Source organism: Olea europaea, chromosome 15 (genome assembly GCF_002742605.1).
Source record: "Olea europaea var. sylvestris chromosome 15, O_europaea_v1, whole genome shotgun sequence".
Taxonomy (NCBI): Eukaryota; Viridiplantae; Streptophyta; class Magnoliopsida; order Lamiales; family Oleaceae; genus Olea; species Olea europaea.
The window spans coordinates 858,696-930,372 of NC_036251.1; the positions used below are offsets into that span (position 1 = coordinate 858,696).

At 32.0% G+C, this 71,677-nt stretch overlaps 6 protein-coding genes and 1 long non-coding RNA gene across 17 annotated transcripts in view; 5 read left to right on the forward strand and 2 right to left on the reverse strand.

Annotated features, from left to right (window-relative positions):
• Positions 1-12,890: 12,890 nt before the first annotated feature.
• Positions 12,891-18,709, forward strand: LOC111409759. The gene is made up of 5 exons (XM_023039777.1): positions 12,891-14,394; positions 14,475-14,637; positions 16,516-16,679; positions 17,706-17,964; positions 18,396-18,709. The coding sequence occupies exons 1-5, from the start codon at positions 12,926-12,928 to the stop codon at positions 18,501-18,503; spliced, it is 2,163 nt and encodes a 720-aa protein (XP_022895545.1). The 5' UTR covers positions 12,891-12,925; the 3' UTR covers positions 18,504-18,709.
• Positions 18,710-20,594: 1,885 nt separating this feature from the next.
• Positions 20,595-26,424, forward strand: LOC111409761 (protein LNK1-like). Of its 4 annotated transcripts, XR_002705520.1 has the most exons (8): positions 20,595-20,764; positions 21,487-21,583; positions 22,691-23,187; positions 23,276-23,612; positions 24,035-24,445; positions 25,343-25,547; positions 25,707-25,855; positions 26,067-26,424. XR_002705520.1 is itself a non-coding variant. In XM_023039780.1 (7 exons), the coding sequence occupies exons 2-7, from the start codon at positions 21,560-21,562 to the stop codon at positions 26,131-26,133; spliced, it is 1,485 nt and encodes a 494-aa protein (XP_022895548.1). In that variant the 5' UTR covers positions 20,595-20,764; positions 21,487-21,559; the 3' UTR covers positions 26,134-26,424. The 4 variants fall into 4 exon arrangements, 1 of the variants encoding a protein (XP_022895548.1); XR_002705522.1 differs by lacking the exon at positions 26,067-26,424 and having other exon boundaries at positions 25,343-25,528; positions 25,707-25,840; XR_002705521.1 differs by lacking the exon at positions 26,067-26,424 and having other exon boundaries at positions 25,343-25,562; positions 25,707-25,810.
• Positions 26,425-28,903: 2,479 nt separating this feature from the next.
• On the reverse strand, positions 28,904-32,308 carry LOC111410914 (abscisic acid receptor PYL4-like). The gene is made up of 2 exons (XM_023041509.1): positions 32,250-32,308; positions 28,904-30,390 (listed from the first exon to the last, which is right to left on the reverse strand). Exons 1-2 carry the CDS (start codon positions 32,306-32,308, stop codon positions 29,778-29,780), a joined length of 672 nt encoding a protein of 223 aa, XP_022897277.1. The 3' UTR covers positions 28,904-29,777.
• A 123-nt stretch (positions 32,309-32,431) lies between these two features.
• LOC111409760 (protein LNK1-like) lies at positions 32,432-37,792 on the forward strand. Of its 4 annotated transcripts, none has more exons than XR_002705519.1 (8): positions 32,432-32,578; positions 33,303-33,399; positions 34,003-34,499; positions 34,588-34,927; positions 35,332-35,751; positions 36,698-36,910; positions 37,063-37,211; positions 37,380-37,792. XR_002705519.1 is itself a non-coding variant. In XM_023039779.1 (8 exons), exons 2-8 carry the CDS (start codon positions 33,376-33,378, stop codon positions 37,444-37,446), a joined length of 1,419 nt encoding a protein of 472 aa, XP_022895547.1. In that variant the 5' UTR covers positions 32,432-32,578; positions 33,303-33,375; the 3' UTR covers positions 37,447-37,792. The 4 variants fall into 4 exon arrangements, 2 of the variants coding, with proteins under 2 accessions (XP_022895547.1, XP_022895546.1); XR_002705518.1 differs by having other exon boundaries at positions 36,698-36,903; XM_023039779.1 differs by lacking the exon at positions 36,698-36,910 and having other exon boundaries at positions 34,003-34,063; positions 34,142-34,499.
• A 2,698-nt stretch (positions 37,793-40,490) lies between these two features.
• Positions 40,491-44,521, reverse strand: LOC111409762 (uncharacterized CRM domain-containing protein At3g25440, chloroplastic). Of its 3 annotated transcripts, none has more exons than XM_023039783.1 (5): positions 44,177-44,521; positions 42,992-43,442; positions 42,448-42,849; positions 41,980-42,111; positions 40,491-41,571 (listed from the first exon to the last, which is right to left on the reverse strand). In XM_023039783.1, exons 1-5 carry the CDS (start codon positions 44,203-44,205, stop codon positions 41,524-41,526), a joined length of 1,062 nt encoding a protein of 353 aa, XP_022895551.1. In that variant the 5' UTR covers positions 44,206-44,521; the 3' UTR covers positions 40,491-41,523. The 3 variants fall into 3 exon arrangements, with proteins under 3 accessions (XP_022895551.1, XP_022895550.1, XP_022895549.1); XM_023039782.1 differs by having other exon boundaries at positions 42,992-43,463; XM_023039781.1 differs by lacking the exon at positions 44,177-44,521 and having other exon boundaries at positions 42,992-44,160.
• Positions 44,522-55,756: 11,235 nt separating this feature from the next.
• LOC111409763 lies at positions 55,757-59,359 on the forward strand. 3 transcript variants are annotated; one of them, XR_002705526.1, is made up of 6 exons: positions 55,757-56,043; positions 56,147-56,245; positions 56,391-56,472; positions 56,616-56,669; positions 56,784-56,856; positions 58,947-59,359. It is a non-coding gene; the product is annotated as an uncharacterized LOC111409763 (long non-coding RNA). The 3 variants fall into 3 exon arrangements; XR_002705524.1 differs by having other exon boundaries at positions 55,757-56,245; XR_002705525.1 differs by having other exon boundaries at positions 55,757-56,245; positions 56,406-56,472.
• An 11,986-nt stretch (positions 59,360-71,345) lies between these two features.
• LOC111409766 (non-specific lipid-transfer protein-like protein At2g13820) overlaps positions 71,346-71,677 on the forward strand; it is a 2,524-nt gene continuing 2,192 nt past the window's right edge. Inside the window, exon 1 of the mRNA XM_023039788.1 lies at positions 71,346-71,677. This exon is cut by the window's right edge and continues 124 nt beyond it. Within this exon, the coding sequence (XP_022895556.1) occupies positions 71,453-71,677 (225 nt within the window). The 5' untranslated portion in view covers positions 71,346-71,452.

The following is a 71,677-nucleotide window of genomic DNA, read 5'->3' on the forward strand; positions in this document are numbered from 1 at the left end:
GCATCTTTGTTTTCTTGTTTTCTTTTTGAGTTATTCGAAGAGTAGAAATTAGTGTTTGATAAAGCTTAGATTAGTATTTTCCTACTATACTTGGGACTTTGGAGTGTGGGAGACATTATACTCTATATGATTGTACAAATTTTTTTTATATAATGGAATGTATTTGTCTTTGACAGCCTGTGATTTTTCTTAGGTTTAGGAGTTTTCCACATGAGTTGTTGTGTTGATATTTCTCTATTTATTTTATTTATCTTCTTGGTTCCAAATAAATTTTTTGAATAAGGATTCTATTGAAAAATCGAGAATTGGGATCAATTCTCTATAAGTGGTATTAGAGAGTCAAGTTGTTCAAAATACTTGAACGCATAAAACACATGTAAGTTCGGTGGGAAAAATCAAATTTTGAACTTTTAACAGGTAGAAGTTAATGATGTTTTGATTTGGTTTGGACTGCACAAGAATTAGGAGAAAAATATTAATCCCTATTTTGGTAGACATACAAAGTCTGGCCACCTAAAAAATAGTCAAAAGGTGGAGCATGATCGATTAGTTGCTCAAGATCAGTATATGGAGATATTCATTACGTTGTTAATAGTGTGTCTCTTCTCTCCATAAGAGACATGATATTCTTTGGAAAGAATATGTTGATCCTTATAGCGTATATTTGACCAATAGGTTGTCATTATAAATGATATGTTATTGTTAGGTGATCTACTATTTTACTTGCAGGTATTGTTTTGGTATTGATGCAAGGTGTGTGGTGGAATTAAGGTCAAATGATTAATGAAATCTCGAAAAAGCCAAGGATGTGGTTGCACAATAAATTTTCAGTAAGGTTCTATATGAGCAAATGAAATTCTTAAAATTTATTGATTTGAAGTGTGTATTCTCTTTATGATGTAGTATGATAATTCCTTATTTTGATAATTGTGATGTAAAATAAAAGATTCATCGAAAATTTTCTAAGTATGTGACCAAGATGGTGGAAGAGACACGGCTATGGTGGTGATGCATTTGAATGAGACATGGAAGATTATTGCCTATTTGAAGATCAATTAATCTAGTAATACATAATGAGAGTGTAGCTAAGGGTGTACAACCCTCTCACATGAGGTGTGGAGTCCACTCGAATAAGTGTTTTTTATTCGAGTGGATCTCACACTCCATGTGAGAGGGGTGTATACGCTTAAGTACATCCCTATGATATTAATCTATATATCACTAGCACCATTGTTTGAAGATACTAGACAATATAAAGTTAATGGGGGAGATTGTTAAAATTTTGACTTAGTATTTTCTAATTAAAACGGGGTTATATTTGTGTGTCAAAAAGAGAATGTCTTTTTGTTCTTTATTTGTAGTAAGACTAATGAATTGCATATCGAATAGAATTCAAAAAGTATTCATTTTGTGTCCTTTATATAGAATTTTTTCCACAGTGTTTTATTTGTTCCCATTTTTAAGATATTTCTTGGGTGAGACTTGGGGATCCTTTGCAGTCTCACCCGATCGGTATGAATTTTTCTTGTGCGTGCTTGAGGGTTTTGTGAGGAAAAATTATAAATCTAGCATCCTAATTTTTCTTGTTTTCTTCGTGGGTTGTTCAAGAAGTAGAAAATTAGTGGATATGATAAAGCTTAGGATATTATTTTTTGTACAATATTTGGGGATTTATAATATGTGAGAGATTATATATGACTGCATGATTTTTTTATATAGTGAAATACCTCTGTCTTTGAATATTCGTAATTTTCTTTTATTTGAGATTTTATTCACGTAAATCATTGTGTTGATATTTTCTCCATCTATTTATATATTTTTTACATTAAATAATTTTCCTTTAATAATATTAATCCTGTGGAAAACCGAGAAATTGATAACAATTCCCAACTCATAAAACTTTAGAGTCATATATAGCCCTTGTTTGTTTCTCATTTTTGAAAGAATGAAAAGGAAAAATATAACTGTTACGGACCCTATACAAGAGATAAAAATTCAAATTTGGTGACTTGATGTAATAGATAACGACTATATTTTTCATTTTAATGAAAAAATGATGGGAACCAAACAGGATGATAATGAGTGTTACATCCAATTTCAAAGTCTTAAGCCATGAGGAAGATTTCGTTTTATACAAGAAAATTCGAACTCCTTTAAATGTATATTTAAGTAAAATCTTTAATTTATCGAATTTTGCTACTTGTACAAGGTGATTCACCATGTACAAGTGCCAGATGCAGTTGGCAGCACTGCACTTGCTGGCAACGCTGCATTTTTTTGGACACTACCCAATGAAAGGATGCCATATGATATCCTGTCAAGTCATATTAGCAAAGTTCTAATTTATCAAAATTTTACAATATAAAGTATAAACTAGTTTTTGAAAATGAATAATTTTCTCATTTGTTTATCTTAAAATTTTACTTGCCATATGCACTTCTTGCATGTCGAAAATGTACCATAAAATAGAGATTAGTAACCAAGTAAGGTTTCTTTCTTACCACTTGATGCTTGAGTTAGGCATTGATATACTAGACTATGTATTTGGTAAGTTAATTGAATAGTATTGAAAAGTAAAAAAATAAATAAATAAATTATCATCTTGTCTACTGTTTTTTCAAATATTATACTTTGTGTTACACCTACCGTTCCACCCGAATTGGGAAGTAAAGTAAATGTAGTAAACACAGAGCACAGTATGAGCATTTTTACAGGTTCAGAACTCTTTATCGCCAGACCATTTTGAGCTCTGCTTTACCCTGCCAAAACCATTATTATTGACACAAAATTGGTTTTGACTATGAGATTGTGACACAATGTGGTCCACGAAATCAATAATTCTACCAAATTACCACGTTTCATTAACGAGTTATGCTACATGTATAGGGCAAAATGTCATGTACGAGTGAAATAATCCTTCATTAACAAATTAGAATGGTTGAATAATTTATCAACTTCGAGAAATTCAATGGGTTCTCACTTGTGTAATTTCTAACCTAGCAATTAACACTTCTATACATTTTTATAATGTAACACCCACTAGAGTAAACATACTTTATTAGAGGTTTGACATCGAGATACAACCTAATTCACTTATGCAACAACCCCGTTTAGTCTTTAGAGAGGCATTTCTTGCCTGGCCTAGCTCCCGAAAATATTACAAATTTTTTATTGTTTTTAAGAAAATCAATTAATAATAGGGTTTTACTGTTGGATTGTGTTACATGTACAAACAAATTTGTAATAAAAGTTTTACACATTCTCGCAATAGAATGGTAGGGACTACATGGCCGAATTTTTTAATGCAAGGGAGACCCGCATGTACGTAAGAGTAAATAAATTATTTTGTCAATCGAATTTTGTACAAATAGTTTTATCCTTTGCTGTTTGTACATCCGAGCATGATAGCCTAGATGATAGCCCCTTCACAATAGGGGTGCTTGTGTCCAATAAAAAAAATTGTGAATCCCTCTTGTGAGAGAGCTATATATCAAGCTGTACGTATAGAAAACCGGTTGAGTTAGGCAAGGGCCGTACCTACATAGCTTTTTGTGTCCGTTGGTGAATTGCTTTATATCTATAGATGACATAAAACTTGGTGATTTTTTCACGGACACTTTTATTTCTTTAGTGTAAAGACAACTTTAATCTTTGGTACAAACTAATATTTTTATAATAATATGATGCTTCTACGTGATAATGGAGATTGACTAAGTAATTCACCAAGTCAATGAATTTCCAGTAAAATATTTATGTACGTTTAAACAAAGTAACAAGATTATAGTACCATAATAGTGTCAAAACTTTGGTAAAAAGAAATAAAATGTATTTAAGAATAGTATAATGAAGCTGCACTTCCCACTAGAAGGGAGGAAAAAACTGAAAATAAAAGATTTTTATTTTTTAAATTTAAAATAATGAAACAAATCTAAATGAGATAATCATATTCACATTGCAAGATGGTGTGCTCTACTTTGTAAACAAGGCTCATTTCATACTTGACTTACGAGCTATTTATACTTTAACTACTGCGAAGGATCTTAACTCGGGCTCTTTATTTCATCTATGTCTTCAATTTCTCTACACGTTTTTATCGTCAACTTTCAATTAATTAACACATCTTGTCCTTGATAACCAAGGGCGGACCCACATGGGATCATGTGGGGTCAAATGACTCCACAAAATTTTGCCTCTTTTTTATTTTATTTTATTTTTTACTACAATTTACTTTGATGCACTCGTCAAAATGTCAAATAAAGTCAAAATATTGCATTCTTAATACCATTTCAAAGTATTCATGACCTAGTTTTTCATTCATTCATGACATGCGAAGTGATCAACTATAGCAAAAGTTATATAATATGTTAAAGTAGGGCGTTTGAAACTAGTATTTTGAAAATTTCTATAATATCCTAACTTTAAAAATTCGTTTGCGATCATGTACTATCTAAATCCACAAATCGTCTATGTCATGTAAAAATTTGTTTCGAAAACTACATCGTTTTCATATCGAATGGTCCAAACGGACATCGAAAATAGTTAAATATGTATCAAACGTACGCCTAAAAAAAGACGTCTAACTCTTTTTTTGTTTTAAAAAATTCAATTAATTATTATTTTTACACGATAAATTTTTCAATATAATTTATATCGTTTCATTCGAAAGTCTTACATGAAATATGACGTAAATTTTTTAGGGTCGTTACAGATTAAATGCAATTTGAATTACTTTCGAATTATATTTGCTTTAAATTTGAATTTCATTTACTTTCTGAACTAAACTTGAATTTTATTTCAATTCATTTAATTTCTATATTCAATTTAATTTACTCAATGTTAACTCAACATTTGCCAATGAAATGATAAACAAAGCTATACAAGTAACAAAATTTATTTAATAATATTAATAATGATATAATTATACGATGTTTTCAAAGTTTCAAAATACATTTAAACTTATTTTCATTGATATTATGTTGTTTATTAAAAAAATTATTTTTAAAATTTTGACCCCACAATACTAAAGGTCTGGATCCGCCCCTGTTGATAACCATTTACGTTTAAATATTATATTGGTGAGTTTTGAAATGAGGGATAAAACTTTTTGTCAAGATTTGCGTGGTTTTTATTTTATTTTATTTTATTTTAGAATATGAGAGGTAAATAGATTTATTATATCCTCCTAACGGATCTTTTAGATTAAAATCGTCATCAAGAAAAAAAAAATAATTTATCAATAAAGTAATAATAAGAACGCGAGGAGGGGGAAAAATGGTCAAGGGCACAAGGGAGATAACGTATAAAGATTAAGGACATCTATCACAGTTAAAATGTGGAGATGCAAAAAGAAGAAGATGGTTTGAATATAATTAACTAGGGTTAAACACGAATTGATTTGGACGATTTGTGATAAATTTTCAAATCAAACCAAACCAATTAAAAGCGACTTGAAAAATTTTCAAATCAAATCAGATCACTTCAATTTCTAAATCAAACCAATCCAATCCATTTTTCTCGGTTTGATTCGATTTGAAATCATGGTTGAACAAAAATAAAATAAAATTAACATATATTGAATTAATTAAATCATAAATGCTAGTTTAAAGTTTCACGTTAAACCATGAATAGTATCATTATAAATATTATATATTAAAGTTCTATAATTCTAATCATTATAATGTAACAACATGAAAAAAGTATTCTAACCTCTTAAAACATTTCCAAGATACTCTCTATTTTTACTCAACATATTTAGCAATTTAGAGAGCATTTATAAATTTAAAGAGTAAAAACTTTTAAATGCTCCAAGAGGCTCTTTATTTTTATCAATTAATTTTATTATTCCTAAAAAAATATTTATTATTTTTCTCTATCTTTTATTTTTACTAGTTTCTTTCTAAATTATTATATTATTTTTCTGCATAGAAAATTGAAATAGTTTGAGTGCATTAAACTATAGTGAGTAAGTTTTGGAAAGTCAAACTCACTCTCCATTTTAAAATACTAATTTAAAGAGTCTTTTGGGACAAAATTTTAAGGACCGACTCTTTAAAATAAAGAGAATGTTATGTTTAAAGAGTTTTTTGAAGATGCTCTAACCAATAATAATTGCACCATATCTGCAATTGTAACACATTCATTCTCTTTATAAAGATAAGAATATAATATGTAAATTCATTGGTTATAATTGAATGGTGTAAAACAATTAATAAAAGAAAATAAATAGAAAGATCTAATACAATAATACATTCTATAAAGTTTTGTGAATCATTTAATGCTTCGACATCATCCAGATATTAATGAATTATTATATGTTTAATGTTACTATGCAACCAATTTTTTGAACAAATTATCATTTAAACCATATTCGTGCTTAATGAATTCTTAAAGGAGCCAAGAATTCAATCAATAGTAGGGAGTGTAGGCTAAAAAATAAATGTGGATATTTGAATAATTAACACATCTTCAACAATTTGGGAAACAAACTTGTACTTATTTGAATTCAATTTCCATCAAAGTAATATTTTGAAAGGCCCATTGGTCAAATATTGAAAATGACCATTTAAGTAAGAATAATGCTATTTGCAGTGAAAATTATCGACAATCGCCTTATGTGACGTACACTTGGTAGTTTTTCATTTGTTGTATAATTCAAAAAATAACTAACATTTCTATGTATCAAATACCAAATTGTCAAGTATATGCCACATAGGGTGACTACTGACAATCTTCACTACGAATAGCATTACTCTTTAAGTAATCCACAAAATCATTTTAACAATTAATAGTAAAATATAAAAACTAAGTTAAAATATTAATAATTAATTGAGTAATATGAACATAAATTGAGATGCAATTAGACAAACAAAATGTAGTTCGCTTAAAATTTGAAGGAACTCGACACAAATTATAACAAAACAACACAACTATGAATAAAATATAGCAAATAATTACAAAAAATAAGAAAATTTGAATAAATTGACCTGAAAAATTTGCCGGAATTCAATAAAATTTTTAGTAGAAGAAAATAAATTAGAATTCGAATTAGAATCTAGATTTATTATCTACCCAATTGTAAAGGACGGAGCAGTTGTTTAACATTTTACCCAATTTGAGGGTTTTGCATTCTAAATTATGATGGCTGATGAGTATTTGTGCATGATTTAAATTAATTAACTGTGATGGATAATTGTATATTAGGTATTGAGTTTGATTGTGCTATGTGTAATATTGATTGTATAAAATTATATTAATTTTTTCAAATTTTGTTTTTGACAGTTGCAAAGATTGAAACTTAAACTAAACCACTTTGAAATGATTTAGTTCGATTTAAAATCAAAATGTTGGTAGATTCACGTGAACCCAAACCAACTATTTAAAAAAAAATAATTCCGATTTGATTTTGCGATTTAACGATTTCGTTGTTCTCTATAATTACCCATCTCAGTGAAAATCCTACCTGGGAATGTTGGGAAAAAGTTATACAGGTTAGATGAAACAATTAATTAAATATGTTTCTTATTTTAATGCTATTGGCATCCCTCTACAAATTTTTCTGACAAAATAATCTCGATTATTAATTTAAAGAAATCTAATAGATTAGAATTATTTCATAAATCATTTTTTGAACGATTCTAACTCTCTACAATTCAATTATTTTAATAATACTTTGTGTTATTAATTCTCAATTAATTAACATTAACATTAATCTAGATTCAATGAATTTTGAATTATATGAATCTAGAATTATTATAGATAAATTTATTCATAATCATGTATCTAGAAATTTTAATGGGTGTTTAAATTTATATATTAACAATTAATTTTTATGTATCAAATGTAATATAAAAAGATTATTCATTTATAGTATTTCATCATTATAAAAAATTTGAATCATAGAAATTGAGTTTTAAAAGTATAATTTTAGTACAATTTTCTTTTCTTAAATTTTCATGTTAAATTTTATTTTCTTTAATTCATCTTAGACTCATCAAATCCTTCAACAAATTAGTACCAAATATTACTTTTACACCACTATAAAGTATTTTAAAATATCGTACAATACACGTTCAGCTTTGACTAGTATATAAACAGTAACAATTTGAACAAATTAAAATCTAGAAAAAATAAATAAATTCTTAATTATGTGAAAACATTTGATTCTAAGAAAATTGACTAAATAAAGATATTTTCAAAATAAAATTCTTTTCTTTTTTCACATACCCTTTTTTTTTTTTCACTTTATATATGTAGAGAGAAAAAGAAAGAGAAGTGTATTCAATAATGGGACGAGAATCATTACGGAAGTTAAAGTATTTTTGTAAAATAAACTCAACGGGTTTGATCAATTAAGAATTTAAAGAGATTTAAGAATTCAAAAAGTTTACAAGTATTCGATGTAGACTTTTCAAAAATCTATAAACGTATTGAAGTATTTTATAGAAATTTATATACTTTTAAAACGTTTTAGAAGAAGCCATAACTAAAATATCAATGAATTTTAAAAACTTCTATAAACTCTCTAAAGTATTAATTTTTAAACAGAAAAATACTAAAACAAAATCTCAAAAATAGTCGATCATTCACCCCAATATTTTGAGACTTTCATATAAAAAAAATAAAATAAAATTAATATATATTTTTCTTTTCTCTTCCATTCCATGAACCTTGGTGCCATGATTTTTTATTTTTTATTTTTTTTGTAAGTCTTACTCTCTCTCTCTCTCTCCCCTCATTTTCTACGAGAAGAGAGAGAGAGAGAGAGAGAGAGATTAAATTACAATTAAAGAATTCTTATAACATCTTTTTCTTTTTGTTAATTTTATTATGAAAAATCATTTTGTAATTAAGTTTTATATGATTTTATGGAAACAAGCTAATTTGTAATTGAATTTGAATACATCGACTGGTTGTTTCCTTTTAAAGGTATAAGCTATTAACTTTAAATATTTCTTTATTTTATTTATCAAACAATCATAAAAGATTATAAATATTTTTAATTAATAAAAGTCTTGAAAAGTCAAATGAATTATAAAAGTCTAAAGATATATTAAATGAATGTTGATAGAAGTTTACAAAAGATTTTTATTAATTCTATACAAATTTATAAAAGTTCACGATCCATCATTTAGAAAAAAAGGTCTAAAAAAATCTGCAAAAGTCCCAATCTTATACATCCTCTTAATCCATTAAATCCGTTTAAATAAGTTATTTAGATAATTTTAGTAATTTATAATAAAAATTGATAAAATATATGGTTGAAAGTTGATATAATTGTGTATTTCATAAAATGTATGATTAAAAATAAGATTGAGAAAAAATAAATCTACAATATATTAAAAGTGTGGATTGAGGATAAACTTTTGAATACCAATTTTCCCTTACTTATTTAGCTATATGTCAATTCTATCCTTGTATATTTAATATAGTATCATTTAATATAATTTTACTTTATTTAATATCCATATAAATGTAGTGCTATTAATGAAACAAAAAAATAAATGGTTATTTGAGGCCATCATTTGAGCTCCTTATACATTTGTTTTTCAATTTCATTTTGAATTAATGCTATTAATCAAATTAAAATAATTTTTTTTTTAATATCAAAATGAGAATTTAGGGCTATCATTTGAGTTCCTTAAACAACACTCATTTTCAATATCACATTGAATAAATTGAATAAATTCTCTTAATAAAAATCCCTTATATTTTTAGCTATATGTCAATTCTACACTTATATATTTAATATAGTACAATTTAATATAATTTAACTTCATTTAATATGTATTTAAGTGTAATACTTATTGTTTTATATTGGAGTACTTAAAATTTTACATTAATCAAATTAAGTTTAATTACTTAAATTAAGTTTACTACTTAAAATTTAAGCTCATGTATAGATGTAATTTTATTATAATTATATAATAAAATATATTAAAGGTTGCATTAATATAAAGGTAGATTAATTATCGCATAAAATAATATTCATTATATTTTTAATATGATTATATATGTAGATGACTTTGATTTTAAGTGATTAAACTTAATTTAATTAATCTAAAATTATGAGAACTCCAATATGAAAAATGAACTTTATACTTAAAAGGAGATTACATGAAATTCAATTTTAATTGATCTATCATTGCCACCTTTAATATATTATAATGTTATTTTATATATATATATATATATTTGGCTAAGCTCAAAATATTCATTTACTTATATAATTATATTATAATTACAATATATATATATATAATAAAATGTGAAGATAAATGAGAAATGTTCAATTTACCATTTTGTCCTCATATAACATTGTCAATATTTTCATTCAAAAATTATAAATTTCACATTTAATTAATCAATAGTTGATAATATAACCTTTTAAATACAAATGACAATAAATTGAAATGAAAAAACCCCTTAAATGTTATCAACAATTAGGAGGGAAAGAATCGATAATGAGAGAAATTATCCATCAATCTTAAAAATATTACTAATTACTCCTAATAATTAGGAGTTACTTACACTTGCCATATTTGTATCCACACACTAAGTACAATCTTCGCATCTCAATTACACATCTTCACTAAATTCAATTTTTTAAACGTCAATAAAAATTAATATTATGTGTTCCAGAAAATAATTAATATAGTATTATGTATTTATTATTGCGTGTTCGTTTTTGTATAAGTATAAAAATGGTGGTAATCCTGTTACTTATTAGATATAAATATATAAAAAAAGATTTTTTATTTTATTTTATTTTTATCTCGGTACATTTAAATGTCTTATTTTTATTCCTCCATTTGTATTAATTCCATTCAAAAGAAAAGGAAAACTTTTATTTAAGATTTTTCACTTCGATATCTATTTTGAATGTAATTTTGGTTTCTAATTTAAAATAAATGCTATGGATTAATATGACGAGCGTGAATAATATGCAATTTTTTATTTCTAAATATGTTTAGATAAGATAATTTTTGGTTTTTATTTTTTAGGTAAAAAAGTTTATGGTACAGACAAAATGAGTAATTTTTTAATTTGAATATTATTCACATACCTTTAATTTATTTATACGTAAATATTTTAAACTTAATTAAATGTACATATTTTAATTTATATTTCTTCGTGTCTATCTGTACTACAAAATTAATCATTATCGTCGTAATAGTTGAAAATAGGGGTTCGACCAAAGTTTAGCATAAACAAATCATGACATTTCAACTTATTCAACATTTTCACTTTACGTACGTAATTTTCATAAAAAAATTATTTATATGTATATTCTTTAGCAATTTAATTTTTTCTTTTAACATTATCAATTGTTTTACTTTAAAAATATTACATATACCATTCATTTCGCACATAAGACGTGCAACACACGTGTGCTTACTACTAGTTTTAAAAAATATCCCAAACATGAACAAAGCTTTTTTCCACGTGGACAAAATAAATAAAAATGATTGAATGGGATAATTAATTTAGGCATAAACGTTTTCTACTTGGACCTTTTCTTTCTATTAAAATAAGAAATAGATAACGCAAATTAAAAACATTTCATCAAAGTATAACTCTGCCTCCTCAATCTATTTCTTCAATGGCATGTTAGTCCTCAATTTTTGAAATGAAGCAAGTTAGTCCTCAATTATTATTTTATCTACAAATTACTATGGTCAAAACCATCTAAATTTCCATTAAGTTGTCATGTAATCCTCATGAAGCAAACCCCACCTCAAATTTTTTAATATTGGCCTCACGTTGTAAAGCTAAACCAAACGTTTCAAATTTAAACATACAAGGACCACATGGAGATCTGACACAAATTTGAACAATTTTCATGTGACCATTTAATACAAATTTGACAATTTTGTTGAATTGAGCAACTATAGTAAAATCTTAGAGACATAATTATATGTACAATTCATTATGTTCTAAACAATTAAATTTTCATTAAATTGCCACGTAATTCTCGGGAAACAAGTTCCATCTCAATTTACTAAATATTGGGCCCGCATCCAAAGCAAAATCAAACTTCATAAAGCTATATATATGAGTAGTCGAGGACCACATGACGAGTTACACAGATTTAGACAATTTTCATGTGACCATTTCACACAAATTTGACAATTACATTAATTAAATCTTGATTGTGTAACTAAAAGGTTATAAACCAATTTGATATGGTAAGTTACGGTCCACCAAAGCAATTTTCTCTCAATCTTTATTGCATTTACCATAGACAAAAACAAAATTTCTCTCCCTTAAAACTTCCTCACTGTACTGTAGTACAGAGAAACGTGTATGTATTGAGTGAATCCGTTTCATTTCTCCAGGTTTAATGGCTTGAGACCGTACCAGAGTCTGTATACGTATAATCTACAGTATATGTATGTAACTAATCCATTCATATTTGCATGCTTCACCAACTCTCGCTCAAAACCCAAATGATCTTTAAAAAAAAAAGATCTTTGTTGAAATGAAAATCGAAACGAAATGGTTATGAAATTTCGTCATTTCACCATCCTTTTCCATTTTTATCGGTAGGACTGACCAACCCAGATGCTCAAAATTGGTAATTTCTCGTGGGTTTTTCATTATTTTCTCTTCTTTTGATCATTTCTAGATGAACCTCTCCTGATTTTTTTCACTGTTTTCATTGTTGCTGTTGTTAAATCTTGAGTCCGTTGTATATTTTTCTTGGGTTTTTTTTTTTTTTTTTTTTTTTTTTTTTTTCCAGTGAGTACATGGAGCAGGTATGATATGTGTTTCAAGTTGGAAACACGAGGTAAGGCCTGTGATCAAATTTTATTGGCTACCTTGATTATGCAAGTGTTAACTGTGTGTTTTGATTGCTTGCAGATTTATTGGGCATCAAGGTGGAGATTTATTGGAGAGCGTGAAGATCGAGAGGAGAGTAGAAAACATGAAGGATGCTGATGAGTTTGAAATGCTATTGAGTGAGATCCCACATGCAACATCTTCATTGAATACTCAAATCACACATGCCAAATCTCATCATCACAATCTTGATCATCATGGATATGGTAATGCTTTGTCTGTGCCGTGGAAAATTAACGGTCGTGATCGCGGTATGTCTGATGATGAATTGTTAAAGCATAAGTATGCATGTAAATCTTCTCCAGTGAGTGGGTTTTCTTTACAATCTGATGGTTCTTCATCAAGCTTGTTCTCTGGTGGGCATTCATTTTCTGATAGTGGATCACCCACCCCACCCCAATTTGAAGAGCTGAAGTCCCACTCACTTTCTGGGAATGGATTTTGGTCGGAATTTAATAGGTCTAATAATAAAAATATGGTTGACGAACTGAAGTTGATGAGAAATTTTAATAAAATGTTTATTAATGATGCTAATGGAGACGTTTCAGCATTCCCAGATGGTATTCAAGTTTGTGATCAAACTATGAGTGGGGAATCTGTTAATTATGGGAAGGGTTTTTCGAATTGGGGAAGATTTAATTCTTATGCTCCAAGAAGTCCTGTGAATTTTGAGGGTCAGGATTACAGAATGGGTAATTTATTGGGATCCTGGTGTTCCCCTGTTCGATCTGATGGATTGTTTGCTCAATCAGATTGCGAGAATTCTGCTTCAAGTTCTCATTATTATAGCAATAATTTGCAGGCAGTCAATCATTTCGTCGTGGGAGTTCCAGCTTTGAATTCTTCCACTTTGAACAGGCCTGATACCTCAATTTATGCTTCACGAAATGGGATGAATCTGATTGATGGTAGAGATGCTTTTTCATCACCTAACGTGCTTCAATCAACTCACATAATGCCTCAATTTAGTGCACAAAGTTTACTTCATTGTCATCAATCAATGCCTAATAGAAGGATCAAAATATCTGCGTGTGTTAGAGTGCCTGAAGGGGTTGTTGAAGGCTTAACCGGAGAGGATGGCTTAATTGTTCAAGGGGAAGGTCTTACTGATGCTTTGAAAAGAAGATATGGACGTGCTAGGGAACAAAATACTCAAGATTTCATACCCCAAGAAACCAGGTTAGAATTAGACGGCCGTGCCCATGTTTCTAAAATCCAAGAAAGTGGCCGAATTGCAAGGACACATTGCCCTTTTTTGATCCCATCAAAGTGTAACTCTCTAGCCCAAGCACAAGGATACATATATCATCTGGCCAAAGATCAGCATGGATGCCGATTCTTGCAAAGGATGTTTGATGAAGGGACTTCTCGAGATGTTCAGATAATATTCAGTGAGGTAATTCATCATGTGGTTGAACTTATGATGAATCCCTTTGGCAATTACCTTATGCAAAAACTGTTGGAAGTGTGCAATGAAGATCAAAGAATGGAGATTCTGCTTAGGGTAACTGAGGAGCCAGGGGAGCTTGTTAGGATCTCTTTAAATACACACGGGTAAGTCGTCTACAATTTGCTCTGTCTTTCGGTTTCTTCATCTTGCATTTTGATTACACATTTTGTTCTTTTTGTATCAGCACTCGAGTGGTCCAGAAGTTGATTGAGACTCTCAAAACAAGGAAGCAAATTTCACTAGCTATTGCAGCCCTTGAACCAGGCTTTCTTGCCCTCATCAAAGACCTAAATGGTAACCATGTTGTCCAGCGATGCTTGCAATGTTTTACCAATGAAGATAGTAAGGTATTAGCTATTCTCTTAGTTATTGAGCTCAAAATTTATGATGCTTGCAATGATATTTGACACCTCTACACATGAAAGTAAGAGTTCAACATCTAAAACTGCTATTGTAGCTAATTGCGATTTCTGGATTGAGCAGAGATCTTCATTTCTCTATGTAGGCTTTGTGCCGATTATTTCCCCACATCCTTTTGCTTTCATTTTTTTCTCTATTCTTGCCCACTCGTTTGTTCTATTGAAAATATTGACTATTGAACTCGTGGATAGAAAATTGAACTTGAGGAATGACATCTTGCATTGTGATGCAAAAGATTTTGATCTTGAATTTATCCATCAAAGAGTTATTATTATTGATTGCTTCATCTTGTGCAGTCTTGTAGTTGTCAACTTACTGCACTTCATCTCTACATTTTTTTTCCTCCTCAGTCACTGTCAAAAATTTCAGAGAATTATTTTAATTTAGAGAATGATGAATAATTGCATCCAAAAGGTTTTCAAACCTCACACCAAGACATGGCAATGCACATCAAATACTCATAATTGAACATGTATTGATGCGAGTTAACTCTGGTGTCATATGTGACTATTTCCAAAGTGTACATGAACCTGTTTCTGGTGCCTTATAGAAAATTTTTGGTGTTCAAGTCAAACATATTGGATGTCACAAGCAGCCTTTTATATGATACACATCTTATTTGTTTCGTTATGTTCTTAGGAGATAATATTATGTAAGAATGTTCTTCCAACCTTTTCCCAGAAAAACAGTAAAATGTTCTTGGCATGCATTCTTTGACTAATTCAGAAACTAGGTGGCATTTCTATCATTTGTCAATGACACATGCTCATTTACTTCCCCTAGTTTACCAATGTGAATCAGTGAGGATTCTCGTATCTAACCTTAGATGTGGTTTGTCATAAACTGAACGCCTATAATCCCTTTCCTCCACCTTAAAGGTGAAAAATAAAAATAAAATAAAATAAATGATTTCTGGATCTTTCAACATATATTTGACAAAATTACATCATCCTCTCTGAGGCAATGATTAAAGGCATACACATTTGCCTGTGAAGTCTTCTGGTTTGCTTTTGGTTTTGATTTTTCACCGTGATTGTCGAATATATTTCTATCAGTATTTAGAGAAATTGAGTTGTTGCTTATTGAAGAATATACCTAAAATCTATGCTAATTGTGGTGGTTAGAGCTTGCAAACCTATCGCCTAGCAAAACATTTGAGTTACTGAATGGTGTAGACAGACCCTTTTCTCCTCTCGTCTTTCACCTCAACCCCTTCAAATTTTATGATAACAGAGTTGCTTAAAGATTTCATTTAGTTAATGGTTCAATTTAAAATCATAAGAACTGCCTTTATAATTTGTAAATTGAAACTTCGTAGGATAAGTTTCCATATCCCTTTTCTCAGATCCCTTCCATTTTAATAAACTAAAGTTTATACAGAAAGCTGAGTGCTATTTGAGCCAAAAAATTTGGATACAAATACACTGTCCCCTGTTTGAAGTCAACGTGACTGGTACAGTTGCTTTTATCCTCTCTGGCCAGGAAACAGATGATAGTTTGATTTTTTCCTTTCCCTTAGCCCAATAAGCTCCGTTATTTCTGGGTTGCGAGGGATTATAGCTTGATCCTAGTTTCCTATAGTGTCTTTAGTCCTTACTTGGTGGATGTACGAAGGTATTGTTAGCATGTTTGGCTAGGTTACATAAATTTACTTTTAAGTAACTTCATGTTTCTAATCATGTTTGGACATGTCACTTTTATCTTATTTGCAAGTAAAAGCAGTTACTTATTTTTGCACTAAAGTAAGATTTATTGATTTAAGTGATTCAGCTCTTATCTGACAGTTATTGCTATTTCAATTGCAGTTCATTTTTGTGGCTGCTGCAAATTTCTGTGTTGATATTGCAACGCATCAACATGGATGCTGTGTTCTTCAACGATGCATCAGCCATGCAACTGGAGAACTCCGGGAGAACTTGGTTGCAGAAATTTCTGCAAATGGGCTTCTTCTCGCTCAGGATGCATTTGGGTAACTATATAAATAACTAATAACAATTAGCAAATTATAGTTGTTGTCCATTTGAGTTTCTCTTGATATTAATTTTTACAGCTAGAAATAAGCTTGATCCCCCATGCTTCAATAGTTAATTACACTTTTCGAACCAAAATTTCAGTTATCTGCTTTTAGGTCCTTGTCAGATTGATGTTCTTTGTTCTTATGAAATTCTTTATGTAGTGATGTTTAAGTTCAAAGTTTAAAGCTTTGTAACTATATAGTACCTATAAATTCCGAGGCAAAATAGTTTATAGGTTTATAACTGTTTTTTAATTTCTTTTGTGTTCTTATGGACTTGGCACAAACCGAATCCTCCATGACTATTTTAAACTTTTAATTTATTGTAGATCATGTTGTTAAGTGCTTATCTTTACATCCCCCTTCTTTTGTTTCCATGGGACCATTCTACCCATTGTTCTTGATAAATATCACTTTGTGGAATTTGACAGAGTCGCTTGGTAGTTACGAAAAAAGGGAAAAAAGAAAGACAAAAAATGATTTATTTTGGTGAAATACTCTCTCATCGTCTATAGCACTTAGAAAAATTAAACCCATCTCAACTTTGTAACAAAGTTAACGTGACTCTCGCACCATCTTTTCACTTAAGGATTCTATTTTTTTGGGGTAGTTATATTTTAAAATGTTCCAGGCATATACCGGAAGTAGATGTTTGGCATATAGTATCATATAAAACTAGATTGTTTAACAAACAAAATTTTTAACTTCCCTTTTCTTGATTGATAGTATTACTGTCTAGAACTAGTCAATCCTCCCTACCAAACATGCTAAAAGTAGGTAATCCTTTTGTTTCTCTTGTGATTAGTGTCCCTTATCTTCTCGTTCTGCTTTTTTAGATTAGAGTCAAATTGACTTTTTTGTAAAATAAATAGCTATATTATCATCGCATATATTGTTTTTCTCTACCGACACGGGTACTTGATTTATGTCTACCTTTTGTTATTACATTTGTCTGAAGACCTGTTGTACATTGGCTTGCAGAAATTATGTTGTTCAGTTTATTTTAGAACTTGAGATCCCCTCTGCTGCATCCAAGTTGACCTCTCAGTTTGAGGGTAACTATGTTCATCTCTCGACCCAAAAGTTTGGTAGCCATGTTGTTGAAAAGTGTCTTGTGGTGTGTAGTAATGAAACTCGATCAAAAATCATTCATGAATTGCTCTCTGCAACTTATTTTGAGCAATTGCTTCAGGATCCACACGCAAATTATGTTGTTCAAACAGCTCTTCGGGTTTCTGAGGTATGCCATTTCTATAGTCTAATGTTGCTCACCACTTGGTTGGACATGTGTTTATATGAAAAACATATATAATTTCGAGCTTGAATGTTATTTGGAGTATTGATTATGAAAAAAGGCGGAGGGAAAGCACCCTCACAACATTTTCAACTTTTTTCTGATTTTAAATGGCAATTCTGAATATATATATATATATATATTTTTCATATATATGCTCAATACATATACATTTCGTCCCTCAAACTTTTCTGCCCCCCCCCCCCCTCTCCCCCACCTAAATTTCCTGGCTTTGTCACTGGTTATGAAGCACATTATGCTTGTACTTAATGGCGGAAAATACCATTGTGCAAATAAAACATATGACCCCGCCCCAGTTCCCTCCATTACGCACATGCAGTTGATCTAATGATCGGAAGGTTTTCCTTCTGGAACAGGGTCCGGTTCACAATTCCTTGGTGGATGCAATTGCGTCCCACAAGGCAATCTCACGCAACAGTCCTTATTCCAAGAGGATTTTCTCTCACAAGCTTCTGAAAAAGTGATGTATAGTCTTTCGGGATTATGTTGTTGTTTCTATCCTCCGACTCTATTTCTAGCGAGCTCTGTGTTTTGTCAATTTTGCGCAAAAATAATTGAACAGTAGACCTTTTCTCCATGCAAAGTGTAAAGGGTCAGCATCTGTGCTTTTAGTTGCTTAAATTATAAAGACTCTTGTGTACAATTTATGTTGTCAACGTGCCTTTCAGGATAATTTCCATGTCCTTTGCCTGTGGGATTTTTCTGTATTCCTACACAGTGTGTGTGTAGACAGGATTTTCTTTTGCAGCACTGTATCAATGCAACTTGGATGTTTCTTAATAAGTTTTTTTTTTTTTTTTTTTTTTTTTTTTTTTTTTTTTTTTTATCATCTACTTTTCCTTATTGCTTGTTTGGTAAGATAACTATTAAACGTCACTGCATAATTATCATCATCATTATTATTTATTTATTTATTTTTATTTTTTTTGGTTGGCTTAGATAAGATAGATTCAGAATCTTGATACATTCTTAAAGTTAGTTGCCCTGATAAATTTCTGAAAATTTAATTTTTAAATTAGAAGAGAAATTACACTAGAGGCCCTTAAGTTTCTGGAATTTAAATTTTTTGACAAATTACTTTGTCCACAAACAAATTCTCTGAATTCACGGCATGGCTGGCTAGTTTGTTAGTATGTTCTTCTTATTCCATTTTGAGTTTTCTTTTCCATCTTTTTCCTCCTTTATAATTCATTTATTAATTTGTTTTGTTGTTTCTTTGCTTGAAAGTAACTTCAAAGCTCAAAGTAATCTTCCAAATAAAATAAATATGGAATTTCCGTACTAAAAGTGATCTATTTTTATCTGGGAGTAAAATTAATTAACTTATTTTTATTATTATTTTTTTTAATTTTGATTATTAAACTTGCTCACACCTAAACTTATATTTTTTGGGTCCAATTTATGCATACTGCATAATATACCTAAATTCAGTACTTCTTTGACTGATTTTTCATAATATATAATATTTTGTGATTTGTTATTGTAACTAGTATGTAATTGGGATCATAAATTGTATATGACTTGAACTTATTTAGAGTTTGTTTGGTACGGATTAAAATCTGATTTTAATCTAAGTCAAAGTCAAACAATTAATATTAACAACATCTTTTATTGGTCCCACAATTTTTCAACCACACATTTTAAAAATTTCTATTACTATTTACTTAAAAATAATAATTTTAATCCCTACCAAACACCATTTTAATTATCTATTTAATTAATACTATCTAATTTTTGAAAGAATTCTATAAATTTGTCAAATTTGAAAGTGTTTTTTTAAAGATTGATAATACATTTTCTCAAAAATTGCAAAGTCCAACAGGCATTAATAACGTGCTAATAGTACATGTGGAATCAACTGTATGCGTTTGGGAAAAGGCAAATGAATCAAGTAATGTTTTAAAAATGGGATCGGCCACATCGATTCAATTGAGAAAATCGAGACCAAAACCAATCCAATTAGATTTATAAAACCTCTAATTAAAAATCTACCCAAAACATGTTAAATTGGTCGATTTTTGAAAACCCCGTCACCTGTTTCCAATTTTGCCCGTTCAAATCTACGTAAATGTATATATTTTAAAATTTTTAAATATAATTTTTTTGATTTTTGTAAATTTATATCTTTTTAATTTTTCAAAAATTACTTGTTCGATTTCGATTTGACTCTGACTCAATATTTTGATCATTGACTCTCTCTATCTTTTTAAATTTTAATCGATGATCGGATCAATTTTCAAACATTGGGATTAAGCAAAGCAATGGTCAAAGCCCAAGCTACAGTTATCATTCCCCTCCATATTACCTACGTAAGCAGTAGACACGTTGTCCAAAAAGTTATTGGCACGTGGACAAAAAAAATTATTGTAACAGATCGTATCTCCACTCGCTCTCTCATCCACGAATTCTGATCCCACTTACAGATCGCATCTCCACTCGCTCTGTCGTCCACGAATTCTAATTCTACTTGCCTTTGCTTGGATTTCTATGCCACGTGGCGCTTACCTTGAGTCCAATATATATCTGTTCAATAAATCAACTGAAAGTCTAAAATATTCTCCAAAATATTTTTTCTCATCCTCCATTCTCTCTCTGTAACCTCGCAATTCCGAAATTTGTGATTCAAGTTGAGTGTTTCTGCTGATGGCTATGTGGAGTTAAATCATCATTTTCGAGAAATTTTACAACTCTTGCGTCGTTTTTATAATATTTGGTGAATTTTCAGGCAAGTTCTTGTTGTAAAGTATTAACTGTTATTTTTATTGCGGATTTTTGTTGCTGTCGATTGAATAGCTTTTTTGTTTAGATTTTCCGAAGAAAGTTGAATCTCTGAGATTAATTTTTGTTATTATTTTTATTATTTTTAAATTTTGGTACTTTCACTAATTTTCTGATGGAAACGATCGAAGTTCTTTTGGGTATATTTACTACTCCCTCCCTGGTAAAGAAAGGTTTGTTTTCCTTTTCTGTATGTCCAAGGCCAGTTTTCTGGTTGAGAGTATAGTTAATTTGTTAGCTTTTTAATATATCCCTTGCCTTATTATTGAAAAAAGGAGCTACTCCTATTTAAGAAAAAAATTATATTTTCAACTATATTAATTATATTTTTTTAATTTCTGTAAAAATGGAAACAAGTCTATCTTTGTGGGAGTATGTTTTTCCGGGGCACTAACTATTCCTTCATCCATGTGATTTTATATTTCTGGTACCTTCTATATGATAAAAACTTTTGATCGACATTTTTGCAAAAATTGATCATTTAGCTTGTGGAAGACAATTAAGTTTTGTTGCCTTTATATATTCTCCACTTTTAATAGTGACTTGTCATTTTTCTTGGATTTTCCGAAATTTTGAGATTGGAGATTGTATGTATATTGATGCAGCAGAATGATGATTTTGAGGTAATACTAACGTGTTCTTCTGTGATTGTTGTTTTGATTGATTCAGTGAAGGAAGGATTTGGATTTTAAATATAAACAAACCATTGTGCAGTTCGGTTGCAGCCTGGAGACTAGAAGAAATGTCAGATTTATGCACTTACAAGGTGGGGGTTTATTTGATTGGCTAGAGCACGACTATGCTTTTTCTTTCTTATGTTTTGCTTCTATGTATATGTGAAAATAAAATACTGTCTGTTTTCATTATAATTATGTTGTTTTATTTTTTGTAGCATGTTGTGTATGTTTGTATAAGAAATTATAAAGGGAATTCACAAGTAAAATATGAGTGGCGATACAGCTAATAAAAATGTTTCTCATGTATCTATTTGTTATTTGGAATAACCTTTCTGTATGAATTTCTAGGAAGTAAAGAGAAATTAAAAGTTTCACAGAATTTGTCCTTATTTTGTAATGCACACGTGGTATTACTCTATTATTGGAGACTTTACCCTTAAGGTTACGCATGTATGTCAAGCCTGCATGATATACATTAAGTGCACTGAGTTGCGGAATCTTTTAAGAAACAAATTTCACACATGCTTACATATTTGTCGATAATAGAACACAACAGTTTAGTAGTAATGTATGTAAAAACTTTATGGTATAATAGACTCAGCCATGAGGAAGTCCTATTAGTATGTCAACTATGATTAGGCCAGTTTTATAAATTCCTGTTAATTAATCTTATAATTCATTGGTCTTTAATCTATCTATTCAAAAAATGGTTATCCATTTCCACCAAAGGGGAAAAAAATGGACAAAATAGAGTACTAGAGACAATATGTTAAATGTCATCAAATGGATGGACTAAATATATCAAATATTCCGATAGTGCGAGGATCACAGAAATTACCCATAAGTTTTTTTTTTTTATATGAATGCATGAATGTTATATCTGGAAACTGGCTGAGAAGCAAATACAATATTCTCTCCCCTGCTTAAATTCCTGTGGTTGAGGTTTATATTTGCACCTGTGCTGATATTACATATTGATGATAAAATTTAAAATTCCACTAAAGTATATGTCTCATTTAGTTTGGTAATGTTCATTAAGGCTCTTAGGTCTTAATTTATGGTTGAAAGTCTTTTACTCGACTGCTTTGTTGATTCATAAGTTCATTATTCACTAATCTGTTGTATTTTTTAAACTTATTTTTTAAAATTTTTCTCAGCATTTTTACCCCTGAAAATTCTGTAACTACTTTTAACAGATTGAAGGTACAGTTTGGGATGAATTTTGTCAGATTGATGACCATATAGTGCCCCAGTCAGGTGACAAACGGGTCAACAGAATTTCCTTTCACGGTGATGTTTTTAAGAAACCTCGCTGTGAAGTAACTTGTATTTCAGGCAATTCTATAGATAGATACAATGATAGATACGTAGATAATGAAAGAGATGGAGGAGAACATAATAGAAGGAGCTCAATGTTGGAAAAATACTCATCATCCCACAAACAAAATAGTTTGTTTCCTACTTCATCTGATAGCGACTCAATATCTTATAATGCCAAAACATCGGGGCATGACATCAAAAACAATCATACAGATTCCACTGGTAGTGAGTTTTGTGCAAATGATCCAATTCACGATGAGAAGAGTACTGCAGATCATAGCCACTCGTACAGTTATCCACTTGGGGACACACCCCAAATAGACAATGATCCCAACTTCTTTGATAATTTTGAGGATGTTGACAGGATGTTCAGGTAATTGCCTGCCTTCTCTTTTTGAGATTAGGTACTTATAATTTCCATCGCATCATTTAGTAGCTCATCGTTGGATCCTGTATTCCAGAAGCTGTGATTCAACGTATGGACTTGGGGCCAGCAGAGAAGATGAATTTGGTTGGTTTTCATCACCCAATGCTCTAGGAGAATCGAGAGATGTGCCAAAGTCAGAATTAAAGCTTTCGTATCCTGAATCAAATGCAATGGAAAATATTTCAGAAAATCATGACCTATCAAAGTTGATTGTGACCTGTGCTATTAATGATTCAGCCTTGGCAACATCCCCAGTTGGGTCCAAAAAGAGTTCTTGGCCCCTAGGAAGGGATGAATTTGCTTCTCATCTGTCTAATGTGAAAGGACCCTCTAGCTCAGACCGCAAAGATGAGTTTACACCTAGAGATCAGGTCAGTGTGTTTCATTGTGATTGGAATTGGAGTTTCTTTTCTAGTCGTACTTGTGAAATTTTGGAAGCAAAATTCACCACTGGGGATTATGTTTTTTGTGGGGACTTAGATTCAATGGTAAAGTTCAGGCCAAGATGTAATTAAAGAACCACTCTAATGGTGGCAGCAATGTAATTGCACTTTAAATACCGATGTATCTTGACAAGGAATTATTCCTGCCAATTACGTGTTTTAATCCTCATAATCTAACAGTTATTTATTGAAGTTTTATTAATTTTGGGGTTCAAATTTATTCTTTTAATTGAAGTCTATAGTCTTTATAATCTGTTGATGCTGTCTCGGTGAAATATGATGTTTACTATAGTTGAATAATTTTCGAACTGTTCAGATATGTAACAATTTCAATGTGAAATACTTGGCAGTTCGATGAGTGCAAAATGCTGTCAAAGCACCATGACCTGTCTGAGAGAAAAGGAACCGAACAATACTTGGGAAATGGTAGTTCTTTCAGTAACCTGCCAGGTGAAGTCATTCAATTTCCTGACAGGGACACATCTCATCAAGCTTTCCCATATGTGGACGTGCAATATCAACAGCAAGCTATGGGTCAAGATTCTTATCACGCTGCATGTGATTCTGTCTCACTAGAAAAGCAAGTCCACCTTTCTGGAGATAAACAGGACAATCACTGTGATGTTGAAGGAGTCAGGATAGGAACTCCAGCAGAATTATGTTCCTCAGATGTACAAGAAAGCCTGTCAACGAGTTCGGATTTGGATGATATTTCAGCGGAAGCAGTTAGTTTTCACCAGCTTCATCATGTCACAGAACAGGTAATGTCCTCTCTGGATTTTGAAATATGTAAGCATTAAGTTGTGGTACATTATGAATGTTTCTATTAATTTATACTGCACGGTTTCTTATCATATGTGAGAAACTTTTAGAACTATGTGCAGGTAACATCATAACGGTTTGTAGTAAAGTTTAAATCCAGTGATTTTCGTGTGAGTATTATTTATTGACCAAAAGTTTGAGTTTTAAAAAAACAGTTTATACAGTTGCATCTCAGAAAATTTCTATTTTTTTAGTTAATTGACACTGCCATATTAACGATAACAATTTTCCAGGCAAAGGAGTACAGAATTATTATATGCAACCATTTAATGCTAGTTTCCTAAAGACCGAAGACTGCATTAAACTTCAATTCTCCATGATTCTGTAAGGTTTGGAATCCGGTCAAAATCAACATGAGTGAAAGAAAAATGGAATAAGATAGTTTTAGACTACTTACCTAGATAAGATGATTAACCTCACTAAATTATATAACATTTTGAATACAATAATTAAATGATATACATGTAACCTCATCTGACGGCTTATAGTTTCCATGTTAATATACCTGTACGTATGTTTTTTCTTAGATAGAATCCATTCTGCAGATACGTAATCATAATTTTATTTGTAATGAAACAATATCAGAATTTCTCTCTATAATCTTTGTGTTCATGGTATCTAAGCAGGCAAAGGACCTGTGTTAAAGTCCTACCGCCACCCATATAATGAAATTGTCAATAATAAACCCCACCTACACGGTAGGAATGTGTGAAGAAAATATTTAATGATATGTATGTGGCTTTATCTCTTTTAGACCAAGTGGTAAAACTTATCTCTAATATTTAGTAATTAACTTCATGTTGTCCTCCCTGATCACTCTCATCTGTGGGTAACAGAGCTTTTCGAGGGGGTTCCAATGATTCATAATTTTATTCTAAGGCCCTCTTCCAAAGCAGTGAAACAGAGAAAGGGGACAGCGTTATAAATTTTCCGTTGGACCACCCAAACGCAAGGTTTTGGTAAAGATACTCATTTGATATAGGCACGCAAATTCATATGGGCCTGTGGCAGGGAATAAGCTCGTACGTGCCGCCTATTACGGTAACAAGAACTAGAGTTACATCTCTTTATTTCCATTCAAAAGTTCTTAGGTGCTTCCATGCCTCTTATATGCCAACTGCCTATCATTTGTATAGTGCTCATCTCTTCATACATATTCAACAGCTTTGTCACTTACTGTGGATAACATTTTTTGTTTAGTTGAACTTAAAGACGAGGCTATGCATAAGAGACGGTTTATGTCGTTTAGCACTCCTTGCTGAACAAAGGCAGCAACTTGAAAACCCGAACAGCAGCTACGGAGATCAAAGAGATGCCAGTGGAACATTTATGGCTGAATGCGCAAAAAAGTACGTCACCAAATACTTACACATCCTTAATAATATTCAAGCATTCTGCATAACCTGAATGTAATAATGAATCTGTTTCGCAGAAACTGATGCCAATGGCTTATGCTCCAACCCCCCCCCCCCCCCCCCCCCCCCCCCCCCCCCCCCGCCCCCACCTTCATGTTTAGAGTTCTTTGATAATTCTTATACCAGTGACGTTTATTTATTATAGGTGCACTGGTGTTATAAACATGGAAGTGGATCGCTCGATAGCACAGTTACTATTTACGTGCCCATGATTCAGTTAGTTCAGAAACTGCTGCTGATACAGAGAATCAAGTCTACCATTCTCCAATAAGAAATACAGGAGAGTTTCTATTCAGCAAAGTTAAGTTACCAATACGACTATTGTATTTTATGCATGGGCGCGTACAGAAATGCAGGAAGCGACCTTAAATATAGATGCTGATATTTTATTTTTATTTTTTTTTGTATTTTTGATGTAGTACACCTGACTTTCTTGTTTTCAAGATACTGTATATCATGTGTGCATATATATATATATAGGTTCCTTGATATGCTTTCGCACATTTCATATTTGAGTGAATTTTACTTTTTCTTTTGAATGCAACTTGCAGACTGATTATTATTTTTTCTGGAAACTCTTGTGGATTTTGTCATTTGTACAATGATTTTTTACACTCAGTTTGACACTTGCATTGTTGTAAAGTGTTAATTAGATGGAAAAACTATTTAAAATTTAAATTATCCAATTGGATAATGTCTCGTAGCAAAGTGTAAATCAAAATGTACATGTAGCAATATTCAACTCTTATTTCATGGGACTTTGCTCTTGGCTATTTACCGACTTCATGAGAACATGAAAGTACAGGATTAATTGCAATTTTGGTCACTGAACTTTCTAAAAATGTTAAATTGACTCATCTAATTTCAATTTGTCTCAATCAAATAACTGATCGTCAATTTCGTTTTGAAATTCATCACTTCATTGACCTTCGTTGCTTTTAATCAAGTTCACTACAAATACTCTACATGTTTGTTAAAATATAAACATGGACTGATTGGCGTGTCATTATAACACCTTGTCACTAATTAACTTTCTTCAATAAATCGGTTTTTAAGGTTTTCAAAAGTCATTTTAAACTCACCAACCCTGCCTCAAATCAGTCCAAATACGAAGTACTGAAACATGATGGATTATCAAACATAGCATAATTTAATTAGTAGAGAAATATATTTACAAAACTAGATGTGATGTGCTTAGACTCTCGAGTTACATCTATTAATAGTTAAGTCCAAGTTCAATACTAAGCCCCGTTTGATTCCCATTTTTCTAAGAATGAGAATGAAAAATATAGTCGTTACGGACCTACACAAGAGACAGAAAGTCAAATATGATGGTTTGATGTGATGGATAACGGTCATATTTTTCATTTTTGTGGCCAAAGAATTGAAATCAAACAGGGGTTAAATTACAGCATACCTTAAATTTCTTGTGGTGTTAGATCTTCCTTTATCCGTGTACTATTGAACTCACAACAATAAATGCAATAATATTTATTCTATCAAACGTTATCAGACAATGAACATCTTTATTTCAAAACATTCATTCTTTTTCCCCATTTGTTCTACCCCACAAATCGTTCAGAAGTTGGAGTACAAAATGTTAAAACAAAATCTAGATCGTAATCGTCATTCCATGTGCTAATCTTGAGAACAAGACATTGTAAAAAACTTTATAGACAATGATTCGGACCGAACACAATGGAAGTATACACTCACTGTGATGAATATATAATGTAGCAATGGAGAACATAAAATGGAGAGGACGATGATAACGAAATCCGGCAAAGGCATAAACATGAAGAATATATCATTGTCCTCAAACGATATTTATCTCCTTCCGATTGCTTTTAAGGATTGAAAATGACAAATAGTTTGTAGGATTGATCAAACCTAAAGAAGAGCACCAAAAGCAAAAAGATAATCTTCAAAGTGATCTTGTGAAAAATAAAGCTTGAAATATGTGATAATTTCTTCAAAGGTTTTAGGAGAATAATGGAATGAATTTTCATGTGTTTAGGGATGAAAAACATCAAGTATTTATAGATTTCCAATCATCCCATACGAAGTGGTTTCAATTCAAAGCAAAGAGGTGTAATGTTTCATTAACAAAACCACCAGAAAATTCGAAAAGCCAACGGTCAAATTTTTTATAACTATGCAACCGCATAGACTATAACTAGACGGTCGCATAGTTATAGCTTTGGCCACCTCTTGGTTCCCTGGAAATCCAAATGCGGCCGCAAGCCTCAAAGGCTTATGCAGTCGCATAGGCCATTTTTATGGCTCGATTTTCCACTTTATCCACTTTAATCTCAATTCATCCTCCTTGGTTTTGAATAGGGGTGGAGCTATGAAGGGTCCAATGCGAGCATATGCGGGATTTATTCATGTACTAGAAGATGTTGCTAATTGGTAGATAAATCTGATATCAGTATTTCGCACTTTGTAGATCTATACAGACCTATGGATGCGGATGCGGATGCGAATGCGAATGCGAGTGCGAGTGCGAGTGCGAGTGCGAGTGCATGTGATAATTGTGATGCCGGGATCTAAAAATAAAAAATAAAAATCTTTGAATAGGTGGATGAACAATTTTACGGGGGTGTCCCCATTTCAGAGTTTAATAGATTTCTTAATATTTATAAATTCTCATGGATTGTGTGAAATTTGATAGAATTTAATATATTTCATAAGATTTGAATGGATTTTTATTTTGTAGATTTTAATAGATTTTATAAATTTCAATGAATTTTATAGATTCTAGGTAAAATTTATAAATATGCTTAACATAAGCCACAAATTTTTACTTCTTCTTTAACAACTCATTCTTACACATATGCACGTTAATAAATCACAGAAAATGATCGAATCCTTGTTCAATTGTTTGTTAAATATTGAATATTATAACAGAGCTTAAATAAAAAATATACCCAATATTCAACAAAATGCGAGAGTGGGAGAGGACAAAAATATGTAGTGTTAAATAATCAAAGTCGTAATCAATATGAATTAGTTCAAAAGACCAAAACCTTGTGAAATACAAACACATAGATGTACACATACATGACCACAAGGCAATTAATTCCATACTGCCAGAATTCTCATTGACCATATAGACACAAAAGAAAAAATTGTGGGATACCATCCTCACATGTCGTGGCTAGGATTTGCAGGTATATGTAGAAAATACACAGCTCTTCCCAAGAAAAAGGAATAGGGTACAGAACTAGAAAGATGAAGTTGTTCGAGTATGCATACTAGAAATCATAAATTACCATGATAATTTTCAGCACATCTATAAAATAATAAACAATATATAGCTTCAATAAGAAAAAATAAGTTCAATAAAAAATCACACCCAATATTCAACAAAAAATAGTAATATTTTATAAATTATCATCAATTGAAAAGTTCTTATACACGATCTTTTCACAGTTGAGAAATGTGAGATAGAAAGAAGAAAATCTTGTTGAAGATGGGGGGAGGAGGAGAGAGAGAGAGAGAGAGAGAGAGAGAGAGAGGGCAGCAAATATGAAGAGATGTGAGAAATGTTGTGAAATTTTTAGGTTTATGTTAAAATTGTTACTGATTCTTTGTACTTATATTTTTACCTTGAAATCCTTCAAAATCTATCTATTTAATGAAATCTTTTAAAATCAACTAGTTATTGAGAACATCTAAATTTCAAAACTACCTATTAAAATCTATGTTGAGGACACCTAAATTTATAAATATTTTTAAAAATCTAGATTGAGGACACCTATATTTTAATGAATTATATTTAAATCTGAATTGAACATACTTCAATTTATATGGAGTTTTAAAATCTATCAAACTCTAGATTAAGCACACTCCCTTAAACTTTAAATTGGACAATTTTCTGTATAGAAACATTTTGTCGGGCTAAATTCTCAGCGATCTGTGCAAGTGACTGGAGGTTACATTTAACAATGGTGTCCACGAAAACGCTTGTTTCTTCTGTACTGTTACCTTGAGTTATATCAACAAGGTAGGATTCCACGACAATTGTCTCGTCGCCTCCATCCGCTGCTGGGTGTAGGGTTGTAACAGATCGATAGTTAGCCAGGCGGTGGTCGCCACCAACGACGCTGAAGCTGATAACATGGTGGTCGTCATTGAGGATCTCAAGGCGCTCGGTGCTGTTCATGGCGGGGAGACCGGATATGACGTGAATCTCCCGGATAGTGCCTACGTCACCGTTTCCGACGGACCAGTGCTGTTCATTGCAACTCTTGACAAAGTGCTTGTATGCCTGTGGTTTATCGAAGCGGCGGACGACGGACCATACGGTGTCGGCTGGGGCATTTATTTGCTGGATCACGGCGGAGCAGCACTGGTTTTGGCCCACGGCGTAAGTGTGGTAGCAAGTGACGTGGTCTGGGACTTGGGTGCTGCAAGGCAGTGGCGTTCGCCCCTGCAAGGCGGCGGTGGGAATCTGCTGGACTTGTCTGTCTTATTAGGTGAAACAATATTTTAAGTTTGTGCTTAATATACAATGAACGCCACCGTAAGGCGGCGGTGGGAATCTGCTGGACTTGTCTGTCTTATTAGGTGAAACAATATTTTAAGTATGTGCTTAATATACAATTTTGAATGGGATTGAAAGGTAATATGCAGAAGATTTTAGCTTTTTATTTTGTTTAATTCTTTTCAATTATCTAATGATAAAAAAGGAAAAAATAATGAAGATATACGTTATGGTGGAATTTTTAATTTTATTTTATGCACGATTATTAAATATTAATCGTGCATGGAAATATGTAATCCTGAGCCGACGTCATCGATTCTCTTTATTTATTAATTGCCCCTTTATTAATGTTTAAGACTCAGAGTTTTGCTGCTTGGATAGAATTTGTGGAGGGTGACAGTTGTTGGTTTCTTTTTCTTTTTCAAACTTTTCATTGAAATGTTGACACGTGCCATTCTGTTTTCAAATTCTATCATCAACTCTATTTGTATAGCATAAATCCAAGACTTAAGATTTAAATGACATAAGCGAATAAATTAACAAGGATTATGCTGGTTGTAATTAAAAATGATATATAAAGGATTACATAAAATGATGTAGATAGAAAAAATTGGATGAAAAAAATTAACAGTGTTTTAAACTGACAAATAATATAGTGATATATGGCGTTATGTAATCTATTATGTGAAATTTGAGATATCGTATATATCACCAAATAATTCGATATATAATATAAGAGCGGTGTGTGAGAATTGAGAGTTATGAAGGTTAGTAGTGTGTGACAAGAGAAACAGAGAATTGATAAGAGTGAGAGAAAGTGGTTGACAGGTGTGATAGAGAGAGATTGAAGTGGCAGACTTGCAGCAAAGTTAGTGGAGTGAGTGGTTTAGATAGTGAGGTGACGTATTGGTGTGGGGAGAGAGTGTTTTTATAACAAAATATTACACAAATTTTCATTAATTAAATAGTTCCTTTAATATTTAAATTTAACAACTTGATATTTTAGAGTAGCAATCATAGACGAATTTTTTGAGCTTTTGGCGTTCTTGTACAAAGGGAAATTCTGAATCTTCTTTAAGGTTTGTTTGATTGCAAGGAGGTAAATTAAATCATGATAGAAAACCTAAAAGTAGTTGACGTAATGAAAAAGTTCAATAATCAAAAATTATACCACATAACAAATTTATATAGAGTTTTATCTCGAAAGACAAGATCTATAGGAAGTAGTTGACGAGATGACACGATACTGCTAGACAAAATCATGGCTATGTAAAAGGAGATAATCAAAGCGAGCACAACTATGTTTGTTATAAAGACAACAATCGAGAAAGAATTGCTAGAACTTGTAAAGGATATGAACACATCAAGAGAATTTTACCCATATTGAATAATAATCCTAACTCCGTCCCTGATTTTGAGCAACAAATTTTCAACACTTACTCTAACGTAAAAATTTCATCCAACTCATGTAGGTGTGGTAGTGTGTACGAAACAATTAACATAGGACAAACCCGAACAATAATACGAAAATTAACCAATGGAAGGGGTTGATTAGAAAGAATGGTCAGAGAATTGAGTAGAACTTGGAAAGTCTTTTATTTATGTGCTCTATTTAACACTTAAGAAAGTGACCTGTTTTGATTTATGCGATTTCGATATGATTCTGATCAAATATTTTGATCATTGACTCTTTCTATTTTTGATCGATTTTTGAACATTGGGATTAAGCAAAGAAATGGTAAAAGCCCACCCTACAGTTATCACTCCCCTCCAATACATAAGCAGTAGACACGTTGTCCAAAAACTAATTGACACGTGGACCAAAAAAATTCTAGTAACGGATCGTATCTCCACTCGCTCTCTCGTCCACGAATTCTGATCGCATTTACAGATCGCATCTCCACTCGCTCTGTCGTCCACGAATTCTAATTCCACTTGCCTTTGTTTGGATTTCTTCGCCACGTGGCGCTTACCGTGAGTCCAATATATATCTGTTCAATGAACCAACTGAAAGTCTAAAATATTATCCAAAATATTTTTTCTCATCCTCCATTCTCTCTGTATCCTCGCAATTCCGAAATTTGTGATTCAAGTTTAGTGTTTCTGCTGATGGCTATGTGGAGTTAAATCATCATTTTCGAACTCTTGCTTCGTTTTTATAATATTTGGTGAGTTTTCAGGCAAGATCTTGTTGTAAAGTATTAACTGTTATTTTTATTGCGGATTTTTGTTGCTGTCGATTGAATAGCTTCTTTGTTTAGATTTTCCGAAGAAAGTTGAATCTCTGAGATTAATTTTTGTTATTATTTTTATTATTTTTAAATTTTGGTACTTTCACTAATTTTCTGATGGAAACGATCGAAGTTCTTTTGGGTATATTTACTACTCCCTCCCTGGTAAAGAAAGGTTTGTTTTCCTTTTCTGTATGTCCAAGGCCAGTTTTCTGGTTGAGAGTATAGTTAATTTGTTAGCTTTTTAATATATCCCTTGCCTTATTATTGAAAAAAGGAGCTACTCCTATTTAAGAAAAAATTATATTTTTTTAATCTCTGTAAAATTGGAAACAAGTCTATCTTTGTGGGAGTATGTTTTTCCGGGGCACTAACTATTCCTTCATCCATATGATTTTATATTTCTGGTACCTTCTATTTGATAAAATTTTATATACCTTTAATTGATCTACATTTTTGCAAAAATTGATCATTTAGCTTGTGGAAGGCAATTAAGTTTTGTTGCCTTTATATATTCTCCACTTTTAATAGTGACTTGTCATTTTTCTTGGATTTTCCGAAAGTTTGAGATTGGAGATTGTATGTATATTGATGCAGTAGAATGATGATTTTGAGGTAATACTAAAGTGTTCTTTTGTGATTGTTGTTTTGATTGATTTAGTGAAGGAAAGATTTGGATTTTAAATATAAAGAAACCAGTGTGCAGTTCGGTTACAGCGTGGGGACTAGAAGAAATGTCAGATTTATGCACTTACAAGGTGGGGGTTTATTTGATTGGCTAGAGCACGACTATGCCTTTTCTTTCTTATGTTTTGCTTCTATGTATATGTGAAAATAAAATTCTGTCCTGTTTTCATTATATTTATATTGTTTTCTTTTATTTTTTGGTAGCATGTTGTGTATGTTTGTATAAGAAAATATAATGGGAATTCACAATTAAAATATGAGTGGCGATACAGCTAATAAAAGTATTTCTCATCTATCTATATGAATTTCTAGGAAGAAAAGAGAAATTAACAGTTTCACAGAATTTGTCCTTGTTTTGTAATGCACACGTATTATTGGAGACTGTACCCTTGAGGATACGCATGTATTTCAAACCTGCATGATATACATTAAGTGCAGTGAGTTGCGGAAACTGGCTGAGAAGCAAATACAATATTCTCTCCCCTGCTTAAATTCCTCTGGTTGAGGTTTATATTTGCACTTGTACCTAATTCATGGTTGAAAGTCTTTTGCACAACTGCCTCGAGGTTTCATGAGTTCATTATTCACTGATCTGTTGTATTTTTGTAAACTTATTTTGTAAGATTTTTCTCTGCAGTTTTTACCTCTAAAAATTCTGTAACTACTTTTAACAGATTGATGGTACAGTTTGGGATGAATTTTGTCAGATTGATGACCATATAGTGCCCCAGTCAGGTGACAAACGGGTCAATAGAAATTCCTTTCACGGTGATGTTTTTAAGAAACCTCGCTGTGAAGTAACTTGTATTTCAGGTGATTTTATAGATGAATACAATTATAGATACGTTGATGATGAAAGAGATGGAGGAGAATATAATAGAAGGAGCTCAACGTTGGAAAAATACTCATCATCCCACAAACAAAATAGTTTGTTTCCTACTTCATCTGATAGCGACTCAATATCTGATAATGCCAAAACATCAGGTCATGACATCAAAAACAATCATACAGACTCCACTGGTAGTGAGTTTTGTGCAAATGATCCAACTCATGATGAGAAGGGTTCTGCAGATCATAGCCACTCTTACAGTTATCCACTTGGGGACACACCCCAAATAGACAATGATCTCAACTTCTTTGATAATTTTGAGGATGTTGACTGGTTGTTCAGGTAATTGCCTGCCTTCTCCTTTTGAGGTTAGGAACTTATAATTTTCACTGCATCATTTATTAACTTATCTTTGGATCCCGTATTCCAGAAGTTGTGATTCAACGTATGGACTTGGGACCATCAGAGAAGATGAATTTGGTTGGTTTTCATCACCCAATGCTCTAGGAGAATCAAGGGATGTGCCAAAGTCAGAATTGAAGCTTTCATATCCTGAATCAAATGCAATGGAGAATATTTCAGAAAACCATGACCTATCAAAGTTGATTGTGACCTGTGCTATTAATGATGATTCAGCCTTGGCAACATCCCCCGTTGGGTCCAAAAAGAGTTCCTGGCCCCTAGGTAGGGATGAATTTGCTTCTCATCTGTCTATCGTGAATGGACCCTCTAGCTCAGACCGCAAAGATGAGTTTACACCTAGAGATCAGGTCAGTGTGCTTCATTGTGATTGGAATCAGAGTTTCTTCTCTTTTCTATTGGTACTTGTGAAATTTTGGAAGCAAAATTCACCACTGGGTATTATGTTTTTCGCGGGGACTTAGATTCGGTGGTAAAGTTTAGGCCAAGATGTAATTAAAGAATCACTCTAATGGTGGCAGCAATGTAATGGCATTTTAAATATCGATGTATCTTGAGATGGAATTATTCCTGCCAATTACGTGTGCTTACTTTTAATCCTCATAATGTAACAGTTATTTATTGAAGTTTTATTAATTTTGGGGTGAAATTACAATCTGTTGATGCTGTCTCATTGAAAGATGATGTTTACTATAGTTGAATGATTTTCGAACTGTTTAGATATGTAACAATTTCAATGCAAAATACCTGGCAGATCGATGAGTGCAAAATGCTGTCAAAGCACCAGAACCTGTCTGAGAGAAAAAGAGCAGAACAATACTTGGGAAATGGTAGTTCTTTCAGTTATATCAGTAACCTGCCAAGCGAAGTCATTCAATCTCCTGACAGGGACACATCTCATCAAGCTTTCCCATATGTGAACGTACAATATCAACAGCAAGCTATGGGTCAAGATTCTTATCACGCTACATGTGATTCTGTATCACTAGAAAAGCAAGTCCACCATTCTGGAGATAAACAGGATGATCACTGTGATGTCGAAGGAATCAAGATAGTAACTCCAGCAGAATTATGTTCCTCAGATGTACAAGAAAGCCTGTCAATGAGTTCGGATTTGGATGATATTTCACCGGAAGCAGTTAGTTTTCTCCAGCTTCAGCATGTCACAGAACAGGTAATGTCCTCTCTAGATTTTGAAATATGTAAGCTTTAATTTGTGGTGCATTATGAATGTTTCTAATGGCAACTCTTTGAGCATTAATTTATCTATTAATTTATACTGCCCGGTTTCTTATCATACGTGAGAAAAACGTTTAGAACTATGTGCAGGTAACATCGTAATGGATTGTAGTAAGGTTTAAATCCAGTAATTTCTGTGTCTGAGTATTATTTATTGACCAAAAGTTTTTAGTTTTAAAAAAGTTAACAGTATATACAGTTGCATCTCAGAAAATTTTTAGTTTTTTAGTTAGATGCAATTTTCCAGGCAATAGGAGTACAGAATTATTATATGTAACCATTTAATGCTAATGTCCTAGAGACCGAAGATTGCATTAAACTTCAATTCTCCATGATTCTGTAGGGTTTGGAATTCTGTCAAAATCAACATGAGTGAAAAGATAAATGGAATAAGATAGTTTTAGACTACTTACCTAGATAAGATAATCAACCTCACTAAATTATATAACACGTTGATAACAATAATTAAATGATGTAGATGTAACCTCATCTTACGGCTTATAGTTTCCATGTTAATAGGCATTGTTACCTGTATGTATGTTTTTTCTTAGATATAATCCATTCTGCACATGTATGATCAAAATTTTATTCGTGATGAAACAATATCAGAATTTTACTCTATCATCTTAGTGTTCATGGTATCTAAGCAGGCAAAGGTCCTGAGTTAAAGTACTGCCATCCATATAATGAAATTGTCGACGGTTGAGGCTTTGATGGGAAAATAATAAACCCCACCTACACGGTAGGAGATGTGTGAAGAAAATATTTAATGATATACATGTGGCATTATTGCTTTTAGACCAAGTGGTAAAACTTATCTCGAATATTTAGTAATTAACTTCGTGTTGTCCTCCCTGATCACTCTCATCTGTGGGTAACAGAGCTTTTCGAGGGGGTCCAATGATTCATAATTTCATTCTAAGGCCCTCTTCCAAAGCGGTGAAACAGAGAAAGGGGACAGCGTGATAAATTTTCCGTTGGACCACCCAAACGCAAGGTTTTGGTAAAGATGCTCATTTGGTATAGGCACGTACATACATATAGGCCTGAGGCGGGGAATAAGCTTGTACGCGCGCGGCCTATTACGGTAACAAGTACTAGAGTTACATCTTTTTATTTCCATTCTAAAGTTCTTAGGTGCTTCCATGCCTCATATATGCCAACTGCCTATCATTTGTTTAGTGCTTATCTCTTCATACATATTCAGCAGCTTTGTCACTTACTGCGGGTAACATTTTTTGTTTAGTTGAACTTAAAGACGAAGCTATGCATAAGAGACGGTTTATGTCGTTTAGCACTCCTTGCTGAACAGAGACCGCGACTTGAAAACCTGAACAACAGCTCCGGAAATCAAAGAGATGCCAGTGAAACATTTATGGCTGAATGCGCAAAAAAGTACGTCACCACATATTTACACATCCTAAATAATATTCAAGCATTCTGCATAACCTAAATGTAATAATGAATTTGTTTTGCTGAAACTGATGCCAAAGGCTTATGCATTTTTCCCCCTTGTGTTTAGAGTTCTTTGATGATTCTTATACCAGTGGTGTTTATTTATAGGTGCACTGGTGTTATGAACATGGAAGTAGATCGCTCAATAGCACACTTACTATTTACGTGCCCATGATTCACTCAGTTCAGAAACTGCTGTTGATACAGAGAATCAAGTCTTACCATTCTCGAAGAAGTACAGAAGAGAGTTTCTATTAAGCAAAGTTAAGTTATCGGTACGATCATTGTATATTATGCATGGGCGCGTATAGAAATGCAGAAAGCGACCTCAAATATAGATGCTGATTTTTTATTTATTTTTTGTTATTTCTGTTGTAGTACACCCGACTTTCTTGTTTTCAAGATATTGTATATGGTGTGTGTATATATGTATAGGTTCCTTGATATGCTTTCACACGTTTCATATTTGAGTGAGTTTTACTTTTTCTCTTGAATGCAAGTTGCCGACTGATATTATTTTTTTGGAAACTCTTGTAGACTTTTCTATTTGTACACTGATTTTTTTACACTCTAATTGACACTTATATAGTTGTCAAAGTGTCAATTGGATGAAAAAACTATTCGAAATTTAAACTGTCTAATTGGATAATATCACGTGGCAAAATGTAAATCAAAATGTACATATATCATAGTTCAACTCTTATTTCATGTGTCTGTGTTCTTGGCTACTTACAAACTTCATGAGAACAAGAAAGTAAATGATTAATTTCAATTTTGGTCACTGAACTTTCATAAAAAATGTTAAATTGACGCATCTAATTTCAATTTGTCTCAATCAAGTAACTTATGTCAATTTAGGTTTAAAATTTAAACGTGGACTGATTAACATGTCATCATAACACCTTGTCACTAATTAACTTTCTTCAATAAATTCGATTTTTAAGGTTTTCCAAAAGTCACTTTAAACCCACCAACCCCGCCTCAAATCAGTCCAAATACTAAGTACTAAAACGTGATCGATTATCAAACATAGCATAATTTAATTAGTAGAGAAGTATATTTATAAAACTAGATGTGATGTGCTTAGACTCTCGAGTTACATCTATTAATAGTTAAGTCCAAGTTCGAGCATACCTTAAATTTCTTGTGGTGTTAGATCTTCCTTCATCCGTGTACTGTTGAACTCGGAACAATAAATGCAATAATATTCATCCTATCAAACGTTATCATACAATGAATTTCTTTATTTCAAAACATTCATTCTTTTTCCCCATTTGTTCAACCCCGCAAATCGTTTAGAAGTTGGAGTACAAAATGTTAAAACAAAATCTAGATCATAATCGTCATTCCATGTGCTAATCTTGAGAACAAGACATTGTAAAAAACTTTATAGACGATGATTCAGACCGAACACAATGGAAATATACACTTACTGTTATGAATATATAATGTAGCAATGGAGAACATAAAATGAAGAGGACGATGATAACAAAATTCGACAAAGGCTTAAATATGAAGAATATATTATTGTCCTCAAACGATAATTACCTCCTTCCGATTGCTTTTAAGGATTGAAAATGACAAATAGTTTGTAGGATTGATCAAGCCTAAAGAAGAGCACCAAAAGCAAAAAGATGATCTTCAAAGTGATCTTGTGAAAAATAAAGCTTGAAATATGTATAATTTCTTCAAAGGTTTTGGGAGAATAATGGAATGAATTTTCATGTGTTTAGGTATGAAAACCATCAAGTATTTATAGATTTCCAATCATCCCATAAGAAGTGGTTTCAACTCAAAGTAAAGAGGTGTAATGTTTCATTAACAAAACCACCAGAAAATTCGAAAAAACCTGCCAACGGTCAAATTTTTATAACTATATGACCGCATAGGCTATAATTATGCGGTCGCATAGTTATAGCTTTGGCTGCCTTTTGGTTCCCTGAAAATCCAAACGCGACCGCAAGCCTCAAATGCTAATGCAATCGCATAGGCCATTTTTATGGCTTGATTTTCCACTTCATCCACTCAAATCTCAATTCATCCTCCCTGGTTTTGAATAGGGACAAAGCTATTAAGGGTCCAGTGCGGCATATGGCCTTTCAATTCTCGGTGCCCACAAACTAGAAGGCAAAAACTGATGGAATTGAATAAATCATCAACATTGAAGAATCTCTAAGGTCTGATGCTAAGATTTATTTACTTCATTACCACTATTTCTAATGAATTTACCTCCACTACACACGTGCGAGCGCAGGTATGCACTGTACATGCACTGCCTCTTTCTTTCTCGCACACTCCATTTGGATATACTCGTAAGATACATACATATATAATATAAGAGTGGTGTGTGAGAATTGAGAGTTATGAAAGTTAGTGGTGTGTGACAAGAGAAACAGAGAATTGATAAGAGTGAGACAAAACGGTTGAGAGGTGTGATAGAGAGAGATTGAAGTGGCAGACTTGTAGCAAAGTTAGTGGAGTGGGTGTTTTTTTTTTTTTTTTTTTATGCCCCCAGGGCATATCTCTTAGTAGCAAAAGGGAGGGTGGATAGGACTCAGCGCGGCAGTGTGCAGAGTTCGATTCCCCGCAAGGTGGAATTGACTTTGTTGCAAGCGAGAGTTACCATATGGGTTAACAGCCTTGGCCTATCTATGTGCTCTCCACCCTGGCTCCTGGGAGGCACATCCTGCGATTTACCTCCTCCACGACGACCCAGGGCAGGGTCGGTGGGGGCCCTTAAGGTTGGGGTTCAACCTTTTTAGTGGAGTGGGTGTTTTAGATAGTGAGGTGACGTATTGGCGTGGGGAGAGAGTGTTTTTATAACAAAGGCCCCGTTTGGTAGGGATTTTTTGCCCCAAAAAATTGATTTTTTGACCGTTATTTTACTATTCAAGCCGTAATTTTTGACTTCTTCTCTCACATGTGGACCCCACTTTTCTTCTAACGGTCAAAAAATCAATTCTCAAAATCCCTACCAAACGGGGCCAAAATATTACACAAATTTTCATTAATTAAATAGTTTCTTTAATATTTAAATTTAACAACTTGATATTTTAGATTAGCAACCATAGACAAATTTTTTGAGCTTTTGGCGTACTAGTACAAAGGGAAATTTTGAAGCTTCTTTAAGGTTTGTTTGATTGCAAGGAGGTAAATTAAATCATGATAGAAAACCTAAAAGTCGTTGACGAAATGAAAAAGCTCAATAACAAAAAATTATACCACATAACAAATTTATATAGAGTTTTATCTCCAAGAACAAGACCTATAGGAAGTAGTTAACAGGATGACACGATACTGCTAGACAAAATCGTGGCTATGTAAAAGTAGATAATCAAAGCGAGCACAGCTATATTTGTTATAAAGACGACAATTGAGAAAGAATTGCTGGAATGTGTAAAGGATATGAACACATCAAGAGAATTTTATCCACACTGAATAATAATCCTAGCTCCGCCCCTGGTTTTGAGCAACAAATTTTCAACACCTACTCCAATGTAAAAATTTCATCCAACTCATGCAGGTGTGGCAGCGTGTACGAAACAATTAACATAGGACAAACCCGAACGATAATACGAAAATTAACCAATGGAAGGGATTGATTAGAAAGAATGGTCAGAGAATTGAGCAGAACTTGGAAAATCTTTTATTTATGCGCTTTTTTTAACACTTAACAAAGTAACCTTCATGGAGACTCTGACTGAATGAAATATAGAAAAGCTTCAATTTGTGGCCTCGAACTCAGCAATTTTACGACCTTCCTTTGACAACCAAAATGACAAACACTGCTAGATCAACTCTTTGTCCCGGATTTCAATATCAGTTGCAAATTCGACTTGAAGGGCTCTTCAACATAATCGTCCAGGATTTCTTTGGCGGCATTGCCCCCATATTGGTGGAGCTGCCTTAAGTAATTTGGGCACAGCCACCACCGGAAGACACGTGCTGCAAACCTAAGACTTGTTCTCCCCACTTATCCCATATGATCCTCCAAGCTTAAGAGGATTGTTTGCATTGGCCAAGTCAGAGTAAAATGTGCATCAAAAGAATGGGTGAATCGAACTATCAACTGAGAGCAGAAGTAATTCCTACAGACAGAGACAAGAATGTGCAATTTCTTCTTATATTTAAGCTGAAATAATATTTGGGCGAATATTCACTCATGCAAGGCACATATGCTGCAGGATGAACCAGCCATCTATTGGAGCTCTCTGTTCCATAGCATCATTTAAGGACCTTTCCTTGTCGTCTCCTATTTACATACCCCTCGTATTAAAGGGGGTTTTGCAATGCCTTCATCCTGCAAATTAAACATACATTCTTAAGGAAAAGTTTTTCCACGACCACTACACTTACTGTGGCTTGTTTCTCATTCACATTTACTCGCAGACTTGGAGGGTCTTAAACTGAGAAATAGTGATAAAAAGCTAAACTGTCAAATTTCATCTTGAATAATTCGAAAATTCTGAACGATGACCAGATATAATTACTACTTAAAGTTCTTCAATTTCAGTTCCAGAATAGCACTATGATACGAAAAATGCCAATTATTAACTAATGCTTGAAAACCTGTGATGGGAAGAAGCGGAAGGAGGCAGTAGAGGATAACATGCAATGTCCACAATTCAATTATTTACGTCAATCAAATAGAGCACAATAACTACAAGATTTAACACAGTAGAGGATAACATCAGGTATTAAAAACTACCTCTTGTGCAGTCTCCTTCTCTTTTTTATACCGAGCAAGATGCTTATGATACTCTTCAAGCTCATTCTCTAATTTTTCAATAAATTGACTTGTGTGTTCAAGGGACTGCTCATACCTATATTTTTCCAGAGCCTGCAATTAATAATCAAACTTATAAAATCATATTGCGAAACTCTTGATTGTGGAATATACAGTCCAGATACATTATGACCATCAAATACCACCCAGATCTTATGTTGCTCTATGCATACCGATCTTGAGCAAATAAACAAAAAAGTAATGAAAAACAATTATACAGTTGCTCAGCTAAACTAAGATCAGATATCCTATATTTTATAACTCGAAAGTCAGGAACTCAATTTAGGCTGTTCAAGACACAGTGCCAGGACTCAAGCTGCAATGCCAAATTGACTCCTACGAGTAAACAAATTGAGTCAACATACAACTATTGAAGAAAAAGTCAATTACCTTGGCTTTTGATAGGGTATCTGGAGGTGACATAACATCTGGTCGAACATAATTTTTTCCACGATAGAATATTATGGTATTGTTTGGCTTTATGTCAATAACTATGCCTTTGCTTAATCGAGCAAGCTCCTCAGCGTACTGATGAACCTGACCAGGCTTGCAAGGTTTGCAAATAACCTTTACTGTCTCATGCTTCTTCCAATGAAGATGCATATTGAGAACAACACCTCCAAATACTCCTCGTCTCCCTACTGGAACATAATTTTTCTTTTTCTCACCTGTACGCTTTAAGTAAAACTTCTCCTCTTCAGTCAAGATCTCGGGATCATACGTTTCCTGCGGCGCTTTAGGTACCTCATATTTCCTCAGTGTCTCAATCAACCATTCTTCCTTTCTTTTTGCCTAAAAGAAAAGGTGTCATAGTAATAAAGTTAAGACACAAGCACAAATCAAAATTCAAGAACATCGTTCTATCTACTGCATTGAGCTGATGTCCTTTTTTTGTTTTCCTTCGAAGCTGCTTACAAGGTTTAGTTTCACTAACCTTTTCAAGTTTGTATCTTATTCTTACTTCTGGATTTGGAGAATTCATTTTCTTCTTCGCTTTTAATCTGAAGAACCTAAGTTCGTTTAGCTTAGCTTTCCTTGAGAGTTTATGCCGTTTCAAAGTCTTCTTTCCTTTCTTTTGAGATCCTTCTATAGCAATCTGATTTCCAATGTTAAATCTGACCACGTCTTCATCTGTCTTCAGCTCAATTGATGCATTACTCATATGTCTAGCATGTACCAGCTTCAAATTAATACTGTGTGGCTCACATACATACCATCTTTTAACAATTGAAGTGTTTGACGAAAGAGATCCATGGGTACATAGTCGAAGATATTTCTCCAACTTATAGTTCCTCAAGTTAACACATCCGTCATGGCAAATAAAACTTGCCAACAAAGTGGCTTCTGATAAACATGAAGGAGTTGAAATGCTTCTTACAAGCCAACTGTACCAAATAAAAGATTCTCTGCATAAGGACACATTACTCATCATGAAGACATTTGAAACAGAAATTTGATTGAGAACTGAGTTTGATTCCATCACACAAGCACAAGACTGAGATAAAAGTACTGACGCATGAGAGAGCTCTAATTCTAATATAAACCAAAAACGGATCATGATCTTTTCATACAATGATCATGAATTTCTTTCAGAGACAAAGCAGAAGCCAGTAAATCAAACTAAACAACACCCAAGTATAGTCATTTGGCAGGAACTGAGTTTAGAGTTGTCAGGGGTCATTCAAGAAGAATACGAGTAAGAAGATATTTCGTCATGCTTAAAAGTGACTTTTCCAGCCGTGTTTTTCAGCAACTGCAGTTAAAAATGCTGGCCTGACATGCAGCAAGACCCTGAATCAATTTTCAAAATTTTTTCTTACACGTGCATTCCAAGTCAAAAGCCAAATTCCACAATGATACGGCTAAAGCTTCAAAATACTTCACTTGCAACTTGAGAAAGAGAAAAAGAATGAAGAACACTGTGAAACATTTTTACAAACACCTAATCTACATAATAATAATGGAATGATTAAGGAAGCATAAAGGACCATGTCAAAATTCCGTTTTAAATTCAATTTATAAAATAAATACTAAACATATACATATAGCCGATGATAGAGATATATTATATTTTCCATAGAAATCTGGATATAAAAAATCAGAGAAAATGCATTTATACCTCTTGATAATTGATCTGAGATTGAACATTGTACTCAAATTACGCAAATTATATATTTTTATATTACTTCTGTTCACGTAATGCAGCGGCGCGGGAGAGGAGCGGAGCGGCGCTCGGTATCAGCCGGATCCGGGTCTGACTTGTAAATGTATACGTCGGGTTCGTTGAACCTTTCGAGTTTTCTTTAAACCGGCAGTGGATCATCCGGGTTCGACCCGTTATATGAACTGGTCTAATTCACAAAATCACAGTTTTGGACACATGAAAATGACAATTTTCTCACCAAAACCGATAATTTATTGGTAAAGTGCACCTAAAAGGCTAAAATTACTTTCGATTAATTTCCATTTCACCCTAAATTAAGATTTTAAGTAAATCGACTAAATGAAAGAGGACTTGTATAGATGCTAGTCTTGTTTTAATTAATATGTGAATGTAGCATCAAAATTAGGGACGAACAAAGATTAATTTGATCGAAACAGTAATAAATTAAACAATATGTTACATGAACATAAAGTTTGACTTAATATCACATGATATTTTATCATTAAACAGTTTAAAACACAATTAACTTTTTTTATCCAATGACTTTCCTCCACATGCAATTATATCAAGCTTTCTGTTAAAATCGTATGTCAAAGTAGCTTTATCCTAAATTAAAATGTTACACTTATGCTAACTACCTTCATTTATTGTGAGGAAATTGAACTGACCTAAATAAAATATTTCAAGTTCGATTCAGTCCTACACAATATAGAGATGAGCAATGCTACAATACTAAGGAGAAAATTTACGGAGCTTTTATAGGCTTTTCACAATGTGGTGGGCCAACATTTTTTTTGCAATTTTTTATTACATGAGGGTCCCACATGGGGCCCATTCCATTGTGAGTATCCTGTATAAAGCCTGGTAAACTGCTCTCGGCAAATCATATTTTTCATGCAATTTGAATTGTCATTTCATGTCAGTGACGGATTATCCATTCCCCACCCAAAAAAGAAATATATAATAACTATGTATTAAAAAGAAAAAGAAAAAAAAAAGGTTTTGAAAAATCTAAAGTGAAAAAATTATCTCAGAATTTTATATCTTTAGTATATAAACATAACCAAGGTTATGCCCACATAAAAAATTATATATATATATATATATATATTCATTGGATTAACTAGCAACATTTCTCCCTAAAGTTAAAAGCGAAAGTTATTTGTTTAAATTACTCATTTTGTAGATATAAAGTTCGAAGTTACCTTTTTTACTTTACAAAATTTACTATTTTACAAAATAAATCTTAATTTCTACAAAAAGTAAATTTTGATTTCCTTTATGCTCTAAACAATGAGTAATATGATTTACTACAAAGTACAAAGATACAACCAAAAAAGCCAATTCTAATCAAAAGAAAATGATCACTCTCACTGATAAATGTAGTTTTTACACTTATTCTAGGTCCTAAATGATGATATTTTGTTACTTTTTGGACGAATTAGTGCATAATTTGTTATTTATTACTTTTATTTGGAAAAGCTCAAGTTTGAACGAAGAATCAAAAGAAAAAAAATGAAAATGGCTAAAATGAAGCTAATTCAAAGTTAGTAGACCAAAGTGCAAATACTCAAAAGTTGTATTGGATCTCACAATGAAAATTGGAGAGTGCTAGAGGTCAATTAGAAGAGGAAATAGGTCAAATGAATGAAAAATAGTCAATGTATTATCACACATCAATTTTCAGCCGAAAAAATTATGCTTCAGATTTTTAGTTTCATATTGAGATCCAATTTGGGCATAGTCAACGTTTGAATTGAAAAAATGATATTTCTAAAAGAATTGTAACCTTCCGATTTAGCTTTCCAACTTACTTCGAATTATGTCAATCGGATATTGGGAGAAACTTATGATAAAAATACTGCAGGAAAGGTGCGTTCCTCAACCAAAAAAAGGGGTGCTAGGCACACGCCCTAGATATGTCTAGGAGCGCGTCTCAGTACAAAATGGGGAAAAAATCCTTTTTTTCTTATTTTTGTTTTGATAACAATTCAATACAATCTTTTTGGCATCCTTCAAATATCAAAATTCGATCAGAAGGTGAACAACCTCCCAAGACCTAAAACCCTACATATTTAATCTATTTTAGAGTCGAAGAACGAGTCCAATAATTAATTCAAAGGTGGATTATTGCAAGATTGTTTATTCCCTTTTCAAGATTTGGATGTTTCTCCACTTTCTTGTATAATTGTTCGTTACGGGTAATATTATTTCCTTCTTTCTTATATAATTAAATCAATAGGATGTTAGGTTAGATTTCTTCATTGTATTAGATGATCGATGAACCCTTTTGTGCATTTATTTTAATTTAAAATGATTAATTTAGTGTTTCCCGATTTTCTTGATCATTTTTGCGTTCCTATCATAATTATTTGATTGGTTGTCTATCAATTAGATAATAAGTTGTTTGTTATAGTGTATGAATACTAAAAATGAGTTAAGAACACGACAAACTAACACATATAGTTAGAATTAGGAATAATCTCTCACATAAACAATCACTTAGATAACTTAAACTAAAGACATGATTTTCATGTGAATTCTGATTAGGAATAGGATCAGATCGTGTTAATCGTAGGTTCGTGTGTCTTGAAAATGATCATTGAATAATTTAGTGTTATCGATTGTCAAAATGCATGTAAGTAACTATATTGTGAACTAAGAGTTGAAATAAATGGCGATAGGAATATTCAGGATTCCAATAAAGTATCTCACATTTGAAAACTTCACTTTTATTGCTTTCATAGATTAGAAGTAGTACGAAAACCCAAACAAATCACCTTTCTGATGTCACGCACACTCAAATTTAGTAACAACTATTGAACTAAACATTAGACTTATTCATGACGGGAACGATAAACTCAAAACTCACTATTTCTATTTACTTGTAGAACAATTCCGTACACTTATAGGTTTCAACGTAACACTCACCATACAAGTTTTTCACATCAATCGAAATTTTAGAGCACGATATAGTTGTACTCTTACAACCCAACCTCATTTCAAAATGACATTCAGGTTTTTATCAAAATGGGGAACATTTAGAAACTCCTATCGATCATCGTCTAAAACTTGACACTTCAGAGTTGACTTTTCCCTTTCAAGCCGAGAGCCCCAAGAGACTCAAAGTAAATATTAACATAGCCAACTTAGCGATTCTTGCATTTTTAGCCTTGTTTGGTTAATTTATAAATAACAATAATTGTCAAACTTTATTTTCACACATTTTATTGGATCTACAAATATTATCCATTTCATCAACACTCATTTTCTATCTATTTATAAATTCTCCCCAAATTGAGGCTTTTCTACAAGTTTGTATCTGATACATAGACACCATCATTGAGTGTACCAGCAAAGCATAACAGGTCAAAGAATTAACCACATTGATAACCCTGTTCAACTGTTGCATTGGCGAATATTTCAATAGTCTCGACCATGGAGTAGCCCATTCGATAATTGGGGTATAATGGGTTGAAGAAGTCAACCCATGTTTTCCTTTCTACCCAACCTACAAGTAGTTGGGTGTTGAGTCGAATGAGAATGGTACCACTACATCAGAGCAACACCGGCTTTGAATCAGGGCTGCCTCTCCAAGCTCGACCGATGAAAATGCCTAGGATTGCTGCCATTGCCCATCAATTGTGGATGAGCTCTGCTCCATTTAAAAAAAATTATAAATTATCTATAATTTATTCAATTTCATTTTCAATCACAAATTCTAGTAGACACATAAATACGATCTGCGTATATACTCATTTCTATCTATTTATAAATTAAATTGCAATTTTAATTTAAACACTCTCAAGCATGCTGGCAACCTTAATCTCTAACTTGAAAGAATAATAAACAGAACAGGATTAGAAACATGCAAAACAAACACACTGATTTAAATTGGTTCGCACTCTAAAAAAATTAAATTTTAATTTACTTCATACTCTAAAAAATGAGTAATATGAGTTAGCACAAAGATCCGACTTAAAAAGCCAATTCCAATTGTAAGAAAATGATCTTTGTCACCATGCAATTTCTTTACACATCAATCAAAACTTTAGAGTATAAACCTCATTCTAAATGATATTTAAGTTGTACTCTCGAAGCCAAACCTCATTTCTAAGTGATATTTGTTTTGTTCCAAAAAGAGGACATTTGTATGCTGCTAACGATCATCGTCTAAAACTCCACGCTTTCGAGGAGATTTTTCCCTTTCAAGCCAAAAGCTCCAAGGGGTTTTTCACCTGTCATTCCTCAAAGTAAATACTAACATAGCCAACTTAGCAATTCTTGCATGTTTTGCCCCCATTTGGTTAATTTATAAATGATTATAAATTATTAAACTTTATTTCAATCACACATTTCAATAGATCCACAAATACTATTCTCTTTATTTAACACTTATTTCTATCTATTTATAAATTCTCCCCAAACGGAGGTTTTTTGCAAGTTTATATCCGATACATAAACACTATCGCTGAGTGTACCTGAAAAGCATAATGGGTCAAAGAATTTACCAAACGGGTAACCCTATTCACTTGTTGCAATTGTTGGGAATCTACTTATCATGCGCAGCAAAAAATTAAAACGAATTTCGATTCCCACTAAGGATCTCTTTGTGTTTAGATAGAAACTGTGATAGAAATTGTACCTTCCATTGATTCTACAAACTCCTTTGTAATTCTTGCTTTGATTATGCAAACTCCTTTGCTATTCTTTCATTCCAACAATCTTGATCTGCCACCCACAACTGTCTAATTGTCCAGCCTCCAATGGTGATCCACACAGAGAACAAGATTGTAGGATTATGATTTTCTTCTTATACTAGCAAGAATAATAAAATTCTCTACAGTTTTTGAAAACCATAATCATATTTATACAAGCTCAAACGGGCTTGGTCTTACCCGGTTTAATATTTAATTAATTCATTTAATTAAATTCGGTCCGTGAATTAATTAATCCAATTAATTAATTCAGGCCACCCAATCAATGCTTGTTAAATTGTATAATTGATAAATCACAATCGATTAGTTATCTTTTTGTGTGCGACCCATCCGGTTCCCAGTCACGATGCCTAACAACGTGAAATATTATTTTGATCTAATCAAAATTAATAAATTAAAACACTCTTTTAATTTATCACCAATTCACACTCACCGTCCCAGATTGACATCTAGCAATGTGTCAGGGCAATACATGTGACGGGAAATATCACATGGTATGACAAAATCAAACTTGTTCGTTTACCATGAAACTATAATTCCTTCGTCAATATGATCCAATCAATTACGAGATATGGAAGTGTCTCATTCTCGATTATCGATCATATCTTTCATTCCACTATTAAGTCAATATAAGTCGCTAACTTCTTTTCGACTTCTAAGTACACATTGATCAAGGATTTCATTATTGACTTAATTGGATGGAATGCAGATCATAATCTCTTACTATTTAAGAGTGACAATCATCTATTGATTATTCACAACTTTCATACGATTCTTAACATACCTGAATGATGCCTTATTAGCAGCCTTTGACAGAGCAACATCCAACACCGTTAAAACACGACTGTCTTCATATAAGGTACTATGATGACATCAACTCAAAGGACCAATCCCACTACCGAAAATTAGAGATTAACCACTGACACTCAGATAATTATCTACATGAAATCTTTCGAGGGGTCTCTAATGTTCTGTTTTATAACAAAATATCCACGTATTCATTTTAGTGTCACTACACTTTAGCTTGTGATATCAACTACTTACCTCACAAGTAAGAAATACCACACGTGATGGTCTATCCGTAATAATGATATCCGTATCTCGTTATCACTTACGACCACGGCGATTTAAGATTCAATCATATGTAATTTGTATCTCACAATCACAATTCTTTGTGATTAACAAATTACTAAGATTTGAATATACGGACTCTATTATTTAATTGTCTATTAACTAAATAATAAATCTACCATAAAATTGCATCAATTATATACTAAAAGTGATTATGTCCAAAGTTGATTAGATTTAAGGCATAACACTTACAGCAATGGCAAAAATTTCAATGGCTCTCGACTAAGGAGCGGACCATTCGATAATTGGGTTTATGGGTTGAAGAAGTTGGCCAATCTTTTTGCTTTCTACCCATCCCATGAGGAGTTGGTGTCGAGTCAAGAGTCAAATGAGAATGGCTCCACCACATTGGGACACTATCTTCGAACCACATATTCCTCTCCAGGCTTGGCCGATGAAGATGTCTACCATTGCCCATCGTCATGGATGAGCTACGCTTCTCTATTCGATTTTTGTAATGCTGGATCTTTTCCTGGACTTAGTGGGTTGAAATCATAGCTGCCATTTATCTAACATTCTGTAGGCTTAAAACTTGCAATAATTTAGCCTCCATTTGACAAAATTTATAAATTATCTATAAATAATTAAACATCATTTTTAATCACACATTTCAATAGGCACATAAATAATTAAATACTATCTACTTATCCAATATTCATTTATATTTATAAATTAAATTGTTTCTATTATTCCCAAACAGAGGCACTCTCAAGCATGCTCTCAACCTTAATCTCTAACTTAAAAGAATAATAAACAAAACGGAATTAAACACCCAGAAAACAAACACATTTATTTAAATTGTCACTTTTTATGTACTCTCTCTCATGTCATTTATGGTACAAAATAATGTACACATACTATTACTCTATTTTAATATACATATGAAATATCAATGTATCTCTAGAATTATATGAAAGCTCAATCAATTATCAAGTAGGCAAACGTATTGCATAATCTTACTCGATATAATTTAACATGTAATGCATGTGTATACGAGGCATGTCATGTGGCATCTAGCTAAGCAAAAGTTCACGCAAGATTGATACTCTATTTAGTAGCATCTCTTTCTGTATATATCTTCCTAGGTGGTTCTGTTATGCCTTTTGATGCCTCGCATGAAATACTATTGTTATCCAAGGCGATACATCACCTCTTTGTTGCAGTATATATTCGAGGTGATGGACTGCTACAAGCCTCATTTCGAACAAGTGGCACAGAGGTTACTGTACAAAGTGATTGATGTTACAGCTTCACATAGATGATGCCTAGAGCTATTTTAGAAAATGTAGGTATTTTTAGAACCGTTGTTAAAATTTTGGGAAAAAAATAAAAGATTAAAAAGGAAGTTGTTTTTTGAATCTTTAAAAGAAAGGGATGTCCGTTGCGTAATTAAACCTCCTTATTTTCATATCAGTTATCCCGTAATAATATTTTAGATTCCAAGAATATCTTGAAATTAATACTTTTTTCATATTCCTATAAATATTGTTAGCCCTAATCAATTTTCTATTTCAATAATTTTGCATTCCTTCAAAGAACTATGTATAGACATGTCTAAATAAAATAATTCAGACTTTGATGTTAAGTGATATTGATGGTTGATCAGTCATTAGGGATTTTAACCCTAACATTTTACCTAGAATTAAAGTAAATATGTTAACATAAAGTTTTAAATAAAAGTCTAAAATGCTACATAGTAGACATATAATTGATAGGGGGTGCTTGTTGAACAACTCCTAGAAAACTTGGGGGTTGCGCCCCAATAGGGGGAGGAGATGACAATGGTTCAATTTCGGGTGGATCGGTTCGGCTAAAACCACAACTGAACCGTCAAATTTTTTGCCATACCATAACCACTAAATCAGTTCGGTTCGGTTCGATTCGGTTAATAACCACGAAAATAAATTATTTTTTATAGGTTCATCCGTCAACTTGATATAAAACAATCCATGAAAAGAGAGTCAATGATAAACAAAAACACAATATTCCAAATGAAAATGCAAACATTATCCTAAATTTCAATTGCAAAATACAAATTTAACAAACAATATTATAAATATAATAATAATAAACTTTTGATTCTTGTCCATTATAGTTACTTGATTCATGCTCAATAATTCAAAAGTTTCAACCTTAACTTATATTCAATCTTCATTCTTCTCTACAACCCTTACTAGCATTGGTCAGCACTCAAAATTGATTCCTATATAGTAAATAAGAAATGTAAGTAGAGAATATAACGATACTATCTAATCCAGAATGATTTTAACTAATATTTAAATAAAAAAATGTACATTTTCCTCAACTTCCTTCTCACTAAACATTGCCATCCCTAATAAAAGAATGGTTTTTTTTAAGCGGGTAATCGGTTCGGTTTCAATTCGACGGCATAAATACCATACCACACAGCCACGAACCGGTTCATTAAAATCAAATACCATATCCGCCCAATTGCACCATCAGTTCTTTTTTCTCACCCCATTCGATTCGATTAACCGCAATTTTCGATTTTAACGGTCCAAATTGCCATTTCTAATGGGGGTGCCACAAACCCTCTAGTTTTCCAGGGGATTGTTCAAGTGGAATTTCCCTAATTGATATGTCCCATTACATATTTGTCCAAGTTTTCATATAAGTTGCTTTTTATTTCAAAGCATGTTAATAATTAATATTTCTAAGTAAAAAAAAAAAAGGTTATTTATTTGCTTTTATTTCGAAGCATGTTAATAATTGATTTTTCTAAGTAAAAAAAAGGTTATTTATTTGGTTTAGAAAAAAAAGTTATTTATTTTGAAATTAACTTTTATTTTATATTCAAATATGTAAGTTATTTATTTTTAATTTTTTTTAATAAAAAAATATTTAGGCTTATTAGAGCAAAACGTCCCTATGTTTGGTTTTAATGTACAAAATGTTCATACATTTCAAATTTTTTTTTTTTTTGCATTTTTACCCTTATTTACATGTTTCATTGTGGAAAATATCAATTTCATCCAATTTCTCAATAAAAAATTATAAAATGACAAATATACCCTCATATTTAAACAAAACAACAACAAAGATAGAAAAGAAAAGTAAAGAAGAAATTACAATCATACTCCCATATTTTTTTAAAAGTTCAAATGAATCTCAAAACCATTTAAAATAATAAATTACATATACGCCGCCATCTTATCTCTCCCTCCTCAAACTCCAGTTTAGTTTCATCTTTTTTGCTGTAAAATTTGCTCCAAACTGGCATCAGAAATGGCCTTAGTCAAACCCATATCAAAATTTAGCTCCACCATCCCAAGAATTGGAATCTCCCGATTGCCAAGCACCATATTTTTACCATCACAGTGTCATCCACCACTTAGTCTCGGACAGTAACAGTAATTTAACATGCCATAAATGAATTTTAAAAAATGAGAGCCAAACATGTTTAGCTACTATCCAAGACAATATACAAGAAAATTAAATATGAATTATTTTATAAAATGAAAAGTTAACATGTTTGTTGTTGCCAAGTGTGCAGTTAAATTTTTAAGATTTGATGGGATAAAATAACAAATATATCTCAACAAAATACTCAAATGATGAAGTTCATATATCATAATATTATGTGAATTTTGGGATGTCAAACGGGCCGAGCGACTTGTCAACTTGTTAAAGCTCGGCTCGTAGACGGTTTGTGCTCGTCAAATGACGAGGCCGAGCAAGGGTGGGAACCAACCAATCGAGTGGGCCCACGAGCCAAATGTTTAGGAAAGTTCGAAAATTTTCAAAAAAAAAATATTATTAAACTCGTGTGCTCGGCTCGACTTGGCCCACGAGCTCATGGCTCTTGAACTAACGAGCTCGCCCCTTGAGTAGGGATAGCAACAGGGCCCGCCCTCCCTTAGACAGGGCGGGGATGAAGCAACTTTTTGTCTCGTTTAATTTTTTTTTACATTTTCAAAATTCGAATTATGTTATTATTAGAGAATAAAATATAAATTTAAAATGGATTTTTAACGGGTAAATTATCTAGAAATAATTATTTATTTATTTTTTCTTTCATGGGCCGGGGCATCCTCGCCCTGCCCCATTCCCCACCCCACGCCACCCCGCCAACTCGTTTGGGACGAATTTTTTTGCTATCACTACCCTTGGCCACGAGCCTAGCTCGTGTGTTTAAGCAGGCTTGACCCATTGCCATTTCTATGTGAAATTGTGAATCAAAGAAATCACTATCACTACAATATATAAAAGAGCAAACTTGCCTTTCGGAGTATAGCCCAGTGGTACAAAGGACATGAGTGAGGTTATCTCACGTCTTGCTGGCAGCCGCAGTGTGGGGGTTCGATTCCTGAAATATGGAATTGAACTCCTTGTAGGCGCAGTATACAGACAACTCTTGTTCCCTGGCCTGCTGGGGTACATCCCGCAATTTACCTCCTTCACAAAGCTCTAGGGACGGGGCGGTAAGGACCCTCAAGGTTGGGGTTCAACTTTTTTTTTTTTTTAAATAAAAGAGCAAACTTTTGTTACTGTTCATATGCATCATACTGATGTCATATTTTTTTTTTTAATATTTTGGAATGTGAAATATATTTATCTACCAATTATACTGTCTCTATTTTTTTTTTCACTCTCTATGACGTCTTTTTTCTTCTGACAGTCTTCTCCATTGAGTAATTGGCGCAAAACGTTCATATCTTTACAGGTTATTGTGGAAAACATCTTTACCTTTCATTTTTTGACATTTTGACCCTTATTTTAACCTTTCGTTGCGCTAAAGGTCATTTTCACTGTTTTAGAACGTAAAATGACCATTATACCCTCTTATTTAAAATAAAAAATAAAAAAAGAAATGAGAAATAAAGTACAAATTGCAATCATACTCCCAAACGTTTTAAAAGAATGTAAATGAGTCCAATAAATTATTAAAATATTAAAAAAAATTATCTTTCTTTTCTCCTCCTCCCCCTCCTCCTCCACCACCAAAACTCCGTCCTCTGACCGCCTTGGACACCGGAGCAATATACAACCTTAAAGCCCTCAATTACCCTACTAAGATCAATTATTAAAAGTTAATTTTGGGTCCCAAAATTCAATAGAATGGTTATTTCCCATAATAAATAAACCAAAAAACTTGTTGCTTACGTGTTTCTGTGGTTCCATTACATACATCGCCTTCATCGATGCCAGAAAAATACCATCGCCTATGCCCGTCAACTATCAGAAGGCAGCTCAAAACCATTGGTCAGTCATACACAAAATTTATGCATAAAGACCCATTTATATACTGGCCCATCTCTCTATCTTTCTCTATCCAAAAGTAGAGAAAAGTTATTTTTTGTAGATAATTATCAGTAGAAAGTGGGAATTAGGAATTGAAGTGCAAGGGGAGTTCTTGAATTGTCAGGAAGAATGTGAAATGTTGAAAGTGAATCTGGGTTGGAATTAAATTTTTTTTTCTATACGGATCTAGAAATTTGAATTTCCAAATCTTGGGTTTTGTTTTAAATCTTTGTTTTTTTCGTGTGGGTTCATTTGTTCTTAATGCTACTGCTTTTCCTCTGCCAGTCAGTGTTGCACCCACTCCAAGGTGGCAGGAGGGTGGAGGAGGATGCGGAGGAAGAGAGAAAAAAAGATAATTTTTATTTTTATTTTTAATATTTTAATAATTTATTGGACTCATTTACATTCTTTGAAAACGCTTGAGAGTATGATTACAATTTGTACTTTATTTCTCATTTCTTTTTTAATTTTTTGTTTTAAAAAAGGGGTATAATGGTCATTTTACGTTCTAAAACAGTGAAAATGATTTTTAGCGCAACGAAATATTGAAATAAGGGCAAAAATATCAAAAAATAAAAGGTAAGGACGTTTCCAACAATAACTTCAAAAGGTAGTAGGAACGTTTTGCGCCAATTACCCTTCTCCATTTCTCCAAGCCACCTTCAATACCTTCTCAGTCTTTACTCCATTCTCCACACAGCCATCCACCTTGTACAAGACCTCTCCTTCTATCTTCTTCTTATTTTTTTGTTTCTTTTCTTTTTTAATCACGTCTCTTTTCTATTTCTTGTTATGGTTTTGATGACTGCGGAAGGCTCGACTTCGATTTTCGGCTCTGGCTTTACCACTACGATGGCGGATTCCAAGCCATATGTCTCTTAAGCTCCCATCCCATGACCATCTTCCTCAAAGAGTACGTTTGAATTTATTTATTTTTTTTTTATAGTTTTTATCGATAAGTAATTTGAATCTGATTTGAGTTGGCTACTAATTTAGGTTTAATTTAATTTTACTTTACCATTTGGGTGTTGATATTTGATGAAATGAATTCAAAAAAGGATGTTTTAGATCAGTGGGGAAAGAAGACTGTCGAGGCTACATAGAAGGTTGAGGACTTGGCTGGAAACACGTGGCAACATTGTGAGTGTGTTAATCTTTGTACATTTTCTTCTTTTATGATTATATATTTTCATGTTTGGTTATGACTTATTTAATTTTGGAATGTGAACTTTCTCTTTTCTCTATTTTTTTCCCTTCTCAATGACGTCTTTTTCTTCGGACAGTCTTCTCCATTTCTCCAAGCCATTTCTAGAGAATGATTGATACAAGGTTTTTTGGTAAGTAAATATAACCTTTTTGCTATCAATCGAATGCATAGTGGTCGGATTTTACTTTTTGTATCCAGATTTGCAAGAAATTTTAACTCGTGTGAATTTCGTGGATTCTTTCAGGTGTATTTGCTTTGAAAAGGAAAGATGGAACTAATGTTGCAAAGTGAGTTCACTATTCTGCACAGCAAAGATGGTAATTTTCCTTCTCTCTCGATTTTTAATTTGTTTCTTGAATCTTTGATGGGTGCAAGTCTATTTGGAAAGATGCTCGAGATATTTTCCGATGTTATGGATTCTAACATTTGGGTAGATAAATTTAGTTATAGGAAAGCTATACAATCTGCCATGAAGTTGGCGGTTAAACAGAAAAAAGGAGCTATATGTTTATTAGATTTTGTTTATTGTCAGTCCATTGTTTCCTGGTTATCATTTTTTTTTCGCTCACGCACAGAGCAGTGCAGCTCCGTGAGGAGAGCTGCTACTCCGTCTCACTTTATTTTTATTTTATTATTATTTATTATTATTTTTTTTAAGTAGTGGCTGCCCTTATTATTAATTTATTTATTTATTAATAGATAGATTTGGTTTTCTGATTTTATTTAGCAAGTTTATGTTTCTAATAACAATCCTTAGATAGAGTGCTTGGTTGATTTTAGTTGAAAGGCTTTAGATTAGGCTGAGCAGATTTACATGTACATATTAAGTACCTTCCCTTGCATATAGAACAAGCTAATTTGGTCGTCATTGTTGATTGGATTTATAGTATGAAGGGTTCAGGATTTCTAGATAGTGTCATAACATATTTCGACTTTGTACGGGAAATTCTTAAGTAGTGTACCATGTCCTTTTAACATTAAGTTTTTTATAAGGAAGTTTAACATGTTCAGCTTATGCAATATAAAGATTGAGGCCATAAATTGTTGAATAACAGAGGAATTTATCCATATTATAGTTGTCATTTATAGACAGAAATTAAAGAGAGCAGAAGAATTTGAAATTTTAATAATCAAGAATATGATCACATTGAAATCTTAGGTATGTATTCAGTCTCCAAATAATATATTTCAACTCTCTGTGCCTGTTTAAAAATGAAATTGCTAATTTATTTCGGTTGTTGATGTATGAATATCTGGTCTTATGAAATTTTTTTTAATTGGATTTTGGGTTTTGGGATTCTTGCTTTCTTAATGTGTGTTGGGAGAACCGATGTGGAAGAATCGAGCATATTTCAGGATCCCTCACCTTCCTCTTTCGTGTGTTCATATCGTGGTAATTAATCTTTATTTCTTGGTACTGTGCTATGAATGTCTTTGAACTTTATGTATCTTTGTTTTTTAGAATTGAAGAGCATTTCTTGGGTAAGTGTGTCTATGTGCATGGTTGGTACAAAATCTCTTACATTTATTTTTATTTGGACAAGTAAAAAATAAAATTAATTTTCAATTGTGATTTTTGTATGTTGAATGTTTAAATTTGAAGATGTTTTCCGTTATTTTTTTAAAAATGTATTTTACATCCATGATCATGCTTACTTTATGGATAGATTGACGTTTTAATTATAGCGAAATAGTTTTGCTGCTTTTTCTTTATAGGAACTAGCTGTTAGATAGAAACTAAAATCATATAATCTATTTGCATCAGAAGAAGGTATAACAAAGTTATATATTCCTATATTTACTCAGTCGTAATCAATATTTTTATGTTCCACATTTTACGAGGGGTTCAAAAACTAAATAGTAGCATGGTTATAAATATTTGTGAGTTTGATTTATTGAAATTTCCCATTCCAATTCTATTATTTATTGAAACATTTGCTGCTTTTGTGTTCTATTTTAGAATGGACTTCAAAAGAACAATTTAATCGACCCTAATTATCGGTCAATACTAGCCTAGCCCCACAAAATCCATTAAGTTTTTCTTTTTTACCCGTTCATTTCTTTCTATTAGAATTGAGTTACAGACTTATGATGCTCATATGTGTTCGTATGCTTGTTGAAGTTGAGGGTTTCTTTGTGAGGAAGTTCAATAGATGAAAATAACAGTTACCACACAACTTGCATGAAAGCTAATGTATATTCTTTAATTGATACTCGTACTAATATTATGCAAGTAAGTGAAGTGAGATCTAATCTTAATGAGATTGGGTATGATATTAATTTAATCCATGAGATGATATCCAACTTGGTAAGCTACCACAACATGATTGTTTAAATGTGTTGTAATTTTCTTTTGGTTGCATTTTTATCTCATAATAATTCCTCCTAAATATCTTTATGAATATAGGAAGCTTTTTATGATGACAATGGACCATCTACTAGATGCACAACTTGCGTTGTAATCATCCCAAATGATCAATTTGTTGCAAATGCTTGAGACACCATTGTGTTCTCTCTCGGAGAGTTTTATACTTCCCAAGGGGTAATATTAACTTTCATTATTTAGGAATACTCTTGGTTATTTCTTCCAGAATGGTTTCAATACCCATAATTTTGTGTTGCATGAAATTAGTGATTTACTCATAAACTTATTTAGATGTAAGGGAGGTTTTGATTAGGTGTCATGAATTTATTGTTAATTATTTAAGTCCATAAGTGACCAGGAAATGCTATCCACATAGAAGGTTTTCTTGCTATGTGTTTCTCTTTTGAACCTTTTGTTCACGTGTTTAAACGAGATATTCGTTACATTGGCTCTTCTATATGTGTCGGACTAGATGTTTTGTTTATTTATGTTTAAATTTTGTTGATAATGATCTCTTTTATTTTATGGTTGGTTATTTCATAATTAACTCAAGTTTACGTTTTCCTCCTTTGCCATTTTTCCTATAGGTAATATTTTCATATTTTCTTTGCTTCCTTTACCATTTTTCTAAGAACAAATTTTCCTATTAAAACATAACGATGAAAGGTAACCATTTTTCACTTTGGCCTTCAAAAGTGGACTTCTTAAAAACCTTCATCTGAAGAAACATGTTAATTAATTTTTAATCATGTGACTCTACCTTACTGGAAGTCTAAAGAGCTGAAGTTAAGCTACCCCTATTTCTTTGCATGTTGATGAGAAAATTTCAAATTTATTAGATAGTAGTGAAATGAAATCTTTGAACTTGGTTTTGTTCATTGAGTAGACGAAAACTTTGAGAGTTTTTTCAATTTTTGGTTATTTTTCAGTATTCATGGATGCCTCAAAGAATCGTGATTGATTGTTTGTTATAGTTCCTCATTTCATTCTAATTTGTTTTCTTGAGGATTGATTAGATTGACATTCCCTGTACTTATTCACATTTCTCTCACATTCAATGCAAAGGTTATGTCCTTCAGTTATATTTAACTACCGAAGAATGTGATCAACTTCATCTTACTTTTGGCAAGTCAATTTATGTCATCAACTAGGTTGAGTTTGTTAACATTATGTAAATATAGTTGCGAAATTTATGGAATCTAAATGTTCATATCTTGTGTCTAATACAATGATTTTGAAGTACTAATTTATATACATAGTTCAAATACAATGTAGGTTGGTATCATTAATAATGCTAAAACACATCATTCAATGTACAAAATCAAATGTTTACATACTCTAAAATAGACTGTCATTTTAACGATATCACTCAAAAAAAATATAGCGGTAATCATGCAATGCACGATGCAGCACTAGTGTATATAAAAAAGAAAAAAAAAACTTAAATCTCACATCAGATCTTGATCAGAAGACAAATAATAATGAAATTTATATCATCTTTTCAACAATTAAAATTCAAATATTCAATATTATAATAATTACCCACAAGATTTGACACCAAATCTCTTGTTTTCTATTTATTCAAATATTTTTACCGTTATTCATTCACATAAACGCATTCAAACAATCTATAAATGAAATACCACACTCCAAATCATCCCATGCACGCTTGCATTCAAATAAAGTGTTCGTCTCTTATTTAAAAAATAATTTAAATAAAAAGGTATATTTGTCATTTCACAAATTTTTATTGAGAAAATGAATAAAAATGGTGTTTTTTGCGATGAAACTTGAAAATAGAAGTGAAAATGCGAAAATTTAAAACATAGAGACATTTTACGTTCTAAAGACCAAACATAAGGACGTTCTATGCTAATAGTCAAATTATTTATTTAAAATTTACTTATCACTTGTAAGTGAATTTACTTAGATCCTGTTTGAGAGGGATTAAAATCCAAATTTTAATTTAAATCAAAGTTAAGAATAACTTTTAACTACATATTTCATGAGACTTGCAACTTTCAACCATACATTATCAACTTTTATCAAAATTTACTAACAAATTGATTTAAATTTCCATCAAACAGGGTCTTATAATTATATGTTATGAGTTTATCCCACAATGCTCTTTGTTAAAATTTGTTGGCTTGCTTCCACGGACCACGGGTATTATGCAATGGTGAAGTAAAAGGATTTTCTATGAAGTATCGAAGGTTTGAATCCTTGTAACAGATGGAAGACAACATTTATGTTAGAAAACAGGTGTCCTGTAGAGGCAAAGTTATGGTGCACTTTGAAAGTCTCATCAACACGTCGTAAAGGGAGATCCACAGGGAGGAGAACCAGTAGCGGACATGAGTATAGGCAAAGTAGGTGATCGCCTAAGACCCCGTTTTGGTGAGAGCTCCAAATTATGTAAAAATTAATTGGTTGGTTGAAGAAAAATGAAAATTATATTTATGAAAAATAAATTATCGTATGTAGATATAAGAAACTAATAAAAATTGAAAATACAAAATCTTTAATATATATATATATGTCAAAAAACTTGTCGCTTACATTTATTTATCACAAACATTACTTTCCATCTTTATAGCTGAGTTGAAACTTTATCTTCAAAACATCCATTTTCTTTTCTTAACCAAACAAAAGGTGTAATGACCCGGGTCTTTGTACCTAAGCCGTTAGCTTACGTACTGTCCACTTTGGGTGGGCTTTGCGCCCACTTACCCTTCATGACTTTCTGTCGCGTCACACAAGATTCGAACTCATAACATTTTTCCTTAAGTAAGACTTAAATTAAATTTTGGTACCAACTGGACAACTTTGTAACGACTCGGGTCTCTGTACCCAAGCCGTTAGCTTACGTACTTTCCGCTATGGGTGGACCTTGTACCCACTTATCCCTCACGACTTTCTGTCGCGTTCTTCAGGATTCGAACTTATAACATTCCCCTCAAGTAATATTTAAATTAAATTCTGGTACCAATTGGAAAAAATGCACGTTTTTTGTAACGACCCAGGTCTTTGTACTCAAACCGTTAGCTTATGTACTGTTCGCTTTGGATGGACTTTGTGCTCACTTACCTCTCACGACTTTTTGTCGCGTTCCCAATTGGTACCAGGATTCAACTTAAGTCTTACTTACGGAAAATGTTATGAGTTCGAATCTTGGGGTACGCGACAGAAAGTCGTGAGAGATAAGTGGGCGCAAAGCTCACCCAAAACGAAAAGTACGTAAGCTAACGGTTTGTGTACAAAAACTCGGGTCGTTACAAAAGGTCTCTTCGTATCTTCAAATTTCATGTCCAACAATCACCCGTCATTACTGTTAACCCAACAAGATATAAATTACCTCCTTTTGAATTAAAATTTTGAAGATTCAATGCAAATTGGTTTGATCTCACTGCCATTGTTACAATCTTACAGGTTTCTTTCTCTGTCTCTTATCTTCAAAATGCATGCTTCAGAGTACATATGTTTTTATTATATTGTTTTGTTTTAATCTCATAATAATAATATTTTTACATGTTTGCTGAAAGTACTTTGAATTTAATAATTTTTTGTCCATGTTCATATAGATACTTCTTATTTTTAAGTTAATTTCTTATGATATAAAAGTAGAAACTCATTTGTATTTGATCATCATTTTCATTATTTTGTTACGCTATCTTTTGAAGTTAACATTCACCAATTTTGTATATAAATCACTGAAATGTATATTCAATTTTTGTTTGAAATAATTGCAGTGAGAAAATGTCATTGCATTGTAATTTCATTTGCCAAACTTTACTTGTAAATTATATTGCAGGTTGAAATTTGACATTTTGTTAATTTCCTCTTCAAATTTCGCGATTTAGTTGTTTGTGTTAGATTCTTTATAATTATATTAAGCCCTTGTTTGATATCGAAAGTTAAAATCAATAATTAATTTAACCACTTATTTTATGGGTTTCACAACTTTAAATCTACATTTCATCTACTTTTATCAAAATCTACTAAAAATTTGATTTTAATCTCCATCAAACAAGGGGGCTAAAACTTTATGTAAGAAGACTCAAAATATAAGGGCCCTATATTTGAAATTGGCATAAGGCCCCCAAAATATCAAGGTTAGCCCTGAGGAGAACCACATCCTGAATGTTCGGTCTAAATGTGTATAAGTTGTGACTGCCTCCAAATTTATCCAGTAGTGAATCAGGGGGAAAGATCGCCACTTCTCAAGATTAGCCGGGCAAGCTCGAACACCTAAGTTAAAAATTTTTAAAAAAAAAAAAATTTCTGTTGGCTTGCCAGAGAATATTCTTAGCCAAAGCAATTGCATGCGTGAAAGAAAGGATAAAAATTGGGAAAAAATAAAAATTCATATAAAAAAATTGGATCCAGCATGAGAATAAGGGCAAAGAACTTTATGGTGACTATCCGTAAAGTTGCACTTCATTATTTTGTAGGCAAACACCGAAAGGCGTGCCGCGAGGGCCCTTCTCCGCCACGCTATTAGAAGCCCACTTGCACAAATCATAACAATGCGCTTTCAGATCAAACTATGATCTCGTCTCAATAAATTAGATAAATTACCTTTAACGTTTTAAAAAAGAAATAAATTACATAGATGCTTTTTCTAGGTAAATATTATTGCACAGACATGTGTCGTCTCGTTATTAAAATCAAGTTCTATATTTGATCAATTGTTTCATTAATATTAATCAGTGTTTGAAAAAGCGTAAAACGTGACTAAACGTGGGTTGATAAGTGTATTCATTACACATATGTGAATCGTTAAACTAGAGCAATTAGTCTTATTTTAAATGAATTGAAGCTTAATTTTATATATATTTTGTTTGTTAAGCGCATCTCGATGAAAAATGATGGAAGTTGACAAAATGAGTGAAAAATTGGCAAAAAGTGATTGAATCCAAAGTTTGGAGACTAAATTAAAAAGTGCTAATAGTTTATTCGGATCCAATATCAATGATTGGGAAGGTGTGGATTCAATTAGATGGAATTTGAAGCTAAAGGACCAAGAAGACATAAAAAGTTAAAATAAATGAAGACCGAAGTTGAGAAATCAAAGTGCAACAAATGGAAGATGTTAAAGCGGCGCACACGCAGGGCAAATTTTGGGGTGAACGGCCCAGATTTCATTTTCTACCTAAATTCATATGAAAACCAAATTTAACCTACTATTTAAACAAGAGGAGATGGCTAGAATGAAGGAGAACATTAATATACATATTTTTCACCGCAAGAAAGAAGCTATCAAGAGATTCTAAGGCGATTAACATGAGAGATAGAAAATTCAAAGTCCGAGTCGAAGATTAAAGAAGAAGAAATTAATTTTTCACTTTTCAATTATTGTTTTCAATTCTGGGTGATGTTTCTCCAATTTTTTTTGTGTGATTTGTTAGATAATATGCTAGGCCAATTACTTTCATGTATTGGATGAAAATAAAACTTTTATTTTTTATTTTTAATTCGAGATACGCGAGTCGAATTTTTGCAATTTTTGATTGATCTTACATGCCTAATTTTATTATTTGATTGCTTAATCACTAATTAAATAATGGTTGCTTGTTGTAATTTTAAGAGGCCCATAATAGGTTTAGAATAATGATTGATTAACATGCGTGGAATAAATTTTACGAATGATATTTATCATGTATTCCATCTCTGACATAATTGTGAAATTGAATGCATTCTATTTATTCAAATTTGAATTAAGAAAAGATTCGAATCGTGACTAACATAGATTTAATTTGTCTTGAACAATAAAATTAATTACAATAGAATTATTGATTGTCAAGAACGCAAGAATGAAACTAGTTACATGATTGAGAATTAGAATAGATAATAATAGGTGAATTCGTAATCCAATACATTCATCCTATACATAAACAGAACTCGAATTTTTACAAATTTTAGTAAATTAATTTAGAATAATTAAAAACCATAAATCACTTTTGTTTGTTTACTTTAAATCTAATCAAAAACTAGTACACTCAATTGAATTTTATTCCTCATGTGACAATACATGTTACTCTTTACATATTACTTGTCAACAATCTCGTATGCATGTGGGTATCGCACGAATATGTATGAAGCTTCAAGCTTTACGAGTTTAAGCGAGTCTAGGCAATGTTTTGACATAAAAAGGTATTTTCTTGTTTTTAATATTATTTTAAATTTTTAAGCATTTAAAAATCATTTAATAATTAAAATAATACATATCAAACATTTACAATAATAATACTTAATAATTCCTACCATTAGTCAATTAAACAATTTTCAAGTTTTCAAAATGCAAAAATTAAAAATATTTTTCATAATTTCAATTTTCAACTAGATAAGTCCTACTTTATAGATTTACAGAAATTTCATAAATGCTTTTGAGTTTGCAATCAAATAACGAGTCTCATAATCATAATTACATAACATAGATAGCATCACAACTTAAATTTTATTTAATTATTTAGATAAATCATTTCTAACTTTTGTATAAATAAAATCTTTTAAAAACTTGAAATTAAAATCAAATGAAAAGTTTTTTTAAAAATAAAATAAAAAGCTAAAGTCAAATAAAAGACTTTAAAAAAAATAAAAATAAAAACTAATAAAGTGCGCCTAGAGAAGACGAAAGAGAGGAAGTAAAAAATTCAACCTTTTAAAATTTGGGAAAAAAGTGTATAAGCGTGAAGTGAGGCGTTTTGTCCAAGCTTCAAGCCTAGACACCGCCTAGATGAACCTTTTAGAACCCTACTTATAGCTTGCACTCAATTGGCTTAAGTAGCATTCAAGGAGTCTATTAAGAGTACGTTAGGCATGGCTTTTGAGAAGTAAAATAATAATAATAATAATAATAATAATAATAATAATAATAATAATAATAAATTTGAGATCCATTTCATAAAGTGTTTTTTAAGTTAGAAGAACTTTTTGAGGAAAATGTAACTTTCTCTAAAAATTCTTTTAGAAAATAATTTTCAAACACCAATTAACATAATTTTTTTAGTAAACTTTATTAGAAAAGGCTAATATAAAAGAATTAATTTACTCGTGCAATCGTAGTTGACAATATTTCTTGACAATATTTGAAGTGGCAAAATTCGGACAGTTGATTTAAAAAATTGTTTTTAAATTTTTTTGAAATGAATGAATATAATGATGGTTGTCAACAATCATTGTACATATAGCATGATTAAATATAAAAACTCTGTTGCCAGATGGACCCTATTTCTCTCGTATGAGCTTTCAAAGATAGATCAACCTAGTGACCATAGTTTTAGACATTTTTGACTAATTGTTTTTTCCAGCTTCTAAGACCTTTCCTTTTTCTCAACAAAAAGTGTTGACACCTAAACTACCGTTATAAAAAAGTTACTTAATTATTTTTTTAAAAAAAAAGTCATTTTCTCCACCGTTTCAAAAATTATAAGGATAAAGTAAAAGTTATAAAAATCTCTATCATGTTATAGGGTCATTGTGTTAGAGTGGACTCTCCATATAAAAAATATTTGGTGATTTTGACTGAACAATGATTAAAAGAAGTGAGTGTATCATTGAGGCTGCTCACCCATGTTGACATGGTGGACCAGACCGTTACACCACTAATCACAATTTTGGTCTCGTGGGATCCATCAATCAAAACCAATCTCACGCCTAAATCAATATAAAGGAACAAGGATTATTTTTGCTTGCAAATTGATTTGACTAAAAATTAAATTAAAAAAAAAAATTGAATAACAATTGATGTAATGTGTGTACGGTAAAATTCTAGATCCCATGAAATATGAGATTGAAATGTGATTGAAAAAAAATGAGTTTAAAAAAATTGGGACAAACAAGTACTTAATCGAAAAACAAAAGAAAGAAATATATGGTAACACTTTTAGAAGCTAAATATTCGACCGAGCATTGGCGTGAAATTTAATTTTTAAAATTACGTAAGCCATCTATAAGAAAAAAATGTTTTAAAATTTGTATTGAATATATTGAAATTAATGGGCACTATTTATTTGTAAAGATTTTGAAGGTGCATTAAACATGGTCATCACTATCAAGTCAGACAAGTTGGTTCAATGATACAATTGAATGTGCAACATTAAAGAGAAGTTTGATTTGCATGTTTCAACTCAAATTTACACAGACGAGGGGCTGGGGACCTGTTGGAGAATTAACTGAACTCCACAAGGGACATTCTCTTCGCTCTAATACAAACATCAAAGAACATAACTCCAATAAAATAACTTAGGAGAAAACTATATATATATATATCTTAAGAAAATAAATTTTAAATCACGTGATTTGTTAGAATTTGGACGTGATCCGAATTCCTTGATAAAAACAATTGAGAATTTTAATTAAAGTACACATTAAGAAAAATTCTATTTGAAATGCTTTTGGAATCCTATTCAAAGTATTTTAACAAAATTCTACATGAAGTTCTATTTGAAAGTTCTATTAAAGAGTTGATATTTGTGTTGAACTTAAAGAAATCAAGATAAGAAAACTTTTAGACATTCTATTTCATCGACAACATTACTTCTAGGGCTTGGATTGTCCCTATATATATTTGACTTTTCTTCCAGTTTATGTAATTGCCGAAATTTTATTTTTCTCTCCATTGGTGATTAATTAATAAAATTACTCGATTCCTCTGCCAGTCTTTTCTTGCTTTAATCTTGCTCTTATTTGCGCGATCAATATTTCATATTCTGTCATACTTGTTTCTCCTTTTTATAACAAGTGGTATCAAAATTGTTCTACTTTCAATAAAATGATTTTTGATTTGGCAAGGTTCAAAACATGATTTATACAAAAAAAATATTTCATGGCAGTTTAATTAAAATATCTAATTTTGTAGATCTCATATAATAAAAATTATAGAATAATGTTATGCAGCCTCATTGGGGTTGCAACCCTAGCCTACGTGACGCTAGATGATAGGATGAATGAAATATGAAATTAAATGACTTATTGAATTTTATCCATCATTTAATGCAACATTAGCGTCACTTATACTGAGATTGTAACCTCAATGAAGTTAAATAGCATTACTCAAAATTATAATATTCACATTAAGAGTCCGTTTGATTGCAAGAATGAAATTTGGGTGGAAAGAAAACGAATTTTAGATAATCGAATTGCCTAGAACTTATTTTACTGAAAATTGTCAATTAAATGTGTTTGATTGGTATAATTTTTCACCTGAAAAAATGTTGAAATTCGTTTGCCTTTGTTTTTATGAAAATTATCAATTAAAGGGGATAGAATTTATTACAATTGTCATTAAAATTTGTTTTCATTGTAAAAAAAAATTTAAAAAAAAACTGAAAAACCCATTTCCCCATCATTGAAAGGAAAATCGATTCCTAATTTCTTTTGTGGACAACCAAGAACCTATTAACATTTTGATTATATCTCTTCTTGATAATCGGGCCAAACGGACAAATTCTAAATAGCAGCCATGAACAATCTGCATGGCACAGAGCAAGAGTTGAAAACTCGAAATTCGAAGTTGCGCCGCGTGGTAAATTGACAGATGAAAAAGAGAGCAAATCCTTACAATCATTACTGAAGCTGTAAAGTAGACCACTGTCCATAAGAATAATTAATTACATATTTTACCGATCAAAAAAAATTAATTACATATTTTAAATTTTTACTAGGTAGATAAGTAAACCGAATTTTGCTACGTGTTCATCAAATTTTACATAATGAGTTAGATAATATCACATGTCATGTTATCATTTATCAATTTAAAATAAAATCAACTTTTTCATCCAATCTTTTCTCTCTACATCATTTTATGTAATCATTTATATACATTTTTTTATGTACAAATATCATAATCTAAATAAATCTTGGTAACAACTTGGACTTTTTGCAGGGATGAAACTGAAAGGAAAAATAAAACAATTTTCATGTAACTACAATAGAAAATAAATTTATTATTTAAACTTTTAATTGAAATAAGGACCGAGCTCCACGTACAGGAGCTCGGTTTCACTGGGGACTATAGGGGTTGGGCCCCACATGCATTTAAAAAAAAGGTGGGGCCCACCCTCACCTCCTCTCTCACTTGACAAGGGCCTGTACCTCCATCTTTTTCCTTGAAATAATACTTTGTATTTTTCCATAATTCAAGATTAAACAGGCAATTGAATATTTTCGAGTTAATTGTTTCAATAGTCACCCAACTTATATCATGGTCATGGTTTATTCATGAAATTTCAAAGTACTTTATAGTTGCTCACTGAACTTTATCCATTTGCTCTCCATCCATCACCCTAAAAAATTTGTTATCTTATTTGTTGATGTGGCTAACAAAAATCTAATGTGTCAAGTTATGGCCGTTAAAAAATTACAAATCAACTAAATGATTGTTTCATCACTCATCCAACTTACATTAGGTCACACTTTACTCAAAGAACTTCAAAATGTTTCCCCATGATCACTCATCTTCGAGTGTTGGATTCCATCAATCATCTACATATTTCATTCCCTTTGATACTAATGTTCACATAGAAATTTCAAGCAGTAAGTTACAAATATTAAAAAAATTACAACTCAACAAAACTATCAACTTACTAGAATCATCATATGTGATACATGACTTCCATGCCCCATAATTTTATTTATTCTTTTTTTTTTAAACCCAATAAAGCTTCCTCAATGAGTCTTTTAGAAAGCATCACTTTTTCAATTTGAACGTTTATTGTGTGAATAAATAAGTTTTAATCTAAAGCTGAAAATTTGAAGTTTAACTTGCTTGATTGGAAATTGATTTCTGATTGCATCCAATTGATCGTATGCGATCTTTAATCCTAGTTTTGTACTTCAATTATACTTTATCTATATTTCACCGTTTTCTCATTTATTGTCTTCAATTTCATCGATTTTTATCTAACGAACACAATATATATAGATTTAGCCATAATTCAGTAAAATATCCAATAAATACTCTAATTTAAAAGGCCTAAATAAGTGTAAAATATTGCACTTATCACTAGGTTTTTTAGGGTTGAAATTAGGGACGTTTCATTGGGTTTTAAAGAAGTTTATGTGTGCGTGGAAGTCATGTTTCATATATGGTGATTTTTGTGTTCATAGTTTGATTGAGTTATAAATTTTTTTATGATTGTGCTTACCTGTGAAATTTTCGTACACTAAATTAGTAACAAAGTGAACGAAATATGGCGGATAATGAATTTAATGCAATATCTCAAAGACGAGTGATCATTGGGAAACATTTTGAAGTTCGATGAGTAAACTGTGACCCAATGTAAGTTGGATGAGTGATGAAACAATGATTTGAATAATATCTAATTTTCTAATGACCATCACTTGACACATCAGATTTTCGTTAGTCACGTCAACAAATAAGATAACGAATTTTTGAGGGTGATGAATGGAGAGCAAACAAGCAAAGTTCAATGAGTACTGTGAAGCACTTTGAAGTTTAATGAGCAAACAGTGATCATGGTATAAGTTGGGTGATTATTGAAACAATTAATTCAATATTTTCATATGGTGTAGATTGAAGTGCATGTTTGGCCAAGTTTAAATTGTAATTTAATTTAGTCAAAAAGCTAAGATTTTTCTTCAACACCTTTTGATGGAGTGTTAGAGTAAAATTAGTAGTAATTTTTTTTTTTTAAATAATATTGAGTTCCATGAAATGTATGCTTAATAAATGAGTAGTAATTGTGAAATGTGATTTAAATTAATGTTTAATTTTGACTAAATAGGAAAATTTACTTTTTAATAACTTTTAATTTTACACTAACATTTCAAGTGCATATACATTATTGAATACGATGGAACATCACAACAAATAAAATTTAAATTTAAATTTAAATTTTATTAGTAAAAATGACATCAATTTCTTTCGTGAAACGAAGACAATAATTTAAGGTAGGTTTGGAATAGCTTTACTTCTTTTTTTTTTAGAATATCTTTTTGGAGGAGCTTCCTTGATCAACTTCCTATAGAAGAAGCACTTTAATCGAACAAATCACTTTCAAAAAATATTTTGAAAAAATTCAAAAATATATTTTTTATTTTAAAAATATTTCAAATATCATGTTACACGTCAGAGATCCCTTTGATTTTTTAATTTTGATTAGAAGGAATATTATTTACAGTCGTCTATTACCGTAAATGCCTTACATGGCATATATATAGTGAGTTAGTGATTTGATGCATTAATATGATAGTTTTTTTTATTGTTTCATGCATCAAATTATTCAATATTATATGTATTTTACGTAGAACGATTACGATAGTGAACGATTACAAATAACATTATTCTTTTGATTAATTTCCAAACTTAAAAGCACCCTAATTCTCATTCCATACACGTCAGTCCACGTGTCCTCTCACTCTATCCCATCATTAAACCACCATACCCCAGCTTCAACCCACGAATCCCCATCCCCCAACTCAATTCCCCTAATAAATAATCCTGCATTTCCCTTCAAGTTTCTCACCTTTTTCTTGATTTTCATTTTCCAGTACTGGTGTTTCTCCAGAACTACACTCCCCTTACAATGGCATTGTTCTCCAAATTCTCACTCTTGTGCATGTTCATGATCTGGGCCACTTTCTGGACCGCAGCTCACTCCGCCGGCCACACGGCGCCGGCCCCCGCTGTCGACTGCTCTAGCTTGGTGCTCAACATGGCGGACTGCCTGTCATTTGTTACCGCTGGAAGCACCACCAAGAAGCCTGAAGGAACCTGTTGCTCTGGCCTCAAAACTGTGCTAAAAACCGAC

What these genes read in the sequence shown, in the direction of transcription:
- LOC111409759 (XM_023039777.1), top strand. Translation starts at nt 12,926, where the DNA reads ATGAAGGATGCTGATGAGTTTGAAATGCTATTGAGTGAGATCCCACAT. An exon ending in ATCTCTTTAAATACACACGG is followed by an intron (nt 14,395 to 14,474) that starts GTAAGTCGTCTA and finishes TTTTTGTATCAG; the next exon opens with CACTCGAGTGGTCCAGAAGT. An exon ending in CAGCTCTTCGGGTTTCTGAG is followed by an intron (nt 17,965 to 18,395) that starts GTATGCCATTTC and finishes CTTCTGGAACAG; the next exon opens with GGTCCGGTTCACAATTCCTT.
- LOC111409761 (XM_023039780.1), top strand. Translation starts at nt 21,560, where the DNA reads ATGTCAGATTTATGCACTTACAAG. An exon ending in GATGTTGACAGGATGTTCAG is followed by an intron (nt 23,188 to 23,275) that starts GTAATTGCCTGC and finishes CCTGTATTCCAG; the next exon opens with AAGCTGTGATTCAACGTATG. An exon ending in ATGGCTGAATGCGCAAAAAA is followed by an intron (nt 25,856 to 26,066) that starts GTACGTCACCAA and finishes TATTTATTATAG; the next exon opens with GTGCACTGGTGTTATAAACA.
- LOC111410914 (XM_023041509.1), bottom strand. Translation starts at nt 32,308, where the DNA reads ATGCGATCTGTAAATGCGATCAGAATTCGTGGACGAGAGAGCGAGTGG. An exon ending in AGCGAGTGGAGATACGATCC is followed by an intron (nt 30,391 to 32,249) that starts GTTACTAGAATT and finishes CTAATAAGACAG; the next exon opens with ACAAGTCCAGCAGATTCCCA.
- LOC111409760 (XM_023039778.1), top strand. Translation starts at nt 33,376, where the DNA reads ATGTCAGATTTATGCACTTACAAG. An exon ending in AGTTTACACCTAGAGATCAG is followed by an intron (nt 34,928 to 35,331) that starts GTCAGTGTGCTT and finishes AATACCTGGCAG; the next exon opens with ATCGATGAGTGCAAAATGCT. An exon ending in TTCAGCATGTCACAGAACAG is followed by an intron (nt 35,752 to 37,062) that starts GTAATGTCCTCT and finishes TTTTTTGTTTAG; the next exon opens with TTGAACTTAAAGACGAAGCT.
- LOC111409762 (XM_023039781.1), bottom strand. Translation starts at nt 43,615, where the DNA reads ATGATCCGTTTTTGGTTTATATTAGAATTAGAGCTCTCTCATGCGTCA. An exon ending in TAAGATACAAACTTGAAAAG is followed by an intron (nt 42,850 to 42,991) that starts GTTAGTGAAACT and finishes CTTTTCTTTTAG; the next exon opens with GCAAAAAGAAAGGAAGAATG. An exon ending in ATACCCTATCAAAAGCCAAG is followed by an intron (nt 42,112 to 42,447) that starts GTAATTGACTTT and finishes TATTAATTGCAG; the next exon opens with GCTCTGGAAAAATATAGGTA.